This window comes from Hibiscus syriacus, unplaced genomic scaffold (genome assembly GCF_006381635.1).
Source record: "Hibiscus syriacus cultivar Baekdansim isolate YM2019G1 unplaced genomic scaffold, ASM638163v2 tig00110951_pilon, whole genome shotgun sequence".
NCBI classification, from domain to species: Eukaryota; Viridiplantae; Streptophyta; class Magnoliopsida; order Malvales; family Malvaceae; genus Hibiscus; species Hibiscus syriacus.
In genome coordinates, this window is record NW_024062930.1 from 172,795 (window position 1) to 244,883 (window position 72,089).

Sequence of the window (72,089 nt, forward strand, 5' to 3'; positions counted from 1 at the left end):
ATTTCTTATTTCAACTTATGACAAGTCAAATTTAACTTCAAAATCCATCAACTCCTTTTATTTCAATAATTCACTTAAAAACTCATTTTTCTTAATCTCTCATAACTTGAAATTCTTTAAGTTTTAAGCCACTTAAAACTTTCCTTAAGCTTTCTTATCACTCTAAGAATCAAAAGAAACCTTAAAATTAAAGAAACACTCAAGTTGAATCCAACTCACCTTTAAAATGAGCTCACGGTGAAGAGGAGGAAGAAGAAGAACAAAGTTTCCAAACTTCTCTTTTTTCTCTCTCATTTCCACGTGATTTTCCTTTATAAAGGGAAAATAAAAATCTTTCTTATCAAATGAACATTATTCTCTTATTACTTTCAAACTTTAATATTAAATCCTTTATAAAATATTTCCCAATTTAGTCCTTAAACTTTTCAATCTTTTAAAATTGTACCTAAAAGTTTCAAAACTTCCATTTTAGTCACTAGCTCTGATTTTGGGATGTTACAAATCTCCCCTCCTTTTAAGAAAATTCTTCCTCGAATTTTCACTGCACACCTTGATAAGAACATATCTTCTAATGTTCTCGTGTTGCTTCCTCTACTCAATCTTCCCTGTTACCGTCAGAAAACTTGCTTTACATTCCTTTAGTTCTTCAACGACCTTTTTCCTTTATGCATCCATCTAATGTCACTTATCATATAAACAATAACCAGTAACCTCAATCCTTTCCATTCAAAATCATGAATCAAATTGCCTCATTTTATTAATCTCTAATTACCTTACCACAATAACCAAACCTTTTATTCTTATACCATCTTCATCCAAATTACAATACTCATATTCTTTTATCATCTAAAAGATACCACTCTTATATTTAACAATTTAATCAAAGAGAAATATAATCCTTCATGTATTCAAACCTTCTTCATACCTATAAACAAAATTTTATCTCTTTGATTACACTTATATGACTAAGAAAAACATCCTTGAACCAATACAGGTCACACTCAACTAACTATCTGTTTATGCATGAAGATAAATGTTACAGTAAATTCAATTTCTTGAGACCTTCTTCAAAGGTTTTCCTAGCTTTAAGGTAACCTTACTTACTTTTCTCACTTCTATAACAAACTTGTAATCTACACCTCAATAAAACCCTTATCCTATTTAATCCCTTAAACTCCATCCTTTTCATTTCTTTATACATTTATCCTTTCATAATCAAGATCTCCTCATAACTAAACCATATATTTCCTCCATGCTCTCATACTTTTTCATATCACTTATACTTATCTCTGATTACCCATCTTTATCACATCTTCATAACTCTTATAATCCACATGAATTGCACAAATTCTTGTTCTTATACAAAATCCTTGTCTTCTTTACTACCTCTCATTTCCCTGATCAAATACATAATCATATCCAAATCCACACCATACTTGATTAGCTTACCCTGATATCATCTTCTAATCCTTTAACTCTAATACACTTACTATCACATAACTTTGTTAATCAACATCGGTTCTCTTAATCTAGAACGTAAACCTTCATCGAACCATTCATATACATTCTTTCCAGTCAAAATTAACCCATCAATAATTTACTTAATTTATCAAATCCGCATCCTTTCTCATACACCATGTAGTTTCCTTTGTTCAAACTCAACATTCCAACTTCCTTTGTCTTATAAACTAATCACCGATGTACCCATTCTTAAACTCTTCCGAAACAATATCCACATCATTGAATCTTCTATTACTCTTATGATAACATCTATTCACTATACTTTAACTCAACTGCCTATTAACTAAACTACTTCATCTAACTTCTCCACTTTGGAACAGTGGAGATCATCTAACACTATTTGAATGCATTTAAATCTTCTGAAAACAATCTTTTACTTTTACAAAGGCACTCCCTGAGGTGTCTGTTCTTCATTCTGTCTGGCCAGGGCAGGTGAATTACTACCACCATCAAGTCTATCACCTTCTTATTTCTTCGAAACTTCCATTACTATACTTCTATTATAACATATTAATATTTACTCTATTAACAATACAACTCAATCTTTACACTATCATATCAGAAAATTTTCACTTTGTGTTAGCATATACACATTTTAAAACTCGTTTAACTTCGGTTTAAGCCTATAATCGACTAAAGCTTAGCTCTGATACCATTAAATGTAACACCCCAACCCATATCTGACCCGAATACGAGTTTGAGATGTCATATTAAACTTCCAAATCATATTCTTGTACAAAATAACTTAAAACGCAAAATTTCATTAAAATTCAAAATTTCATTAAAATAACAGGATATTTTACATTAAATAAAATAAAATCGAATTTACAAAACATATTAGAGCATATTCAATTTAAACCTCTTTGTACATGCCAAATGCATTTAATATAACAAAATACATATGATTTGAATCTATTTTCTGATTTGACTTTCGGGAATAAGAGGCTAACCTGTCTTGCTCCTTAATCTTCTCGAAACCTACATGTGAAACACTCACACGCTAAGTCTATGACTTAGTGAGGCATGTAAATGAATAATGGAAACTCTAACTCCTAACAATACATGATCACTTTATAATATCATATCATACAAAATCACATAATAATTCATATAACAATTGCATACACACACACACACACACACACATATATATATATATATATATATATATATATATATATATATATATATATATATATATATATATCATTATTCACATTTTTATTGTTATTAATATTATTTTCATTCATTCCTTTAATTATGTGATCTTGTCCTTAATACTCATACACATCATGTCATATCATACATTTGACCAAGCAAAACACATAGTATTATACAAGGTTTCTTTTTAATGGCCCATGTACACTTGTGAGAACCAAAGATATGTGAGTACATTGAGGTTTTGCACCTATGCTGTCACCACAGCTCGTATAATTCCCACTAAGGGCACGTAGAATTTGTCCCGAACGACCACATAGAAATGTCTCGAAGCACCACATATAACACATATGTCTCGAATGACCACTCCTTAAGAACCATATACATATTTCAATGGACCAAATAAGTGTACCGAAGTAACGCATATATGTTCCAAAGGATTACATATATGTCCCGAATGACCACGTAGAACCCTTGACTCTTGGCATACCAATTATACCTCTAGCTCTCATTTCATATAACATGGGCATTATAATTATGTTTATCACATATTCATCTATTCATATCACATAGCTCATATCATACTTTCATGTAATCACATATATCTTTTCACATGCTTTATATCTTGTACTCCTGTAATCATATCACTTATTTTCACATAGCTCATAGTCATGTGGCTTATCTCATAGACATATATTCACATACTTTATAATTACTTAGTTTACTCTATTTCACACATAGTCACATAGCTTAGTATCACATAACATGAATACATACAAATCATATAATATATACAATAACATATATCACATATACTCATATAAGCACATGTTTATACTTATGAATTCATGCATTCTAATGTAGGAATAAGACTCGTCGCAAGTCTTATTTCCTCTAAACATCATATACTAACTAGTATGCACTCAACTGGCCTCACTAGTCATTACTTATCTGTTATTTTTTTTCTCGATGCCTAATACTTGTCAACTTGTCCAAACTTTTCTCTCGATCGATATCTACACAATCATATATATTATATACATACCAACATTCTATATATTATAATTCGATCCTTAATAATTCAAGCTAACCGAAATGCTTAATACAATTTCCACTTTGAGTAGTATCGGTACCCCCATGCATGGTACCGATACTTCCCTAGCTATGGTATTGATACCAAGCTTTGTATCGATACCTTTTTTACATTGAAAATCCTTATTTCAAAAATGGGTATTGATACTGATCTTATGGTTTCGGTATTCTTGGTATCAGTACTACCTTCCTAGGTATTGATACCCCATGAACAATTTATAAATTTCTACCTTATGGTATCGATACGCATTCAACTAGTATCGATACACATACCTTAATAATCATTTTTTTCCTCTTTGAAGTATTGATATTGAATGAACATTACCGATACCCCTAGCACAGAATATACTTCTTTAACCCGAAAATCTCACCAAACTCACTTACTTCTTCAACTATAACCTCATTTTAACCCTTTAAGCTTAACTACACTTATTCTAATCAACTTGGATCACTTTAATTCATCCTAATATCTTATATCCCATATACACAATTGAATTCAATAATCAAGCCAATAAATCAATATGTTCCAATTTCATTTCTAAAACTTTGCATTTCTCATTTCAACTTATCACAAGTCAAATTAAACTTCAAAATCCATTAATTCCTTATATTTCAATAATTCACTTAAAAACTCATTTATCTTAATCTCTCATAACTTGAAATTCTTTAAGTTTTAAGCCACTTAAAACTTCCCTTAAGCTTTCTTATCATTATAAGAATCAAAAGAAACCTTAAAATTAAAGAAACACACAAGTTGAATCCAACACACCTTTAAAATGAGCTCACGGTGAAGAGGAGAAAATAGAAGAAGTAAAGTTTCCAAACTTCTCTTTTCTTTCTCTCATTTCCACGTGATTTTCCTTTATAAAGGGAAAATAAAAATCTTTCTTATCAAATGACCATTATACTCTTATTACTTTCAAACTTTACTATTATATCCTTTAAAAAATATTTCCCAATTTAGTCCTTGAACTTTTCAATCTTTTGAAATTAGACCTCAAAGTTTCAAAACTTCCATTTTAGTCACTAGCCCTAATTTTCGATTGCAAAAATAGTAATAGTAACAGTAACAACCAAAATAATAACAAAAATCGTCAGAACAATAAAAATAACATCTAGAAATAGTAACAATTAGGATGTAACACCCACATCCCGTATACATTTTCGTACCGAGATACATAGGTCATATCACTTTATAAAAATTTTTGTCATTTGAAAACCTGTAAAAATTTGTTTCGATTTGATCAACTACCAAAATGTGATATTTATAAAAGAAACATACTAAAACTATCACTTAAGTACATTACAAAATATTTACTATACTTTAATTACATTCCAAATAAGTTATAAAAAAATAAGATTCTCATAATGTTACTGACGAGTCAACATTTAATTGATGAACGTTGATGCTACTGCTACACTCCTTATGAAACTAATATTTTCCTTTACCTACGCGTGAAATAAACACAGGTTAAATATTCACTTAGCGAGATATAATACTACAAGGATATTACAATTATACGATAGTATCTTATGAATGCTGAATGAAGAATTTAATTTCATCATTTATAAGGACCCGTTAAGCCCTTCTCAATTAAACCATAATTCTTTCATACCATCATGGAAATTCTTTATTTCCCTATGTACATTAAATGTGAAAATACTATACATGTATTGCACCAATGTGCTAATTGATTATGTATCTTTTATAATCATTACGGTGGCACCTTAAATACTGTTAATACATTGTTTTGTATTTTCATTTAGGTATCCTTTTATGCCCATTATATTATGTTTACGTTATCCTTTATAACATCCCTTCATACTAGTTATGCATTGTTGTACATTATATATATATATATATATATATATATATATATCATCCATTCATATCACTTATATACCATTCATATCACATTACATTATAAATTCCTTTGTTCTTTTACCCAAAGGTATTTAGCATTTTACTTAACTTGCATATTAGACATTTTTCTGTCAAATGCAGAGCTAGTCCATTATTCTTTTACTCAACAGTGTTTGACTCTTCATTCTTTTACTCAACGGTATTTAACCGTTCATCTAACTGTCATAATTAACATCTTTCTTCCAATTGCACAGTTAGGCCATTATTCTTTTACTCAATGGTATTTAACCGTTCATCTAACTGGTATGACTGACACCTTTCTGCCAATTGCACAGTTAGGCCATTATTTTTTACTCAACGGTATTTAATCGTTCATCTAACCGGCATAATTGACATTTTTCTGCCAATTACACAGTTAGGTCATTATTCTTTTACTCAACGGTATTTAACAGTTCATCTAACTGGCATGATTGACACCTTTCTGCCAATTGTACAGTTAGGCCATTATTCTTTTACTCAACGGTATTTAACCATTCATCTAACTAGCATGATTGACACCTTTCTGCCAATTGCACAGTTAGGTCATTATTCTTTTACTCAACAGTATTTAACCGTTCATCTAACTGGCATGATTGACACATTTCTGCCAGTTGCACAGTTAGGCCATTAAAGACACTTAGCCTTTCATCTAACTGGCATAAATGACACTTTTCTATCAAATGTACAGTTAGGCCTCAAAGGTACTTAGTATTTCATCTAACTGGCATAAATGACACATTTCTGTCAATTGCACAGTTAGTCCTCTTAATCTTTTATTTTAGAGTAGTCTCTGCTATAATAATCATTCATAATATCAATGAATATTTTTAATCATTATACATTCTATGATTTATACCTATAATTCCAGTGCAATAATACCAGAATTTTACTATAGTTTAAATGGATTACTCATCCACTACAATTACGACAATTCACCTTCTTATTATGAACTTCTGACAATTTCACATATATTTCCCATACAAAAATTCATACCTTGGGTATGAGTTTCATATCTTTTTGCACCTAAGGTGCCCAATACGGAAATTCATACACTCAGTATTAATTTCTTAACATTTTGCACACAAAGTGTCCAATACAAAAATTCATACACTTAGTATCAATTTCTTAAATTTTTTGCACACTTAGTGATATTTGGTAATCACCATACTTACATTAAAAAATCATACTTACATTAATAAATCATACAACTAGGCATACTGTAACATATACGTACATAATTAAATGTACTCACATGACTTTCCTTGCTATCTATCCCAAAACGTAAGGCTGATTACTTCGGTATTTTGCCTTTACCCTTAGTTTTGTTTGTCTCCGGAGCTTGGTTCCGATCTATTCAAGCATCCATTAAAACATGTACCATACTCAAATGTTAGTATACTCCTTAACCTTGTACTTTAATAATATTCAAAATATTATTATCTCAATTTCTATAACAATTTCTATAACAATTTTAACCTAATTGATCGTTCTAAGCTCAATAGTATCGTTACTACTACACCGGTAATGATACTTCTATACTATGGTACTAATACCCCCTTCCGGTATCGATACCAATTTTAGGTTCGATGTTGCCTGGTATCGATACCCTTACCATGATATCGATACTACCATACTATGGTACCGATACCCACTTCCGGTATCGATACCAATTTTAGATTCGATGTGGCCTGGTATCGATACCCTTACCATGGTATCGATACTACTCAGCTAATTCATCCCATTTTAGCCTATAGTATCAGTAGTGTTCTATCAATACCGATACCCTAGCCCAAATTTTTCAGTTTTTAACCCGATTATTACATAAATGGGGTCAAATTTCGGTATGTTTACCCCATATCATACTATCAAACTTTTGTTTAACTATCCATACTAACATTCCTTCATTTTAATACTTAAAACACCTAGTACCCCTCAAGATCATTGGATTCTAAAAATCACACCAAAATTTCAAACTTGTTATTAAACTCATCCAATGCCTCTAATCTCTTATTTACTACTTTGACAAGTCAATTCTACCAATAAACATCAATAAACACTCATATAATATCATATTATTATTTAAAAACCTATTTTCTTAAATCTATAATATTTCCTCCATTTCATAGTTTTAATCTCATATAATATTTTCTTAAGCTTACATAACACCTAATATTACCAAAGTAACCCATAATTTAAAGAAAGATCTAGCTAAGAGAAGTTTACCTTATGCTAGAGATTAGAGTAATGACAACGTGAAGAAGAATAAGAGTAGAAAGAAATGCTTTACTTTCATCTTTTCTCCTATTTAAAATCCCTAATATATTTTAAATTCAATTTTCCCTCTTAAAAGACCAATTTGCCCTCTTAACTCATCTATTGATACAATTTAGTTCAAAACACTATTCCATATCATTTCCTTATCTTTTACCATTTATTAAAATAAATCTTCAAATTTCAAAATTTTTCAATATAGTCCCTGACCTGATATTTGGGGTATTACAATTCTTCCCCCTTAAAAAATTTGTCCTCGAATTTAAAGACTTTATGCATTTATCATAATACTTCAACCAAAGAAATCGTTTTGTTAAGCAATTTCTGGCTTTCTTTAATACATACCTTTATTGATTCTTTTTCATAATTCAATTCTAATTGAATATCTATTTTCCCTATGACCCATTTTTCTATTCATGATTCAAGATTGATTGAAGCAATTTAGAAAATACTTGATGTTCCACTTTTCCTCTAATAGTGCGTTAGATATATAAAGTCTCCCATAATACTATGAACATCTGTCGAACATGACCTCCAAAAGTCATTAACTTCTTCATTTTCTACTTATAACATTCTTATTGATAATATTTTCATCTTTCCTTTGTAGTATAATCAATGATCACTTCATATATATTTAGAGGTTTCGTACCTCTTTTCTGTGTCACTATCACTCTCTTCAAATCCATAATATTTAAGGCTCGTGTGATTAGCACTACTATAGTACCACTCGCTATGCTGATAATGACGTCAAATCCTTTAAGGCAATTCTACTATTGTCGTTCTTCTTGATTAATTTAATATTAAATCATAGAAACATGTCCAATACTTTAATAACCAACAACCTTGAATTCCACTTCTCGATCTGAAGGTAACCCAAGATATTGATCTAAAAAGACATCTCTAATTTCCCAATTAAAAGACAATCCTACTTTTCTTATTTGAGTATCTATCACATTAATCAGACATTATTCTCTTCACAATCAGTATCAGTATCACTTTAAGCAATAATCTTAATTCATCACTTGGTAATTCCATCAAATTCACCAAGAACATAGTCTCTGAAATCTTTAGTAATGGTTTTCTACCTTTCCCCTCACACTTGTACCATGACCCCTTTAAGGTTTACGGCTATCATTTTACTCAAGATTGATTCTACATGAATTCCTTTAGCTCTAGCCAACCTTGTACTAATGTATGTTTGCATATGTCAAGGGTCAACTAATACCAATACAGGCTCATCAAAAGATGAAAAATACCTGTTAAAATTTTTGGATCATCCCAATCCTTATTGGTCGTAATAATATAGATTCTGACGACTTCCCGAGTCTCTTGTCATTGCAATGTTTCATTTCGTCCCTTTGATCTTCCACTTCCTCTGTTTCTATTAGAGGTTGCCACAGATATTTCAGATTGCACTAAATTGTCCCCAGATTTATTTGGACAATTTCGGGCAAAGTGACCGGTCTCACCACATTTGAAGCAAGCTCTACTAAGAAGTCTGCATACTCCCCGGTGCACTCTTCCACATATATGACATAGTTCTTTTTCCAACTGCTCCATCCTAGCTAGCAGCAACTGACCAGGACTCTTTTGTTTTCTATGAAGTCGTAGTAGAACCTTCTTTGTCTATATCTCTCGAACTTGAGCCCTTGCCTCTCTTAACATAATTGGGAGTTAAAGGCGTTCCAACCCTTTTCCCCACCTACAAACTATGTTCCACTGTTAATGTCTCCTCTTGAGCTCTCTTGATAGCTTTGGCTCGGTTAATAACTTCTTGCAAGTTAGGCAAACTCAAAGCCAACATTAGTTCTTTTAATTTTGGCCTTAATCCCTCAATAAAGTAATCGCGTCGGGCCTTATCATTTGGAACTACCTCTGTAGAAAAATGGCTCAACTTATTATACTCAGCCTCGTACTCGTGTACTGCTCGATCACCTTGTTTCAAATTTAGGAAATTTAACATCATTGCCCATTTAAACTGTTCACCCACATACTTGTTCTTAAATTCTTCTAGGAAGAATTGTCAGGTCACTTTCTGGTAGTGCATACATTGTAGTATTTGACCACCAAACTCGAGTTGATCCTCTAAGTAAAGATACAGCTCCTCTTAACTTTTCCAGATTGGAACAGTGAAGATTTTCTAGCATTATTATAACATCATTTAACCATAAGTCGGCCTCCATAGGACCTTCACCCTATTCTCCCCGAAACACAGAAGCTCCCAAGCTCTTCAGCACTTTTGGGATCAACATTATCGGTGTTGGAGGAGCAAGGGAAGGTGGAGGAGGTTGAAAACGAGTCAACATAGCGTTGAGAGCTTACATAAAAGCTCCATACTCTGGTACCGACATCCCTTGATGTGCAGGCGCACTAACATTTTCAGATGGAATCGAATGATCACTATTAGCCTCGTAACTTTCGCTATCAATTACTTCTCTAATTTCTTGTTCTCCCACTCTATGAGGGTTAGAAGATTCTGACATCTATTAGAACATACATAGTAATAACATTTCAGTTAGTAAGGAGTGTCATCAATTACACTTTAATGACACCATATCAGTAACCTTTACAATCTTAGTGGCATGTAATCCTTTTTTCTTATTTCAAATGAAACTAGTTTCAGCCAAGAATCGGCTAAACATGTAGCTCTTATACCAATAAATGTAACACCCATATCCCATATACATTTCCGAACACGAGATATAGAGGTCACATCACTTTATAAAACTTATTGTCATTTGAAAACCCGTAAAAATATGTTTCGATTTGATCAACTACCAAAATATGGTATTTATAAAGGCAACATACTAAAACTATCACTTAAGTACATTACAAAATATTTATTATAGTTTAATTACATGCCAACTAACTTCTCAAAATAAATAAGATTGTCATAATGTTACTGACGAGTCATCCTTTAATTGATGAACATTGATGTTACTGCTACACTCCTTACGCAACTAATCTTTTCCTTTACCTACGCGTGAAATAAACAAACGTTAAGTATTCACTTAGCGAGACATAATACTACATGGATATTACAGTTATACGATAGTGTCTTATGAATGTTAAATGAAGAATTTAATTTAATCATTTATAAGGACCCGTTAAGCCCTTCTCAATTAAACCATAATTCTTTCATACCATCATGGAAATTATTCATATTATGCCCATCACATATCCTTCTGTATATTTTCCCTCTTTATTCTTTATTTTCCATGTGTACATTAAATGTAAAAATACTATACATGTATTGCACCAATGTGCTAATTGATCATGTATCTTTTATAATCATTATGGTGGCACCTTAAATATTGTTAATACATTATTTTGTATTTTCATTTAGGTATCCTTTCATGCCCATTATATTTTGTTTACGTTATCCTTTATAACATCCTTTCATACTAGTTATGCATTGTTGTACATTATATATATATATATCATCCATTCATATCACTTATATACCATTCATATCACATTACATTATAAATTCATTTATTCTTTTACCCAAAGGTATTTAGTTTTTCACTTAACATGCATATTAGACATTTTTCTGTCAAATGCACAGTAGTCCATTATTCTTTTACTCAACAGTATTTGACCCTTTATTCTTTTACTCAACAATATTTAATCGTTCAACTAACTGGCATGATTAACACATTTCTGCCAATTGCATAGTTAGGCCATTATTCGTTTACTCAATGGTATTTAACCGTTCATCTAACTGGAATGATTGACACATTTCTACCAATTGCACAGTTAGGCCATTATTCTTTTACTCAACGGTATTTAATCGTTCATCTAACTAGCATGATTGACACCTTTTTGTCAATTGCACAGTTAGGCCATTATTCTTTTACTCAACGGTATTTAACCGTTCATCTAACTTGCATGATTGACACATCTCTGCCAATTGCACAGTTAGGCCATTATTCTTTTACTCAACAATATTTAATTGTTCATCTAATTGTCATGATTGACACATTTCTTCCAATTGCACAGTTAGACCAATTTTCTTTTAATCAACGTATTTAACCGTTCATCTAACTGACATGATTAAAACCTTTCTGTCAATTGCACAATTAGGCCATTATTCTTTTACTCAATGGCATTTAACTGTTCATCTCACTGGCATGATTGACACCTTTCTTCCAATTGAACAGTTAGGCCTCAAAGGCACTTAGCCTTTCATCTAACTGGCATAAATGACACTTTTATGTCAAATGCACATTTAGGCCTCAAAGGCACATAGCCTTTCATCTAACTGGCATAAATGACACTTTTATGTCAAATGCACAGTTAGGCCACAAAGGCACTTAGCCTTTCATCTAACTGGCATAAATGACACATTTCTGTCAATTGCACAATTAGGCCTCTTAATCTTTTATTTTAGAGTAGTCTCTACTATAATAATCTTTCATAATATCAATTAACCTTTTCAATCATTATACATTCTATGATTTATACCCATAATGCCAGTGCAATAATACCACGATTTTACTATAATTTACATGGAATACTCATCCACTACAATTACGACAATTCACCTTTTTGCACCTAAGGTACCCAATACGGAAATTCATACACTTAGTATGAATTTCTTAACATTTTGCACACAAAGTGCTCAATACGGAAATTCATACACTTAGTATGAATTTCTTAACATTTTTGCACACTTAGTGCCATTTGGTAATCACCATACTTACATTAATAAATCATATAGTTAGGCCTACCGTAACATATATGTACATAATTAAATCTACTCACCTGACTTTCCTTGCTATCTATCCCAAAACGTAAGGTTGATTACTCCGATATTTTGCCTTTACCCTTAGTTTTGTTTGTCTCCGGAGCTTGGTTCCGATCTACTCAAGCATCCATTAAAACATGTACCATACTCAAATGTTAGTATACTCCTTATCCTTGTACTTTAAAAAAATTCAAAATATCATTATCTCAATTTCTATAACAATTTCAACCTAATTGGTCGTTCTAAGCTCAATAGTATCGATACTACTACACTGGTACCGATACTTCTATACTATGGTACCAATACCCCCTTTCGGTATTGATACCAATTTTAGGTTCGATGTTACTTGGTATTGATACCTTTACCTTGGTATCGATACTACCATACTATGGTACTGATACCCCCTTCCGGTATCGATACCAATTTTAGATTCGATGTGGCCACTACCTCGCCGGTATTTATACTGATTCATCTAAGCTAATTTATCCCATTTTAGCATAGTATCGGTATTGTTCTATCAATATTGATACCCTTGCCTAGATTTTCCAGTTTTCAACCTGATTATTATATAAATGGGGTCAAATTTCGGTATGTTTACCCCATATCATACTATCAAACTTTTCTTTAACTATCCATACTAACATTTCTTCATTTTTATACTTAAAACACCTAGTACCCCTCAAGATCATTGGATTCTAAAAATCACACCAAAATTTCAAACTTGTTTTTAAACTCATCCAATGCTTCTAATCTCTTATTTACTACTTTGACAAGTCAATTCTACCAATAAACATCAATAAACACTCATATATCAACATATCACTTAAAAACCCATTTTCTTAAATCTCTAATATTTCCTCCATTTCATAGTTTTAATCTCATATAATCCTTTCTTAAGCTTACATAACACCTAATATTACCAAAGCAACCCATAATTTAAACAAAGAACTAGCTAAGAGAAGTTTACCTTATGCTAGAGAGGAGAGAAATGCCAACATGAAGGAGAAGAAGAGTAGAAAGAAATATTTTACTTTCCTCTTTTCTCCTATTTAAAATCCCTAATATTTTTAAATTCAATTTTCCCTCTTAAAAGACCAATTTGCCCTATTAACTCATCTATTGATACAATTTAGTTCAAAACACTATTCCAAATCATTTCCTCATCTTCTACCATTTATTCAAATAAATCTTCAAATTTCAAATCTTTTCAATATAGTCTCTGACCTGATATTTGGGGTATTACATAGAATGTCATAAAACTAGCCTTTGTGTGATACTCGGGAAACTGCCAGGACACCCGAGTTACTTTAGCAGTAGGGCGATTGTCTTGTTATCAGTATGTCCAGGTATATACTTGTCAGTGCCAAGGCACTTCTTTTGCCAGCTGGGCGCAAATGCCCCAAGACTCGACAGAGTAAGTTGGCAGAGTGTATGTTTCCGATACAGCTCTGAATCCCACCTCACGTACCCGAGGGTAGTTCAGCAGGATAGAGAGGTGTGTAAGCTCCGAGATGCAGCTCCTTAGCCGCACCACGATGCTTGCCACAGCTAGTGCATGAGTTACGCAGAGTCAGTATTTGCATTTAGATAATGCACCACAGAGTTAGTATGACATTCAGCCTTCGGATGTTTCTTGTTGGCAATTTAGTAGCATGAGCAGTTCTTGGAGCACCGTCGTAACAAGACTTCCAGCATCTCCTTCAGAGTATTGTACCGTAGCTTAGTGGGCATATGTATTCATAGTACCTTACTCATGTATTCAATTATTTAAACACAAAGGTTGTATTATTTTAATTTTAAATTGTCACATAGCTCCAATTTTGAAAATGTGTTTTATAACATTATTTATGCTTTAATTATGATATCATTCAATATATTTGAAAAGAAAATGAATATGTTTTCAAAAATCAAGGGTTGCCTCGATAGCCCAATGTGGTACTTTAGGCCCAATCAAGTTTAGGGTGTTACAATAATACGGATAGATTCATAATTTGTACTAATTCCTATTAGTAAAAAGAGTAAAATGGCAAAAAATGCCAAATTAAAGTCATGGTAAGAGGCTAAAAGTCATAATTTAAACTATTCAAAATGTTGAACCATCCTCATGCCGCAGCTGGGTACATAACTGTTATTATCTAATGAATCTAAACTACAAAAACTCAACTCCACTGTCTTAAACATTACACATTCGGAACTCCAAACAATGCATTAGCTTTAAGAAATATGTAGCTCATGCTTCAAAACATTCCTTAGTTCAATGCCAACTTATCACATAAAGACTTATATGCTGTGTTACAAAGCTTGAATTTCTCCTCCGCAACAGCCTAATCATCAAACAACATTCAACCAACAGTTTACTGAACCAAAGAAGTTAAATAGCAATGGAAATATCAACGATTTCGATGATCAAAAGTACGTAACAGTTCGAAGGTGACAAGCAATTATTTACCGGTTTGCTATGTTCTGTTTTCCTTTTTCGAAGTTCTATATATCTGGATGATCACCCATAACTATGTCCGATTGTAAGTTAAACATGTATACCATACGAAAAAATGAATACTCCAGGTAACATAATAGCCAGTCTGTTTATTGAATGTAGCCAAGAAAAACCCTCACATGTTTGGTTAAATAAGTGGGTTAACTGCTGTAAAATGTTCTCGGTATATGACTAACACCTATTTTTAAAAAAAATTTAGATATGAAAGTGTCAGCAAGTTTTTTCTTTATAAAGAGAATGATCTTGAATCTTGCATAAAATAATCAAAGTTCTTTGTTTTAAGCCAAAAAAAAAAAACAACAACAAAGTACACTGATGAATGGGGAATGCATACCTTGGAAGAGCCATGATGACGATCTGGATGCCATTTCAATGCACAGGCTCGATATCTAACAAAATAAGAGAACGGAAATAATCAGACTATAAAGAAATAATTTTAGAAACCTGCCACGGTAGTTTTAACAACGGAAACAATATAAGATGTCCCTCTATGTAACCCCGAAAGAAATAACCTAAAAAAACGAAAATAAATATGCAAGGGTTTTTGAGGAACACAATGAAAGAACTAACGCAGTTTTAACGGCTTCAAGTGTTAGAGGACCAGAAGCACTTAGTCCAAGGGCCTGCCTATCAGCAATTGTATCTTGGTCTGAACCCTCATCATTACCACATTCTGTTGAGGAGTCAGAATCCTCATCAAATCGATAACTCCAGCTCCAAGATCTCCCATAGTTATTCGAGTATCTAGATCTCCTCCATTGAGGGTACTCCTCATTAACGAAGGACCAATAAAAGAACCGGCTTCCACCAAAGGCAGACCTAAATATGTTCTCGATGTCATCATCATTGTCTTCACAAAACTCAAAAGGTCCTGATCAAGAAACCAAAACCAGAAAATTTCTGGCACGGATCCAGGAGAACAACATGCTAGTAGATGCAATATGCTATGTGAATTTTCAAGAAATTTCAGAGTAAGGGCATATTCTGTTTTGAACTAATTGAATGATTATGAGATGCCTAAAATGGAGCAATAAGCATCACATCCAAACACAGAATGACGATTTTTACAGCAAATCCAGGGCTAAACCAACCACTAAGGTTCCGAAAGACCATTCCCTGGAAAAATAAGAACAAAATACAATCTAGAGGCTTCTTTAAATGTAGAAAATGTGATATAAACGTGCAATATATTTATAGGTATGAAAAAAGGTTTTAAGAGATTAAATCCTTACTTCTACCACTGTAATAAAATCCTTTATTGCCAGGCCGATCCCTTTTGGATCTCTTAGTGCGTTGTTTGTTGGCCCATGAAGGACCTCTACTTGATGATGGATTGTCTTCATGAAACTCATCTTTCCAGCTCTGAAACAAAATTACAAAAGCGCGAATGGAACCTTATGATTCAAAATAATATTTGGCAACTTTTTTTTTACGAAACAATATACTAATAAGCTAAATGTACAAAGATTGCTAGTTTTCAAAGAAAAGCTTCTGCAATATGCATTATTATTACGACCTAAAGCACTGAAAAATTCATTTTTTTCAGCTTTTGCATTTAGAATTAAACATTCTATGAAAAATTTAAAAAGCCCAACCTCTATCTGTACTACAAAGCTTAACCAGAATCGTTATGCAGATTTATGGTGAAAAGGGACAGAAACCATATTTTACTGATTCCATAAAAAATCAACTAAATATTTATTCAACATGCCAGACTTTAGTTTTAGTAATTCCCTTTTTCGTAATTGCTCACTCATTCGAAGCCATCGATAATACTCATAGGTGGATAAGTAGCAATAAACGCTAAACACAGTAAAACATGCTAAGTGGCAAGTTCAAGGTATGGGTCTTGACTACATTCAGTAGTAGTAATTTTGAAAGTAAGCATGACTAAATTTGGAATCAATTCTACTTGACATGTATGAGGTAGTGAAGGTCAAAGCAGTGTGTGTTCATCCTGCACATTATATGAGACCAGCAGGAGTTGCACCAATATGCATGCACAGAATTCGCAAAATGTAGGACAGCTCCCTTCAGGAATAGAAGGGCACAAGAGTACGACAGGCTCGGGCTACTAACATAAGGGCATCGGCTACAGCAACACAAGTCCTCCATAATGCAACATTTGAACCCACGGTTTTATTTGAATTTTGGCATAAACTAGATAATCAAGTAATTGATATGAATATAAACCTTAAAAAAGTCATCCGCATAAGCACCAAAGTTGCGCAATAGTTCTTGTTTTGCACGCATCTTTCCATGCCTCTTACCTTGCAAACAAAAGTATTACAAGTATTGTATGAATATCATTCAAACTTCTGAAAAATAAATAAAAGAAAACTTTTAAGTATTGCAAGTAATGATAAGAATAACAACCAATACAACGAATTTCACAAGAATTCTGTCTATGTTTGGAATAAGTAATCAAAAAAAAATATTCCTAATGGAATACAAGAATTGGATAGCAGAATTAGTCTCCAAGGGCACTGTTCCAGCTTAGAAAAGAGTGAGACTAATGCTTATAACATAAAAGCATACCTAAGACTACGAGTACAGAACTTAAAAGGTGAAACCTGAACCCAATCATCCTAGAAAATTCTTGCAATCTGCTATCTACTCAACGATGGACGCTTTATCTAAATGATTATTTCCATGCGTCTACAAGTATTCAACAAAAGAATTCATCATCCAAGCACTCTAAAGTAAAAATCCATTTCTTTCGATAGCTTAATCCAGTATAATATCTTAGGAAAAAAGTACTTTTCTTTTATTAAAAACAGTAGCTCATGTCTTGAATTACAATTGGCTTCCACTACAAAAAATACAAATTAAAAAAAACAACAATGGCTGTTAGGTATTTTCTAGAGAGTTTTCATACATTTAATTAAGCCAGAAATATAGCTTAAGAAATTGTATATATAATGCCAAATTCAGAATTTCACATTTTTACTAAATGAAAAATCCATTTATTGCACTTAATAATCATAAATTAAAAAAAAAACACTCCTGAATATAGAACCAACCATATTCACAGGTTTCCTCTACTTTTCAAGAAATATATATATACACACACACATATATAAACACTCTTTACCATTCCAAGTTTCCATCCATAGCTGAAACAAATCATAGATACAACCAAGACCCCAATATATTCATCTACATATCACATTGAACCCCAGGTAGCAAATAGGCCACATTTTTAACATTAGCAAATAAAAAAAAAATAAGGGGAGCAAAAACATAAAAATTTTAATTTCAGGCACGTTCTCTTAACCCAAATTATCAATCTGATAGACCATAAATTATATATAAAAAAAAGTGACTGCGAATTTTCACAAAAACAAACCCCATTGAAGGAAGCATATCCAAAAGTGGAAAAATCTAGTTTGATAATCAACAATAAAAGGGAAAGAATGCTTACAAATTGCCAATTATTGCGTCTTTTATGTTCAAGGACGGGAGTGGAATGGAAGAAAGAAGCCCTTTGGAAAAGATTGCTGCTCTGTGAATCAAAGACTGCTGCTTTTATTGCCCTAATCATCTGTCAGTCTCTCTGCCCAAAAGAAGAAAAAACGGTGTATGTTTTTCTTTTTGGAGTTCGTAATGGTAAGCTCGCCGTCCTGGTACAAGACGGCTTTAGAACAAGAATACCATCATCACCGGCTTTATTGGAGAATCGCTTTTATTCGGGAGTTCGAAGAGAGGGGTTGATAATTTTCAATTGCCTTGATACAAAATTAAGTGCCCCAAATTATTACTCCACAAATGTTTCAGTGCTTAAACATTTTTTACTTAAAAATATACGTCTAAAAATTTATCCGTTATCATGTGTTTAAACATTAACTATTGTTAAAAAATCTGTTAAATGATATGTATAATTTTAAAAAATTTATTTAAAATTAAAAATATAATTTTTTAAAAAGAATTCAAATCCTAAAAAACTCAAAAATTTTAAAACTTTAATTTTAATCCATTTGTCACCGTTGATCACCACAACGCCGTCAATCAGTCAAACTATAACACCCATAACCCATATCTGACCCGGATACGAATCTGAGGCGTCACATTTGACTTTTAAAACACTTTGACTCTTAAAAATATCTGATTTAAATTGGATAATGAAAACAAAATAAATCATAGTACATGCCAACAACATTTACCATACACAATCACGTACAATTTAAAATCTCTCTGATCTGTTAATCTTCAAATATATGTTGTCCTCCCCCCCTTACATGTATTACTCCTTGCATAACTTTGAACCTACGTGTGAAAACATTCACACGCTAAGTCGATGACTTAGTGAGACATTAGGAGTACTATTAAACAATAAAACATTTGTCTACATTTATAAACAAAATATCACCAGTATAATAACTTATAACCTCTTTTATTAATCACCGAAGAGTTTATACTTATTGTATTCTTGGATATATCTTCAAATCATACTTATATAGACTTTTAATTTCATAAAAACTACATAGGACTGATATATTTTTCATTTCATATCCATTTGTTTAATTAGCCCAATGTATAATACTGAGAATTTTAGGTATTTGAGTACATTGAGGTTGTGCACTAATGATGTCACTACAACTCGTAATTTGCACTGAAGTGCCACATAATTGTCCCGAATGACCACATAGGTTTGCACCGAAGTGTCACATATTTGTCCCGAAGGACCACATAATTGTCCCGGAGGACCACATAAAACCCTCGACTCTTGGCATGCCAATTATACCTCTAATCCTCATACATATACTTTGGGTTATTAATCACATAATTATGTTCAATCATTATTCGAAGTGTTTATTATTCATATAGTTACTCTCACATAGTCTTTTCACATTCATTTGTTCAAAGTTCACATTTTCACTTATCATTTATGTTCCATAGAACATATCCACTTAACACATATTCATATAATCCTTCACATACATCTTTATCACATAGCGTTATCAAATGTTATTATTTATTCACATTCAAACATTTGTTCGTGGTATCTTGTTTCACAAAGCATTACTCATTATTTCTATTTAATCACATATATCATATGTTCATAGTGAATTACATAATTATTTCACATTACATATCATTATTCAATGTATTCATTTACTTGTATAAAACATAATCATATAGAAAATATTTTACATATAATCATATCATTTTTCAATTTATTTAAAACATTTTACGTTGGCTCATCACAAGCTTTCCTTCAAACATCAATACTTTACGTAAATAGCACTCACCTTTGCCTCACTGAAGTCCTAAGCGAAATCTTTAACACTTTTGGATCGGTACTTATAATATTGAGATGACCGGAAGTTGCTTATGTTCAACAACTACACAAAACAAATCGAAAATCAATATCGTTCTTTGAATCACTTATATTCAATTATAATAACTTGTAATGCAAGAAGCACTCAATTTTCATTTCATGCCTAGAAGTATCGGTACTAACACTACAGTACCGGTACTTCCCTTCAAGGGTATCGATACCTCCTTAAGGTATCGATACCATTAATGGCATTATGTAATTGCATCTTGAAAATGGTATCGATACCATACCCATGGTATCGATAATACCAGCTCAGTATCGATACCTCCTTCAAATGGTATCGATATTACCTGTTCAGTATCTATACCTTCTTCAAACTGTATCGATACTACCTTTAACAAATCACATATTTAACCCTTGAAGTATCGGTATTGTTCTAACAGTACCGCTAATCGATGCCCATAATGGCTATTTTCACTTCGAAAATCCACCCAAAATCTTCCTAAATCTCTTATATCATCCCTCGTTATGCCTTTAAACTCACCCTTATATATCCAAACCAACTTGACCTCATTTACTACTCTTAATTATCCAAAATCTTGTCTAAACACTTGAATCTCAAAATCATACCAATATTTCAAACATGCTATTGATCACTTCTAATCCTCCTAACTCTTTAGTTTGCTTAATGACAAGTCAAATTCATCACTAAAACTCTAGAAACTACACCATATCAACAATTCATTTCAAAACCCATTTTACAAATTCATTTCTAATTTACTCCTCTTGTTGTTTTAATCCTATCCAAGCTTTCCTTAAGCTTATATAAAACCCAAACTTTCAATACCAAACCAAAAATTAAAGGAACCAACACAAACCATAGAACTTACTTTTGCAATGGCTTCCACGGGCAAGGAGAAAGAATAGAGAAATGTTTCCAAACTTTTCCCCTTCTATTACACGTGTTAAATCCTTAAAAGAGAGGAGATAAAAATCTTTCAGGTGAAAAGACCATATTTCCCTTCTACTAATCCAAATTTAATATCAAGTTCTGACCAGAAATTTCCACAATAAATCCTTGAATTCTCAAATTATTCTAATTAAATCACTAAATTTTGAGTTCTTACATTTTGATCACTGACCCGGTGATTGGGATGTTATACGAACACCTAACGATGCGTGACTGACCAACTACCCCGACCAAAATCCTCATACTTTTACAACCAATTGAACACAAAAAATGATGTAAATGAAAGATTTCATTTTTACGGTTTTTATTTTTTTATTGAGGATTCTGATAAATTGAATGATTATTGTGGAAATTGTTGGAGGTATAATTAAGGAATTTTGGTTTTAAATCCAAAGTTTTAGCATTGACGATTGACTTTTGACTGTGGCAGTTTGTTACAGGGGAGGGGAACCACGTGGGTTTTTTTAATAAAAAATATATTTTTTAAAATAAATTCTCAAAATTATCATAACGTGATATGTTTTACTTAACATGGTTTTTTAACGGTAGTTAATGTCTGAGCACCTAAAATGATAATCGAAAAAAACTTTAGACATCCATTTTTAACAAAAAATTCTTTAGACACTAAAACATTTTTTAAAACATAGTTTAAATACTTATTTTTGTATTAAACATTTTCAATTTTACTACGCTTTTTTTTACTTACGGACACGTAAATGATGGCCTTCTTCTTATGTCAAAGGTTATCTCCTCAAAGGCAATATGTTACTTTTGATAATAAGTAAATGTCATCCAATAAAGTAATAATAAAACAAGATACCAATAAATTGATGATAAAGTAAAATAGAAATTGAGAATCAAATCCAGCGTTTATAAATGAATTAAACTAGATTGAAAGGGTTGAATTAATCGATTAATAGATTGAACATGAGTGATTATAAAAAAGAGATAAAAATTAATTATTGAAACACATTTTAATTTAATTATTACTTTATTTTATATAACATAATTCTTAATATAGAGTAGTAGTTATGGTCAAAGTTATTGGTTTGAATCTTAGTCTTAACAATTCATTTCACCTTATTTTGTAAAATAGGACGTAGGTATATGTTGTCAAATTTTTAGATGATATTTATTTTATTTAATGATGGTGACTGAAATGAAATTTTTTTTATTTAGTGACTAAAGTGAAAACAACCTGAAAATTGGATGATCATGAGTGTAATTCACTCAATTTTAATGGTCACGGTCATGTAACACCTTTTACTCGTTCATTCATAGGGTAAATTACATATTTAATCACTGAACTTTACTCTCTCTCCTATTTCACTCACTGAACTTTCAATTTTTTCAATTTGCTCAATGAACTTTATAAATTAGTTTTTTAGTCACTCTGCCGTTAATTTTGTAATGGCATTATGACGTGGCTCAATTAAATGATTTATTAAATTATTAAAATCCACGTCAAAAAATAAAATAATAAAATAATATGGGAAAATAGAAATTATAGCGTGAAGCCACCACCTCCTCCGGCATTAGCGTCGCCACTACAATCACCACAGTCCCACTGATTCACTACATTCCTACTATGTTCTCTAAAGCTTACTAATTTCTTATATGTTACTTTATTTTCTTCCTATAAGCCTCTAATTGCCGCCGCTACTTCATAGAACGAGGGATTCTCGTGGATTTTGAACTTCAAAGAAAATCTTATCCCGTTAGGGCTCGAAATATGCTTTGGCTAGTCTTTCATTATGAAATAGAGAGGAACCCACAAAAAAAAAAAAAACCAATGGGAAACATAAGGTCTTATGAAATTATTTAAGTTAGAGCTCCAAATTTGGGTTCTTATTCAAGCTTTGTTCAAGTCCTACTTTCTAAAGCAAAGAAAGTCGCCAAATCAAGAATGAAACCAATTATGCATATGAGATAGAGATAGAAGAAGAAGAAGAAGAAGAAGAAGAAGAAGAAGAAGAAGAAGAAAAATGACCCAATGCAACTGTTGTTGCCGTCATACCTAATTACGTATATGATGATATGTTCACAATGGCCTCACCCACCATTTTCTTCCCAAACTTTAGATTCAATAAACTCAAATGTGATGAAAGAATGGAGAGAAATTGTTAATAGAAAACCAATAGAAAAAGGGAAAATTTTCATCAGATACAGTTTTTGGTTTCTCTTAAAATAAGACATGGGTGAGGGTTTGTGGGTGTACTATGATTTTGATGGAGTTTATAGTGGTTTGAGGTTAGGGATGAAGTTTAAAACGGAGATGAATTGGATGGAGGTGGATAATAAAATTTTTAAATAATATTAATAAAATATTAAGTAATTGATTAAAAATAATAAAAAAATGCCACATCATAACATAGTTAAGGAGAAAACGGTTGAGTGATAAAAAATTTAATATATAAATTTCAATGAGCAAATTGAAAAAAAATTGAAAGTTCAGTGAATGAAATAGGAAAGAGAGTAAAGTTCAGTGATGAATTGTATAATTTACCCTTTTTCATAAAATGAATCGAATGTCACATCAACAACTTGAAAATTAATCGAAGTCAAAATAGATATCAAACAATCAAACTATGACACAATCAAACATACTTAAAGGGATTAAATTATCAATCATATGGAAAGTGAGAATTCTATAAAAAAATGTTAAAAAGATTTAAGTTACTAATAATTTAGCGATGGTGGATTTGTTTATATCAAAAACCCTCCAAGGACTTCATTATCAACTCTTTGGATATCAAAATTCAGCATCCAATATTCATGTTCAAAAGACCTCCAAGCTCTTTCATTTAACAATATCGAATTATTGTTTAACACCCTAATCCCTATTGGACCTAAAACATATTGGGTTATCGGGGCAACTATTGAATATTAAAACCTTTTCCATTTATTTAAAACATACTATATGGTACCAAAATAGACATACATGACGATTTTAAAAACACTTTTATAAAATAGAGCTCCGTGACACATAGTTTAAATCAAAATAATATAAATTTTAGTATTTACAAATTTGAATACAATAATAAGGATCCTATGAATACACATGTCCACTACAAGTAACCATACAATACTCTATGAGGAATGCTGGAAATCCTACTGCGATGGTGCTTCTCGAACGACTTAGTATACTAATATGCAAACGAAAATATTTGAACGATAGGCTTACAAAGCCTAATAGTATAATCGCTAATCTAGAGCAACATATGAATCTTATAAACATAAACATGCTATAAGACATGGAGATCAGTAGTAGAGACATGCATGATCATAATCAAGTGCTACTTACTTAAGATTTAATTGTTCTATCCCTCTAGTAAGAATAGCATGCTTCCCTTAGTCCTCTTCTAAGGATATCACAATAAGTATACTTCTATTGGGTCTTTAACCACAATATCTGTAACTATTGTGCATTCTCTAAATACAAAAAATAAAACATTTCTAGTATCAGGTCTCACATAACCATTAGATAGTAGTCAGTTAAGGGAACCTGATAATCACATAGCCTTGATACAATTCACGCTCAAATATAACATTGGTTCGATCTCATATAGCAGTCAAGGCAAACATTAAGGATATCTTTTATACCATACTAATGCAATCACAATTGCATACTTGGGTGTCCAAATGTCACAAATCACTATCAATGCACACTATGGAAACTGAGGGAGCTCAACTACTCATTAGCATAGTTCATCACACTTAAGTGATGTCATCCCCTCACTTGTTGTTATCTTGTTAGTTATTTCATCATGGACATTTCTTTTACATCTGGTAGTTTATTCAATTGCTCTATTTTGGTCATTTAACACTCAATGGTGTTTTAATTATTTTATCTCTAAGAAGATATCATTTGTCACTAGATATAATATTTACTAGCCTGACTTTCAACTCGGGTTCACTACTTAGCAGTGACACTCTAGTCGCTTTTATCACATTTCTCCTTGATTTACCCTTGAATTGGAGGGATGAATTGTACACCCTCGATTTATCGACATTCTTATTAGTACATGATTCTTCTATTACGTAATATGTTTTATTCATCATATGGATTGCCAGTATATTCTACTCAATAATCATTCGTTATCAATTACTCAATATGTTCTCGATTGAAGATAATTGAAATTATTACGCCTAATATGGTTATGTTGGTTGCAACCCACTCCTAACAGTGTTTCTAGGAACCTTTAGTCATTTAAGTCCCTCATGGACTAAGTCCCACCATTATGGGTCTTCCCCAATTGTTAAGGGCCTTAACGAAGTTGAATTAACCATAAAAACATGTAGTATCAATACCCTACAAGTAGTACCAATACCCTTAGTCAAGAATCGATACTCCCTTGAGTATCAGTACAAAAAATAACTTCGATGTGGTCAAAAATCCTCTCTGTATCGATATTGACATGCTTAATATCGATGCCAGGGTTGTAGTATCGATAATTCTCTTTAGAGTATCGATAATCCCCTTATAAAATGCCAGAAATCAACCCAGTTCATCTAGTATTGATATTGTTCATCCAATATTTATACTCAAATTAGAAATGTCTCATTTAGGCTTGGGAAACATTAAAAAATCTTTCAAGAGACCTATTTTGGTCCCAAATCATGTGCTAAGGCTTAAAAATATTACTTAGGGTCATTTAGCACCTTAAAAACACAATATAAGCAATAAAAACATCCTTTATGGCATAAATCAAGCAAAACCCCTAAATGCTTAAACAACCAAATCTCAACAGAACATCATGATTATGAAAGTCATAACACCACAAAGGATTGAAAATACACTACTTAGATGCTAGAATCCCAAAATGAAGTTTCTTTCTTAGCCACACTCACTATAGGATTTGGTTGCTTAACCCCCACTTTCTCTAACAATCAATGGAAAAAAGGTTTTCTTAGCACAAAGAAGATTATAGGAAGGATTAAGGATGGATTTCAGGTGCAATGAAGCAAGGAAGGAAGCTCTTACCGCCCATTTTGATCTATGGAGCTTAGAGGAGAAGATTGAATAAGGAAAAAATAAGGAAAAATATTAAAAAGAGAGATAAAGGCTTGTCCATCTTTTTTATTTCTAAAACCCATGTATAGGTCAAATAAAATCTAAAATGAATCAACCTCATTTTTACAAATGGTCTAATTATACTTTAGGTCCATCATATTTTTAGTCCGCATACCTCTTGGGTCAACCCAAAACTACTAACCTGAAATTGGGCTTTACTTTCGATTCCAATCCTTTAGAAGAATCCATGCTTAAGGGCTTCTTTAGCTTTATATATACTTGACCAGCCATAAGATCCTCATTTTGAATGCTTTGTGTCCAAGATATCACAAAATGGAAAGTATTTTGCTTCTAATATTTTGTAGCAGAGAGTATTTCTATGGTTTAGCAGCCTCTAAACTTGTTTCCCAATTATAACTTTGTTAAAAAGGTGAAGATCCTTGAAACCCATGCCTCATTTTCATTCGGGGTGACATATTTCTTTCCATGCAATATGGGCCCATCCCCTTTTGTTCTCCCTTCCGGACCCACGGGTGAGTATTCGATTGAATAGAGTCAAGTCAAAATAATTTGATTTATTCGAGTTGACGAGTCGTATTTTACAATTAAAAATTAACTTGAGTTTTTTTCGAGTCTAATCGAGTTTAAGAAATTCGAATCAAGTTATAAGAGTCAGTTATTATAGTTTCTATACTAATTTTATTATAATTCTTAATAATATTATGGCAAGGATTTGTTCCAAGTTTTTGACTTTCTCTAACCATATGATATATATATATATATTATATGTTTTTCGCATTATAATGTTGTTTAATATATCAAATATAATCTAAAATTATAAAATATATTCTTAATGTTATATTCTAAAGAAAACATTTTGAGTGCAAAATATTGATGAGGGTATAAAGGAGTCAATAAATTGACGACAATAAAGAATTTGCAAACAATTATAGTCAAAAAGACCAAATTAAGTAAAATACAAAGTTAAGAGACTAAATAAAAAAATGAGAGTACATTTTTATTAAAAAAGTGAGAATTGAAGTTACAGATGTATTCTATTGTGGTATATGAGCATGTGGTTTAAATTTGCTAAAATTGTACTTAAAGTAAATGACCAATTGAAGAAATAAGGAAATTATAAAAAGTTGAGGGACTAAATTGAAAAATAGAAAATTTGTTATAAAAAATATGAATTGAAAGTACATATGTATTCTATGATGGTTTAAGAGCAAGTGGATTAAATTTGGTAAAAATGGACTTAAAATGAATTAGAAATTGAAGGAATGATGAAATTTGGGACTAAATCGTAAAATTATTAAAATAATTATTCAAAATTTTGATTTTTTGAGTAACTCAAAATTTCAAAATTTTCAACTCGATTCGAACTCGAAAATCGAATTGATAATTTGAGTCGACTCAAATAACTCAAAATTAAAAAAAAATTAATTTTTTGAGTCAAGTTTTACTCACCCCTATCCAGACCACCAGAAAGATTGAATTGTTGAAGTGATGTTATTGAGGATGCCATCAAGAATAAGGTAACAAGACATGGAATAATTTGTGATTGCTTAGACAACGGCTTTGATGAACACTTCTCGACCTCCGTAGGATAATAAGTTTTTAGTCTAGCCTCTAACCTTTTAGAGACTCTATATTGGGGAAAATGAAAATCGTTGATTTTACTCTTACCGGTCATAAGAGGAACACCAGGGTAATTGCCAAGGGACGGGGTAATGCAGACTAAAATAATACTAGAGATTTGGTCTTTAAGACAATCTTGAGTGCTTTTACGAAAGAAGATTTAGGATTTTTCAAAGTTTACTTTCTGACTCGAGGTGTCTTCATATATTTGAAGGGTGTCTTTGAGTTTACTTTCATCATGGGTTGAGCTTTTAATGAAGAGAAGAAAATCATCTTCGTAAAAGATATGATTTACTCTCGAGCTCCTTCGGTTTGCTCTCACACTAATTATGTGGCCAGCTGCTTGTTGTGTGAGAAGTAGAGATGGAAGACCCTATGTACATAAGAGGAATGAGAAAGAGGAAAAATGATCTCCTTGACGGAGTTCCCGTCCAAGGTTAAAGGGAGTGGAAAACTTCCAATTTATGCAAATATGCTAAGAAACAAGGCATATATAGTTCATAATAAGACCCACCAAATTAACATTGAAATTTATTTTAAGCATGATTTGTCTAGGGAACCCTCATTACACTCTATCGATGACTTTCTCCATATCAAGCTTGATTAAGGCACTGTCGTAATCGGCCCCTCAGAAGAAAGGCCGATGAGTAACAATGATGGGGGTTTTGAAGTGTTATTGAAATGATTTTATGAAATGTTGGAAGTCACCACCAACCATTTTAAGTTGCGATTGAAACACCATAAAAATTGGGTAATTTTTAATAAAACATTTAATTTTATTAAAACACCAAGTTTGGGGTCTTCCAAAACCAGAAAATAGGTTCGGGAGTCAGCTACGCGTAGGGAAGGATTAACACCACACGGTGCCCAGAAATTTATACCTAGGTGAGTTCGGAGATTTATTTAATTCAAAAGTTATAATGAATGTAAAGTTAAAGAGGGTGTTTGTTTATTAAAGCTAATAATATTCACCCCTAGCATGAATGTAGGAGATCAATTATTATGCCCAATAACCAGACATTGCATCGATATTTTAAAAATGAAGGGATTTTAAAATGATGTTGACCTACTTCGAGAATTACCAGTAGTCGCCCCTAGAGCATGATTGCAGAAACTATACCATTAATTCCTTAATAAGTCAACATTGTCTTGTGTTTGAAAAAGAAATGCAATTAATCAACAAGTTTATGAACCTAATTATGCTAGATTGGTTAATTAAAGGCTTACCTAACCTAAAGTGTCAAATTATGAAATTAAAAAGCTAATGGAGTAATGAAGTCTCCAATATTAACCCTATTATTTTATTAATCAATTATGGAACGGATAATTGATTTGAGGAATCAGGCATTGTCACACCCCCAATTTTCAATTTTCAATTTATTAAATAAATTAACTGATTTTATAGACTAAATTATAAGTTTCTAAAACTTTTGGGCTAGTTTTGGAAATCCAGGAAGTTCAGGGACTAGACCTATAATTTTCCCATAACTCACCTGACACCAAAAAGTAAAATTAAGGGGCGATTGGGAGGCTTTAACCTGTGACCCTAAGGTTATGGCCTCCCATGCCCTAGCCACTAGACTAGGCTTCTATTAGTGATATATTTAATAAATATATTTTTATATCAATATGGTTTGGGTTATAACCCAAAATCAAATCAAAGAAACCCCATGATCATGAACCAAAACCCATTATCTCACCAACCCAACTGTCCACGCCGCCTTCGATTAGCTTCCATTGGTCAGCGATGAAGTACACCGTCACGTCTATCGGCCTCCAAGGACTGACGATCTAACTCCAACCCTTAGATCACCCAAATTGGTCATCATCCGTTGTGAAGTAGGATAAATCTGTCAAACCCCTCATCACCTCGGTTGATTGCATTTTTTGACTGCCACGATCGTCCCTTCACCTCACCACCTGCACCATCGGACTCCCCTCCTCCGTGCGCTCAAAACCAGACTAGTGGGTCAAGTCGTCACCGGCGTTTTCCTCATCGTCAGTATGGGTAAGCTCAGGTTTATGTTTTTGATTAATTTTCTCTTGGTTTTGCTTAGTTTTGGTTGATTAGTGGCTTATGAGTTGTAATTGTTGTTTGTATGCCCTTAGAGTGCTCGGCTACCGCCCCTCGACCTGTCGCAGCTGCCACGAGCCTCCACGCACCGTCGCATGCGCGTGGGTCTCATTTATGACTTTAGAATACCCTAGAATCTGTTCGAGTCAACTCGAACCGATTTGAGTCAACTCGGACCTAACCGAGTTAACCCAAACCAACACGAGTCAACCAAAACTGGTCTGACCCGTTGACCTTGACCAAAACTATTAACTTTGACCTGATCGTTGACCTGCACGTTGACTTTGACCGTTAACTGTTGACTTTGACCAAAAAGTAAAAATTTTCAAAAAGTCATATTTTATGTTTTTCGATGTCTTCAGTCTGAATCCAAAGTTTGTTTTGGCAAATTTGAACCTAAAAGCCTTTGAATTAGCCGTCAAACCCAAACATGCATGTGTAATTTAAGTATTTAATTTTGTGCATCTAATTTAATTAAAGAGTCAAGGACTAATTTATGTTATCATATATTTAAGGTACTCATGGATCTCCTTACCATTGTCTGCTCGTCCTGGTTCCTCTCGATCTTCTCGACCACGAGAGCTCTTGATTACTCATATAGTTCTATAACCCTGTTAAATATTCAATTTAGTATATTACTCAAATTATAACATTGTTCTATAATAACCTAGGTTCGTATACAACATAAGAGCATAGTGAAGTCGGTACTCGGTAGATCTCTCGGGCTGATTCTTTTTGCGAGGTGTGTTCCTTGTGTGCCATATAACTGTTTTAAATATATGTTTGAAATACCATGTGTACATGATTATTTTCTCTAATTTGATATGAATTGGTTGTTTTGATTTGACTACCATATGATTTATCTGTTTTGAGTATGATTCCTGATTTACTGTATTTTAAATCATGTTTGCTTGACACATGTTCTCTGGTTACTGTTTTTACTGATAAATAAATATGTATGAACTCTGATTTCTTGCTACCACTGGTTACTGTCTGAAAAATATTTTTCTTTGGGGTACTATGGGATATGGTATGAAGTCTCTACATGTTCAATTCTGATCAAGTTGGTAATTTCTTATATAGGTTCAACACCGATTAAGCTAGTAACTCCTTGTGGACATAATGAGACCCTTAGGTAGGCTCCTAGGCCTAATGGGACTAGTGGTAAGACCTTATGGACCCTAAGGTACTCCCTTAGGGTGACTCATCTGCTATGTGCATTGGGTAAGTTCTTATGGGCCTGAGGGCACACCCCTCAAGTGGGCACCTATGCTTCAGCTAGGGTAAGACCTTATGGACCCAAGGTACTCCCTTAGGTTGGCACTTACGACCTTTTGGCCTAAGGTAAGTCCTTATGGATGCAGTTCTGGGGAACTGCATATGGTGTTCGGTTGGAGGGCGATTTTGTATTTTAAGTTAAAACACTACTAACGTTTTAATAACTTGAAACTAAACAATTTTGGAAACTTAACTATATGTTTTTATTTATGCACTGTTGGAACACACTGAGCTCCTTAGCTCACTCCCTAATACTTTTCTCTTTCAGATACTTTTTGATAGACAACCCATACCTGACATTTGGAGGATCGACATTCATACAGTGTATTTTCTTGTAATTTATTTATCTTTTTAGTTGTATTTATTTTTGGGTGACATGTGCCTATATTTTGAAAATATTTGTTTTACAACGTATACTACTTTTACGACTGATGTTAGAATTACATCGATACTGGTTTGTCAAATGTTTGGTTTTACTCAGTCATTTATGATTTTATATATATTACTCAAATTAGAACTTGTCATTAATAACTATGTTTTTAAAAGATGTTTATTTATAATATGGATTTTAATTTATCGAAGAATATTTTGAAAATTTTTTATTGTAATCCGCTAGATCTGGTTGTAACGCATAGGTCAGGTCTAGGGGTTTCAGGCATTTTCATGCAAAGGCCCAACTCGAATTATCCCCTAATTAAAAGACTATGATGAAAATAACTAGACCGAAGGCTCTAATTCTTACCAAACCAATTATGTCAAAAGGACAATCTAATTAAAAGTTTAGGGACTAGAATGCGAAAAGTCTAAAGTCAAGGGATTAAATATAAACTAAGGCTCTAGTTATTGACCTGATTAATTATTTCAAACAGAACGTCAATTTTAATCCTTTAGCATAAAGACAAAGACAAAATTGAAAATTCCCTATCTAAGGACTAATATGTAAAGAACCTAAACCTAAAGGATTAAAGATAAAAATAAAGTATTAACATGCTAAGATTAAAATAAATTTAAAATAAAATAAGAAATTACCTTAATTCATATACCTGAAAAGAAATAAAAAATTAAATCAGAATGTTAATTAAATGTTCTAATTAAAGAAAATAATTTAAAGTAAAAGAATAAATAAATTAGGAAAATAATTTAAAGGAAGAAAAATTTAAAATAAATAAATGGAATGTCGGAAATTTGATTATGATAACCTGAAATGAAAATAAAAATTAAGAAGTTAGTATAATGATTTAAAGTTAATATTAAATTGAAATAAAATAAGAAATATGAACTAAATTGCAATTAATTTAAAATTAGGGACTAAATTGAAATTCATAGGAATGTTTAGGGATTTAATATTAAATAATTATATGAATTAAGCAAATGACTAAATTGTAATAAATGCAAAATTAAACATGCAATTCAAGAATTAGAATAGGGACCAAAATGTAAAAGCACAACTAATGTTGAGGGACTTGAAAGAAATAAACCAATTGTTAGTACTAAGATACAGAAGTGGAAAATAACAAAATAAGGACATTTTAATTTGAAAAACACAAGAAATAAGCTAAAAGTAATGACTAAATTGAAAACATTGAGATGTACAAGATTGCAAAGAGGGTTTAACCATCAGACCCAAAACGCACAAGTTAAGGAACAAAACGACGTCGTTTTGGTTGGGCTATAAAGCACCACTTTTTTCCATTTTTTCTCATTTTTTGCTTTTTCACTCTCTCTCCTCCCTCCAAAACACTCTCCCCTCTCTAAACTTCCTCAGAGAGCGACCACCGCACCGTCGTCGTCTCTAGTGGCTGTTCGAGTCAAAACTTCAAGGTTGGCTCTACTCTACACGGTCGTCAAGGATCCATTCCGTTTTACAAGAAACGACCTCAAACGCAGTGAAAAAGGTCGAGATCCATCGACTTTCGATGCTCCGATCTCCCTTCTCGTCGGATCGAGCCAGTTTCGAGATATATTGTTCCCCTTACCTAAAACGATTTTTGGTTTTTTTCTTTTTGATTGAAAGATGTATATTGCTTGAAAAATGGGAAAAATGATTTTATTGCTCTGGTCCTTTCGAAAATTGGGAAGGCCTACAATGATTTCATGGGTTTTTTATAACCCCATTTTTTGTTCATTTTTTGTTACAAAAAAGGTTTCATTTCTCTTACAAAACAAATTCTAAAAAATACAACTCATCGTTTTTTGTGTGCATGTAATCTGCGTGATTTTTTTATGAGCTAGAGTTATTATGCAGATTCGGTTGTTGAGGAAGCCTTGAAGAGCACGGATTGTAACACTCCCAACCCGTATCCGACCCAGATCTGAGTCCAAGGTGTCACATCGACTTTTCAAAACATTTTCCTTTACATGTGGATGAAAATCCAACTCACTATTCAATAAAATGAATATTTTACATTAATTGACATAAATGGGTTTTACAAAACATATCAGAGCTTATATTATTCAAATCTTTAAACTACATGCCAACTACATTCTATAAAACAAAATATGTATATTTAATATGTTTATGATCTGATATTCGTAAGGAAGATGCTGACCTGTCTTGCTCCTCTTAGCTTCTCTTCTCACTTCTGTAAGCTACATGTGAAATAATCACACGCTAAGTCTATGATTTAGTGAGGCATTAAACTTATAAAAGAACTCTTACTATATAAACATGCATGAACATATCCTCTCATGATGTCACATCAAAACAATACCACATTATATGTAATGTAATATACACATATGCATATCACACGCTAATTTCATCTCTAACCTTATTTCACTATCAATATTTTTATCCTTTATATCTTATAATCATATCCTTTTATATATATTCTTTTAATCAACATATGATTCATCTAACCATGTAATACACACATCATCATATAATTCATATAATACAATTCGTATCATAAAAGCATTTACATTACATGTAATATATTTATTGTTATCTCTTTGTTAGCCCATGTATATATGTGAGAACTATATATATACGAGTACATTGAGGTTGTGCACATATGTTGTCACGACAGCTCGTATAAGTCCCACTGAGTGGCATGTGAAATATGTCCCGAAGGACCTATACATATGTCCCGAAGAACCACTATCCATATGTTTCAAACAATATAGGTAATTGTCCATATGTTCCGAAGAATATAAGTAACCCTCGACTCTTGGCATGCCAATTATACCTCTAGCTTTCATGACACATAACATGGCCATTCTCTTTCATATCATTTCTCATATTCATAGACATGATTCACTTTCACATATCACATATACTTTCTCTTTCATATATCATGTCATATATCATATCTTGTGATCATGTAATCATATCACTATAATCACATAACTTCTACTCATAGGGTTCAACATCATTGAACTTAGTTCACTTTTTCATATTATCACACAGTTATATAATCTTATATGTCCTATCAATAACCTATAAACTTACGCATGTACTCATATATACTCTTTAATGTAATTTGCATAATAATGCTCTATACTTGTATCATATAATGATTTTACCTAGGTCTTCCTTATAGAGTTTATACTACAGGTTCAAATAGTCTCATCTATCCTATAAAATTTCTACTCATCTTATCTCACCCCTTTCACTCACATAAATCATCTATATAATAGTTAATCTATTTATTTAGTTTAATTTCCATGACTTCTACAATACTCTTTCATAAAGCTTTGCAATTCTTCACTTTATAACTGCATACCATAATTTCCTTTAAGTATAAATCTTCACTATATCACTTATGTATCATATTATGTTCATATCCTCTATTACTATATTTTTATACTCATAAGTTATTATCTCTGGTTATATTTTTTCTTAAGTCTTCTCATAGTCACCTATATATATAGTTTATATTACATTCTTATGGTTCACATAACCTAGGATTGATTATTTTATTAGTAGCATGTAATATAACTTGTCTCTTATAAGCATATCATTACATAAATTATTTCATATTCTTCCATTACTAAATTATAGTATTTTACACAAATCATATAGCATATACAAAGCATATCAATCTTTAGTCATGCATACATACAATTAATGTAATACATATAATTACATATATCACATATAATCATAACAAACACATATTTGTTCATGACTTCATGCATATTACTCTAGGAAATAGACTATCGCAAGTCTTATTTCCATTAAACACTACATGTCACTAGTATGCACTCACCTGGCCTCATAGTCAATATATCTCTTATCTTTCCCCTGATCACCTTACTTGTCAATGGTTCCATAACTCGTTTAGGCTCTGATCGACATAATTATACATTTAAGGCAATTATTAGATGCTTACTTTGCAATTGATACTAACAACTTAAACGAACTTAATAAACCAATATTAATTTTTTCCTTTAGGGGGTATGATACCCTCCATAGGGATTTGGTACCCTCATTGCATTCTGAAAGTTTTCGTTGAGAGGGTATCGGTACCTGTTGAAGGGTATCGATACCCCTAACCCAGAAATCACATTTCATTCCGAAAAATTACTTCATTTCAGCTCAATTACTTCATATATCATCCCCTTCTTACTTAACTTACATACATGCTTAAACGCATTACTAATCATTCAATACATCTTTAACTTCAAAATCTAATACTCTACATAGAATTTAAGAATCACTCAAATTTCAACATGTTCTAAATCCTATTCTATCACTTCAATCCCTTAATTCGACCATTGACAAGTCAAATTTAACTTCAAATTCTTTTATCAATTCTTTCCAAAATTTCATTTAAAAACTCCAAATCTCTATCTCTCTTAACTCCTCATTCTTTGATTTTATTGTAACTTAAGCTTCCTTAAACTTATACATCAACTAAGGATCATAACCCAACTTTAATTTAGGAAATAATTAACCAACAGAAACTCACCTTTTATTTGGCTTCACGCAGAAGAAAAAAAAGAAGAAGAAGAGAGAAAATTCTGGAATCCTTCTCTTTTCTCTTCTATTCATCACGTGGGGATAATATAGTCCCTCTAAAAAAATCTTTCTATATAATGTCCATTTTGCTCTTCCACTCTTTTCATATTTACCAATCAATCCTCTTGAATAAAATTCTTATTAGATCCTTTAACTTTTAACTTGTTTCAAAATCGAGCCCAAAAGTTTCAAATTTTCAATTTAGTCATTGACCTTGATTTGGGATGTCACAAATCTCCCTCCTTTAAAGAAAATTGTCTCGAATTTTCATGCACACCTTAATGAGAACATCTTCTAATGTTCTCATGTTGCTTTCTTTACTTATTATTCCATCTTTAACTTCAAAATCTAATACTCTACATAGAATTTAAGAATCATACTCAAATTTCAACATGTTCTAAATCCTATTCTATTCACTTCACATCCTTAATTCGACATTGACAAGTCAAATTTAACTTCAAATTCTTTTTATCAATTCTTTCCAAAATTCATTTAAAACTCCAAATCTCTAATCTCTCTTAACTCCTTCATCTTTGATTTTATTGTAACTTAAGCTTTCCTTAAACTATACATCAACTAAGGATCATAACCCAACTTTAAATTTAGGAAATATAACCAACAGAAAACTCACCTTTATTTTGGCTTCACGCAAGAAGAAAAAGAAGAAGAAGAAGAAAACTTCTGGAATCCTTCTCTTTCTCTTCTATTCATCCCACGTGGGGATAATATAGTCCCTCTAAAAAATCTTTCTATATAATGTCCATTTTGCCTTCCACTCTTTTCATATTTACCAATCAATCCTCTTGAATAAAATTCTTAATTAGATCCTTTAACTTTTAACTTGTTTCAAAATCGAGCCCAAAAGTTTCAAAATTTTCAATTAGTCATTGACCTTGATTTGGGATGTCACAAATCTCCCCCTCATTTAAAGAAAATTGTCCTCGAATTTTCACTGCACACCTTAATGAGAATATCTTCTAATGTTCTCATGTTGCTTTCTTTACTTTATTTATTCGCAATTGCAATCAATGATTTACCTTCATTTCCAAAGAATCCACTTATTTCTATCTTTTCTCTTATTCTATTGTAACACTTTACTTTACCATTGACAATCCATATCATGTCACTTATTATAAAAGTACATTCATTATTATCACTCAACATCATAAATCCATCTCTATTACCTTATAATCATAACCAAACCCTTATCCCTGACACTTTCTTCTTCTTACTTATAATCAAAACGCTGCACACTTACTTCATTTATCATTACACTTCCATATACCTTTGTCATACTGAATCCTTTAAATTCCACCTTTTTATTTTCCTTATCCATTTATCCTTCATAATCAAAATCTCCTTATACATAACTAAACCATATCTTCGTCCATACTCTCATACTCTTTTTCATCTCAATTATACTTGTCTCAAATTACCCTTCTTCATTGCATCTTCGTAACTTTGATAATAAACTTCACTTATACAGAATTTCATTCTTTACTATCTCTATACTTGTATTTTCCTTCCTTAAAGTCCTCATACAAATATTATTTCCTTCCTACATCATATATATGAAATCAGAATACTCAACCACATCCAGATTCACATTAATGAATTTTCTATTATTCCCATGATAACATTTGTTTACCATACTTAGCTACCGCATAACAACTAAATACTTCATCCAAATTCCCTCTTTAGATTACTGGAGATCCTTTAACATTATTCGATTGCACTTTCAATCTTATAAACAGAATCCTACCTTTTAATCTAGGTTAAAACCTTATCAAATTAATCATATACCTTCTTTTCTGTTGAAATTTCCTAACGGTGTCTTACTCAACTTTTCAAATTCAGACTCTTACTCATACAATGTGTTCCCCTGTTTCCAAACTCAACGTTCTAACTTCTTTGTCTTATAACTGATCGTCGATATACTTATTCTGACCATACCTTCAAATCTTTTAACTCCAATACACCTTCATCACTCATCCTTATTAGTCAGCATCAACTTTTTCAATTGAGCATACAAATCCCTATCAAATCCACCCTCTTACCTATACAATATTATTCTCTTATTTCAACTCATAAACTATGTTTCATTTATCTTATACACTTGTCACTAATGTCCTTTTCTTGACTCTTCTATAAATTCTCACCGCATCATTTAATCTTTTAACGTCCTTATGGTGACACTTGTTCACCATATTCTATCATATCCACGTACTAAAAAACTACTCCATATCGCTTTTCTGATTCAAAACAATGAAGATCTTCTATCATTATTCTAATATGACTTTAAATTTTCGAAATCAACCTTTGATCTTACGAGGCACTTCCTGAGGTTCCACTCTTCATCCTGCTGGCCAGGGTAGGTGAATAGCTATCACAATCAAGAATATCGCCTTTCACTTTACTTCAAAATTATCATAATCATCTTCTATTATAACTTAGCAATCTAATCTATTAGCAAGACAACACCTCCTTACACTATCATATCAGAAATTTTTCACTCTATGTTGGCATGTACACATTTTTAAAACTCATTTGACTTCGGTTAAAGCCTACAATCTGCTAAACCTTAGCCTAATACCATTAATGCAATTCGTATCATAAAAGCATCTACATTACATGTAATATATTTATTGTTATCTCTTTGTTAGCCCATGTACATATGTGAGAAATATAGATATGCGAGTACATTGAGGTTGTGCACATATGCTGTCACCACAGCTTGTATAAGTCCCACTGAGTGGCATGTGAAATATGTCCCGAAGGACCTATGCGTATGTCCCAAAGGACCACTATCCATATGTTCTGAAGAACATAAGTAACTGTCCATATGTTCCGAAGAACATAGGTAACCCTCAACTCTTGGCATGCCAATTATACCTCTAGCTCTCATGACACATAACATGGCCATTCTCTTTCATATCATTTCTCATATTAATATAGACATATGGTTCACTTTCACATATCACATATACTTTCTCTTTCATATATCTCATGTCATGTATCATATCTTGTGATCAAGTAATCATATCACTTATAATCACATAACTTTTACACATAGGGTTCAACATCATTGAACTTAGTTCACTTTTTTCATATTATCATACATTTATATATCTTATATGTCCTATCAATAACCTATAAACTTACGTATATATACTCTTTAATGTAATTTTCATAGTAATGCTCTATACTTTTATCATATAATGATTTTACCTAGGTCTTCCTTTATAGAGTTTATACTACAGGTTCAAATAGTCTCATTTTGTCCTATAAATAATTTCTACTCATCTTATCTCACTTCCCCTTTCACTCACATAAATCATCTATATACTAGTTTAATCTATTTATTTAGTTCAATTTCCATGACTTCTACAATACTCTTTCATAAAGCTTTGTAATTCTTCACTTTATAACTCCTATACCATAATTTCCTTTAAGTGTAAATCTTCCCTATATCACTTATGTATCATTATTTATGTTCATATCCTCTAATTCATATATTATTTTTATAGTCTCATAAGTTATTATCTTCTGGTTTATATTTTGTTCTCTTAAGTCTTCTCATAGTCACCTATATATATATAGTTTATATTATATTCTTATGATTCACAATAACCTAGGATTGATTATTTTATCAGTAGCATGTAATTATATAACTTGTCTCTTATAAGCATATCATTACATAAATTATTTCATCTTCCATTACTACATTATAGTATTTTACACAAATCATATAGCATATACAAAGTATATCAATATCTTTAGTCATGCATACATACAATTAATGTAATACATATAATTACATATATCACTTATAATCATAATAAACACATAATTATGTTTATGACTTGATGTATATTACTCTAGGAAATAGACTCATCGCAAGTCTTATTTCCAGTAAACACTACATGTCACTAGTATGCACTCACTTGGCCTCATTAGTCAATATCGATCTCTTATCTTTTTCCCTGATCGATCTTACTTGTTAATGGTTTCAGAACTCGTTCAGGCTCTGTATTGACATAATTATACATTTAAGGCAATTATTAGATGCTTACACTTTGCAATTTGATACTAACAACTTAAACGAACTTAATAAACCAATATTCATTTTTTTCCTTTAGGGGTATCGATACCCTCCTTAGGGTTTCGGTACCCTCATTGCATTCTGAAATTTTTTCGTTTGAGAGGGTATCGGTACCTATTGAATGGGTACCGATACCCCTAACCCATAAATCACATTTTTATTTCGAAAATTACTTCATTTCAGCTCAATTGATTCATATATCATCCCCTTTCTTATTCTTAACTTACATATACATGCTTAAACTCATTACTACTCATTCAATACATCTTTAACTTCAAAATCTAATCCTTTACATAGAATTCAAGAATCACACTCAAATTTCAACATGTTCTAAATCATATTTTATCACTTCATATCCCTTAATTCAACCATTGACAAGTCAAATTTAACTTTAAATTCTTCTTATCAATTCTTTCCAAAATTTCATTTAAAAACTCCAAAGCTCTAATCTCTCTTAACTCCTTCATTCTTTGATTTTACTGTAACTTAAGATTTCCTTAAACTTATACATCAACTAAGGATCATAATCCAACTTTAAATTTAGCAAATAATTAACCAACAAGAAACTCACCTTTTATTTTGGCTTCACACAAGAAGAAAGAAGAAGAAGAAAACTCTAGAATCATTCTCTTTTCTCTTCTACTCATCCCACGTGGGGATAATATAGTCCCTCTAAAAAAATCTTTCTATCAAATGTCCATTTTCCCTTCCACTCTTTTCATATTTACCAATCAATTCTCTTGAATAAAATTCTTAATTAAATCCTTGAACTTTTAACTTATTTCAAAATCGAACCCAAAAATTTCAAAATTTGTAATTTAGTTACTGGCCCTGATTTGGGATGTTACACGGATGATAGTGCAGCAAACCAGGGAGGACGAGGCGACTGCTGAGTGAAGCTCCCTGCTAGGGTTTCACAATATGGTTGGGTTATTTGGGCTAATGGTTGGTTGGGTTCATATGGGTTATTGTAAATGGATGGTGGAAATGGGTTAGGATAATGATATGTAATGAGTATGGATTACTTATTTGTAGGAGTGTAAAAAGTTGATCCGACCTGTAAAACTGACTGAAATCGACTTGAGACAAAACTTTTTTTGACTTGTGTTGTGGCGATCCGAAACCGACTCGAGTCGGAACTGGTGTTGACCTGAACCCGAGTTGGACCTGGAAATTGTGGATCTAAACTCGACCTGCATCTGACCTGAGAACGACCTGAACCCGAATTGAACCTAAACTATAATACCCAAATCTGACATGTATCCGACTGATATGAACTCGAACCCGAGATTGACCTGTTAAATAACTGGTATTACCTGACATGTTTTCAACTTAACCTGTTATGAACCTGACTTGTTTTCAACTTGACCTATAAATGATCTGACTTGTTATTGACCTGATCTGATTTTTACCTGACTTATATATTACCATTAATAAAATATAAAATTTTAATAAAATTGTGAGATTTTGAGTTTATAATAAATCATACTAATTAATATGATTAATTTTTAAATGTTATAATAAAATATTAATTATGATAATTAAATTGATAAATACACTTAATATATTAATTATGATTATTAATATACTTCATATTAAATACTTTTATTTATATACTTTAATACCTTATATTAAATCAAAGACGGGGAACAATCAAGCTATTCTCATTCTCAGTCAAACACTTTTAGAGATGATTGTGATGGTGCTTCTAATTTAAATTGGCAGAAGTCTGTAAATGATAAGAGAAACTCAGATGAAATGACACAGTTTGTGAATGAATTACATGATATAAAGACTTCTGATTTTGTTGATTATCAGGAAGAAAGGACTGGGGAAGCAATCAAGCTCTTCATCTTCTAGTTCAGGTACTTTTGCTGATGATCTTTATGGTGTATCAAATTTAAATCGTCGGAAGTCGAGAAACTTCTCTGTTGAGAATTCTTCTCTTTTCTGTTGAGATTTAAATTGGAAAATTTTCTCGGAGAAGCGGTCTACTTCTATCTTCTTTGAAAGTTCAACAAGTTCAGCAGCAGGCCCTTCACATTTAGATGAGTTGCCTCCGACTTTCGATAATTACTGCCATAGTTCAGAAAGTGAATAAGAGGTAGACAAGTTCGGTAGGAACAACAATTATACTATTGGTAGTCAGAAAAAGAATTTGGATTCGCACCAAGCTGAAAACAGTATTTTCAATTAACCGTTGTCTGGGGACATGGAAAAGTAGGGAATTGAACTTAGGGAATTTGACATATGGCATCCGAAATAAGGGCTATAGGCATCCACCATATGTTTTATCCTCTTCAGAGGCAGATAATGATACATCCGCTGGATTTAAGCAATCATCCCCTTCCATAGTGGAGGATTCAACTAGTTCTGGATATTACAATCGAGAACCGAAAGAAAGTGATAAAGTGAGTAGAAAACTCAGCAAGATAGCATCAGTCACTCGTGCTGATTCTAGTGACGATAACTTTGAGGAGGAAAGACCAAAACTTATATTTAGTAGCACTCGAGACCAATACAACAGAATGCCAAGCTCCGGAGAAAATAGAAGATCAACCTCAACTGTCCCCTCAGCTTTTTACAGTTGGTTTCGGATCCCATTATATTCTCCATGAAGGTCACAGGCCTTATATCTGCAACCAGCATAGTCTTTTTCAGTCATAAAAAATAAACAATTTTCAAATAGCCATGGAAAAGTAGAGAGTTGTTGATCCTAACACTACCAATAAAATTAGAGAAAATAACTTCAGTGACCGAAAATGTCTTATAATATACGATTTTAACCAACTTTTTTTGGATTTGCGAAAATAACCAACAAATTCGCAATGCGGACTCCAATTCTGCAACACAGTTTCCAAATTCGCAACGCGAATTTCCCAAATTTGCAACTCAGTTTCTGCAATCGCAACGCGAATTTCTTTCTCGCAATACGATTTCGAAATTCGCAACACGAAATTTCAAATTCACAACTCGATTTCTGAATTCGCAATGCAAATTTCTTTTTCACAACACAAGTTTCCTTTTCATAACAAGATTTTCTAAATCGCAACACGAATTTTTGTTTTCGCACTCGATTTTCGAATTCGCAACACAAATTTTAATTTCGCAGCAGCTTTTATTTTCACAACAAAAATGTTTTGGGTATATAAACTACGCAGCAGTAGCAACTCATAACCTAAATCCCTAAATCGCAACTCATTCCATTTCTATCTCTCACTCTCTTCGGCGACATCCGTTCCTATATCCAACGACATCTTTTCCCATCTCTATTTTTTTTACATAATTTTATTTCTATATAATTTTTCAATGATTTCTCTCCCAAATTATCAACTATTAACTTAATAAAGGTATATTTTTCTCTAAGTAAGTGATGATATCTAGTTTATAGCTCGTTTGTTTAGTAAATGTAAACTTTATATTATGTGTATTTTATGTGTGAATGCATACATTTTCAGTTAGACATGCATTAGTAACTTGAGTTTGAACATTGCTATGATCTGTTCAGTTGTTATCACTTATCATATTGTTGTCTGTTATCTTTCTGAAGGTGTTTTCCTTGAATTCGCAACGCGAAAGCCAAATTCGAGTTGCGATTGTTGCGAAAGTCAAATTCGCAACGCGAAAAATCAAATTCGCAACACGAAAATCAAATTCAACACGCGAAAATAAAAATCGCAACAGGAATTTGACTTTCGCAACAATCGCAACGCGAATTTGACTTTCGCGTTGCGAATTTGATTTTCTTAAAGGTAGTGTACCTTCAACAAGTCTTTTTTTCCTTCAACATAATGCATATTGAAATTAAACAACAAATCAATTAAACAAAAAAATAATTCTTATTTACACTTGATAGCACATTGATACATCAATTAGCTCCAAACAGTACATCCAAATGCTCCTAACAATAAGGAGTTTACATTCAAATACATCAATTTCACGCAGCTCACTTGAAGGATTAACCTGCAGAAACGTTATGGCCATGAGATTTTCTACACATCTAAAACCAACAAATATGAGCTGAAATTATTAATTTCTAGGTACTTAACCAAACATTTTCAAACCAACAAAGAGTATATATGTTAACAACACTTGCTAAAACTTACCAATAACAAATTGTTGCTTATTCACTCTTTTAGCACGCGGATGCAGGTAGGCAACGTCTCGCATATATCTCTCTAGCCATAAAATGTCGAAACCACAACCCTATTACACCTCTATCTCTATCTGTAAGGGGTAGAAACTGTTTACCTCCTCTCGTCATACGTTCCAAGCACATGCATACAAGAGGACCACAATCCTCTCGTCATAAATAATAATTTAATTGCGTACATCAAATAAAATTTATGAACACCTTTAAATATGCAAAAATAAATACTAACCTTATCGACCTCCTACCACGCAGGATAAATGATAGCTTTTCCATTACCCAATGCATATGAAGCGTATCTTTGTTCATGGCTCCTCTTATGTAGATAAAAATCAACTGTGGTCTTAGCCCAAAGGGTATTATCCATAATTGTGTCCGGTAGTGTACTATGTGTGAGGAATGGTACTAACTGGTAACTGATACGAAAAGCAACTCTGATCCATCATACCAGGCACGATAAGGGGTTTATCAATATGTCAACATAGTATGCCATGTGAATCAAGCTCTTGAATAGTGGGAGGGGCCTCTGAACAATGAGAGGGGCCTCTTGAACGATGGGAGGGGCCTCTTGAACGATGACAGGTGAATCGGGCTTCTTCTTACGCAGTCTTGGACCTATTAGGGTGAAAGGAGACGTAATATCACGTCTATGACTTCTGATACGTGAACCAGTCGTACAAGAAAAACCCGACGTAAAGCATCTACCTTATCAGACCGCTAAAAATAAATTAATACATAAATCAGTAAATAAATAAATAAATAATACCGAAAAAAGGTTATTTGTATTTTTAGTATAGTATTAAACAAACTTACCTCATTGCGTATGGTATGAACCTCATTCTGCAACGATGAAACAATCTCACGTAGAGCAGCTACCTCATCACATAAAGTAGATATCTCACCACGTAAAGCACCATTGTCATCGCGTAAAATAGCTACCTCACCACGTAAAGACCGTACCTCATCACGCCATGCACTATTGTCGTCACGTAAAGTACCGACCTCATCACGCAAAGCACTGACCTCATCACGTAACTCCCCTATCTCATCCCGTGGAGGTGGATAACAGGGAGATAAATATCGTGGCATCTTTACCGGTCGCCTATCATGAGGTGATGGTGGAGAAGAGGCTCGATGATGTGATAGAATAAGTGATGGCTCTCGGTGTGGAGGTGTTAATCGGCTCAATCAGGTGATGGCTCTCAGTGTCGAGCTGTAGAATCAACTCGATTAGATGATGGCTCTCGAAGTGGGGACTGCTCATCATCCGTCTCATCAAAAAAAATGCCTACTAACTTGCCACCAATCAGTGGCAAGCTCAGCCTCTATGGGTGTCAGCCTCTGTAATGGATAGTTTGCCTCCTAACAATATAAAAGCTCAAACAAAAGCAAACGTCTACTAGTAATAACTTGTTTATATATGTTAGTATTTGTGTTAACTTGCATCATTCGTCATCGTATATGATAGTAAATCTTCCCAATCCAAAGCCAGATCCTCCTCCAGGTAATAGCCCTAGGAATATCATTTGAATTTTTGATGACATATGTTCGCATGTTGGGAAAAGTCTCAAATATCCAAATCTACAAACATATAATACACAACATTAATTTTAGTAATTGTTAAATATTAATTATATTTCGGAAACATTATATAGAAATTCTTACCTTAAAGGCTCAAATAAAGCCTACCAAAGTTTATTTGGAACCATGGCCACGCAAACTACGACGGTCCTCAAAGGTAGACCACAACTTTTTCCAGGTAGCTTTCCATAGATATGAACCCCACGGAAACACGTTCCATGCATCTAGGTCCTCTACCAATAATATTAAATCCTGAGAAATAGGTTCTCTGCCCTCATTGGCTAAAAAGTTGGCATTCAAAAGTAATAAAAGAAATAATCGGACAACATCAAGGTCATCTATCCGAGTAAAACCATCTTTAAGAAGTAATCTTTTTAAATCGTCAACGTGTAAACTGGGCTTCACCTTTGCCTCAGGAAAAACCCGAAATAACCATGATGGGCTGGCGATATGACTAGTGTACGGACTACTTCATCATGTCGTCCGAACGTAGAGCAGCGATTAAGCAAACTCTTCCGCCCAAAACGAGTCGTCGGTGGAAAATAAAACCATATCTATTCATCACCACGTTGTATCCCCTCGGGTAGATCGTTAGTCATGGTCTGAAGAAACAAATGGGTCAACATAGCATCTCCACCTGGATGTTGTACTTTTAGCCATGGCCCGAAACAAGTATTCTCAAACAAATTTCTTTGTACAGGTGTAAATGTTGACGCAATTGTAGTGGCTAGGCTTAATTTATTCCTTAAAGTCAATGAAGCCGAAAAAAATTCCTAACAAAAACAATAAACATATCAAGTTATATATACCAAAAACTACAAATTATACACTATAAACAGACATGATATTAAACAGGGAAAATATAGCCAAATATGTTTCAAACTAGCCTGGTATTCACCCAAGTCATTATTCTATCATAGTTCACAAAATGCATCAGATAACATTGCAGAAGTAAGCACTTATATAGACATTTAAAAAGACAACATATAGATTTAGTGCAGGTTCAATGACAATATAAAGAGTAGTAGTTTATTCTTGAAACTTAAATTCGCAACACTGTAAAGTTAGTATTTGCCTTTGTTTTTTGGTTGAAGTATTGCAATTAATTCAAATTTCACAATACGAAAATTGCAACGCGAAACTAAAATCGAATTGCGAATTTCATTTTTGCGTTGTGATTTTCGTGTTGCGAATTTATTTTCGTGTTGCGAATTTAAGTTTCAAAAACTATTCTTCTGCAATTGAAACTTGAATGAATTGCATTACTTCAACCAAAAAATAAATACTAGCTTCACAGGGTTAAAGATTAAACAGTTTAGCAGTATTGACAACAATCGAATGAATTTACTAAACAATCTAAGTGAAATGGTTAATTTATATATTGAAATCACCAGTAAATTTATCATCAACTTAAATATGAAAAATCTAATAATAATACAAAATTTTCAAAATAAAAATAATTAAAAAAATTAACCCTTGGTTGTTGATTTTTCATTTATGATCGTGAATGGTTGTGAGAGGGTGGCTCTGAGAGATGGATAGAGGGGGGTCGCCGGATATGGGGACGGATGTCGCCGTAGAGAGTGAGAGATGGAGATGTGATGAATTGTGATTAAGATTTTAGATTATGAGTTGCGGTTATACTGTTTACATTTATGTTGCGAAAAAATATTATGTTTCGAATTCGAAAATAAAATTCACGTTACGAAAATAAACGCGCTTTGTGAATTTGACTTTTGTGTTGCGAATTACAGATTCGCGTTGCGAATTTGGAAAATCATGTTGCAGAAAAGAAATTCGAGTTGCGAATTTCAAAACTAAGTTGTGAATCTGGGAAATTCGCATTGCGAATTCGGAAACTGTGTTGCGAAATTGGAGTGCGCGTTGCGAATTTGTTGGTTATTTTCGCAAATCCAAAAAAAGTTGGTTAAAATCGTATATTATAAGGCATTTTCGGTCACTGAAATTATTTTCTTATAAAATTACATTAATTTGGTTTTAAAATTAATACATTAAATGATAAATTCAATTTAAAAAAAATAATCTAAAGGAGAATCTCATGAACCAAAATCAGCACAAAAATTTTATGCCATGAATTGACTCAAATCGACTCCACCAAATTAATAGGGTTATACATAAAATAACCTGAATATCAACTTTATTTAGCTCACTATAACTTTTTAGGAAAAAAAATCAAAGAACAGTAGTAAAATGAAATGCACCTCGCTCTACACATTGGACTTTGCAAATAGGGCACTCTGATCCAAACTCAATTCGGGCTATGCATGAACAGCAACAGTATCACAAAAAACATGAAAACTAAGCACTGAAAATCATAACTTTCAGAAATGAAGATAAAGATGGGGAGAGAGATGGCACTAACTCGCAAAACAGATGGTCGCACGGCATCAACAATGGTCGTTTAAACAAATTCAAACTGCAAAAGATAACACTTCAAATAACAATAAATTTGAAAATCACAAACCAAAAATCAAAACAAAAAAATGACAGAATATGAGAAAACAAACCAGAGAGGACATTTAAGCTCCAGACCCAGTTTTTAAAGACGAAGAATCCAAGGATTCATAGCTCTATTAACACTCTGTTTAGTCGAAAGACTCATTATTTGCTCAGAAGCAAGAAAACCCAAAAAATTAAAAGTTAAAAAATGCTCGATATTAAAATATCTTCGCCAAGGAGTGGGATTGGTTCGAGGTAAAGGGAGATCTCTAAAAGACACGGAAATCTTAGTAATGAGTCTACGTGTCTAGGTATAGAAATAAGTGGACGGCTGTGATTGTTAGATTATAATAGGCGGCCATTTAGATTTCTAATTGGCAGAACTTGGTGGATTTTTGTTTTTAAAGTTTGCCCGCATGTTGGTTAGATTGTCAATGTTCTCCCGCCTTTCTTAGTTGATTACTCAAATACAACAGAGTTGTCTCGGCCATCTATGTTTCTAATTGGCGGAATAGGGTTTGTTTTAAGTCGATTATAAAAATATAAAAAATTAAAGATTAATTTCAGATACAAATATAATTTGAAGGACTAAATTAACAAATATAAAATTACAAATAAATTTAAATACAATAAACAACATAAAATGATCAAATTTAAAAATGTAAAATATGAGGAAAATTTGTAAAATTGACTGAATTGCATTAATTTCAAAAGTTGGGGAAAAATTAAAACACAATAATATATATATATATTATGTATATAGTATAACGAATGTTATGATAATGATGCATGTATATACAATGTACATATACTTTATAATATACATATACTTATACTTTATTTTTATATATATGCTAATTGAACAAACATGAAATTAGAAATAAAAATATTGAATAAAATTAAGCAACACACATTGTGGACAATAGTAGTGCACAAATATTTGGAAAAAAATAAGTGTCAAGGTGAGTGCATACATGCATGAAATTATACATGGATGTTTTATACATCATCAGGAAGACTTGCAATAAGTCAACCTTGCTTATAACAACATGATATTATGTCATTTATCATATATTTGACTATTTCTAAAATGTCAAAGGTTGAATATAAAATGCATGATCATGATTTTTGCATATGATGTTATCATGAGCATATATGATTTTTATCATGAATGATATTGCGGGTATGAACTGCCCAATTTTAAATGGTATTGATATACTTTCCATGGATGGATCAAATAAAATTGACTATATGCCCAAAGTATGTTATTGAGGTTCAGTGGTATTAATAGCTGACATAGAGTCTAGCAGTACATATTAGGTAGAACTAGAGTGGTTGAATATAAATGCATTGATCACTGATTTTTGCATATGATGTTATCATGAGCATATATGATTTTTATGAATGATATTGCGGGTATGAACTGCCCAATTTTAAATGGTATTGATATACTTTTCCATGGAGATCAAATAAAATTGACTATATGCCCAAGTATGTTATTGAGGTTCAGTGGTATTAATAGCATGACATAGAGTCTAGCAGCTACATATTAGGTAGAACTAGAGTGTCTAGAGAAGGCACATAGTGCAGGCCTTAGTGTCTAGTGAAGACCAATACAAACACTACGGTGTACTAGGTGGGAAATCCGACCTCAGCACGGTGCATTATTAGGTGAGCAAGCTCGACCTCAACTTCGGTCCTCACTAAGTTTATACTTAGCGTGTGATGATTTTTCACGCGTATGTAAAAAGAAAGTAGTGGAATAAAGAGTTCAAAGTGACATCAGTATCGAGAGTATATTTCAATATCAGTAAGACATCCTATGATGGAATTTGATTTAGACGAGAGTATATTTCAATATCAGTAAGACATCCTATGATGGAATTTGATTTAGATAGTGGCATGCAATTAATAATGTTCGATTTGTTTTGTTGAATAAATTTGGAAACAAAATGGTAAATTTTATAGTGATGAAAAGTTAAATTTTTATGAGTTTTATAGGTATTTTTCGGAAATTACTATAGCAGTTACTGTAGCAGTGCATTGATACACAATTATATTTCGCTGTTTTTGTGCATCGATACACTGTTCACGTTACTGTAGCAGTGCATCGGTACACTGTTCATTATTCACTGTTCACGGGTATTGTTCACTGTTATTGTTCACTATTTACTATTCATAAAAAATCTTTTGTCTTAAATTTGTTATAATGAAACACAATTCATATGATATGATATTTATATAATATCATTTACCATTTTAAGAAAATAAATTTTAAATCGCTTTTGAATTGAAAAATGGTTTTAGAAATTTAGGTGACATCTAAAATCTGTATAGGTATAATTATACGGGTTATGAGTGTTACATTTATTGGCATCAGAGCTACAGGTTTAGCCGATTCTAGGAATAAACCGAGTTTGTTTTGAGTTAAAAAGTGTATACATGCCACTAGGATGTCCAAAGTTACTGATAATTTTATATATACTGTGATGATGCTTATTAGGAGTAATGTTACACTTTACTAAAGTATGATGATTCTGACTATGTTTAGATGTTGGAATTAAAGATAAAGGTAAGAAAGTCGAAAATGTTGAAAAAAAAGGTCGAGATTGAAATCGAAAAAAAAGGAACCCGACATGACTTATGTAAAACATCTTAGAAGGGTGGATGTTGTAAGGGATTTTTCTCCATTTCGTGGAAAAAAATGCTCTAGTTTTTAATGAAGATTCTGAATTGGAAGAATCGATTAAAAAGTTTGAATGGATTACAAGAAAAGTCGAATTGAATGAGGATCTAGAGGAGATTTTTGAATCTAGTGATGATTTTGAGGTTTCTCCTGGTAAGCTTAAATAAGTGAGAAATATTTAAGCTAAGCATTAAATTGTTTAAAGCATTGTTGATTTGGGTAAGAGGAAATGAATAAGTGGTAAATATGATGTCCGCTAAAAGTTTACAGAAAGTTGAGTTAATAGTGAATCAAATGATTCTGAGTTGGATTGAGAATAGATATCAAGTCCATAAAATTTGATATAGTTATTTTGTAAAGGTAAATTTGATAAAATGGATTGTTTAACCTTCCATGCTTCAATGAATTATTGTTTAGATCGAGATGGATTCTCAAGAACTTGAAAAGTGTCAAGTTCGTAAGGATAAGAAAAAGAGTAAATTTGTTTACCAATGTGATTTTAGCATTAAATGCTATGAAGTTATTGCTACAAATTGTCAAATTTTCTTATTGAACGATGTTGACATTTAGACTTTCAGTTGAGATGGAAAATGTTTCAACTGTTCGAAAATATTATTTTGGATCTGGAAAATTTATACATATTTCCTTAAGAATGAAATAAGGAATTTCAAAGTAGAAATATTCAATTCTACTTGATATCGAGTGATATTATAACGGAAGACCCATAGATCATGGTCATGATACAAGTGTTAGATGGACAAATAGTAAATGTCTAATAAAGATTCAATAGCTTATATTACTGGTGAATCTTATGGGATTATCATTAACGAGTTTTAGATCATTTTGATCATGAGTTGGTTGTCTCCGCAATAAGTTTGGGTTAATGGTCACAATAAGCAATTAATTTAGAAAAATACAGAGAAATTAAAAATTTTAATGATTGATGAAAAAGGTGAAATCATCAATAAGTGATATCAACAATGGTTGCGATTAAGATGATGTAAAAAGGATGCATAGCTTTTGTAGCTAAAGTGATAGATACTTAGGTATCTGAAGTAAAATCATATGATATTTCCATAACTTGGGAATTTCCATATGTCTTTTTAGATTTACTATAAATTGGGTTACCTCTAGATTGAAAGGTGGAATTTAATATTGATGGTTATCAAGGCATTAATCATGTATCTATGGGTTCATATCGAATGGTTGTGATTGAGTTAAGAGAATAAAGAACCAATTGCAAGAACAACTAGATTGATAATGCATTAATCCTAATATTTTACCTTGGGGTAAACTAGTGTTGTTAAAAAATGGATATATGCAATTATGCATAGATTATCGTTAGTTAAACCAAAGAACTATCAAGAACAATTATCGTATTTTGAAGATTGATGACTTGTTAATCAGTTTAAAAGGGAGCAGTAATTTTCAATAAAAAAAATTGATATTCGAATTGGATATCATTAGTTAAATATTAAAGAGGAAGATGTTCCGAAGATGTTCCAAAGATATTTTTCAAAACACGTTATAGACACTACGAGTTTGTAGTAAAGTTGTTTGGTTTGAAAAATGCTTTGGCAGCATCATAGACTTGATGAATCAAGTATTTCAATTATACTTGGATTAATTTGAGGTGGTCTATATCGATGACATTCGGGTATACTCGAATACAAAGATAGAGCATGATGTTCATATTCGTATTGTGCTCGAGATAATTAAGGGTAAAAAAAAAGTTATATGCCAAAATGTCAAAGCGTGAGTTTTTGGCTATCAGAAGTTGCTTTTATTGGTTATGTTGTCTTGACAGAAGGTATACAAAAATAAAAAAATAAAAAATAAAATTCAAGCAATATTGGAGTGGAAACCTCCAAAGAATGTTCAGAGGTCCGAAGTTTTTGGGACTTGCTGGTTATTATCGAAGGTTTGTGAAAAACTTTTCGATGGTTGCTTCTCCTTTGACCAAGCTCTTGAGAAAGGATGTTTCATTTGCTTGGACTAAGAAATGTCAATAGAGTTTTAAAGCTTTAAAGAATATTTTTACGGAAGGACCAGTGTTGGTACAACTGGAATCGGACAAAGAGTATGTGGTGTATAGCGATGCATCTCATAATGGTTTGGGTTGTGTACTTATACAATAAGGTAAGGTGATAGTCTACGCTTCTTAACAATTAAAGACACGTGAGACGAGTTATCCTACTCATGATCTTGATTTAGCAGCAGTAGTTTTTGCTCTAAAGATTTGGCGTCATTAATTGTATGGTGAGAGATGCCATATTTATACGGATCATAGAGTTTGAAATATTGTTGACTCAAAAAAAAAGAGCTCAATTTGAGACATAGAAGATGGACATAACTTTTAAAGGACTATGATTTGATCATTGATTATCATCCAGGTAAAGTAAATGTTGTAGCAGATGCACTTAAATAGAAAACTTTTGCAGCTTTACGAGCTATGAATGTGCGGCTATTGTTGAAAGAAAATGGCGCACTAGTGGCTAAAAAAATCGATACTTTTAGATCGGATGATAGAGCTACAAAAGAAAGATGACATATATGAAAAGAAACATTACTAAGTTTGTTGCTTCATGTTTGACATGTTAACAAGTAAAAGCTGAGCATAAAGTGCTTTCATAATTGTTGCAACTGATATCTATTCCATAGTGGATATAGTAAAGAGTCACTATGTATTTTTTTACAATGTTATCTTTGACATCAAATAAAAAGGATTCCATTTGGGTGATAGTGACCGGTTAATTAAATCGGCATATTTTCTTTCGATGCAAATAGACTATGCATTGGATAAATATACAAAGTTATTTATTAAGGAGATAGTTCGATTACAAGGAGTATCAGTATTCTTTATATCTGACAGGGATCCAAAATTCACTTTAAGATTTTGGAAATATTAGCATAAAGTTTTGGATACTTGATTGAATTTCAGTATGATCTTTCATCCACAGATGGATGGTAAGTCAGAAAGTAATATTCAGATATTAGAAGATATGTTGAGTGCATGTGTGATTGATTCCAAGGAATCATGGGAAAAGAAAAGTATTTGTTTGTAGTAGAATTTTTCTACAGTAACAGTTATTAATTTATTAATAAGACGGCTCAGTATGAAGCTTTATATGGGAGAAAATGTCGAACACCATTGCATAGGTTCAAGTTAAAAGATCGAAATCTTGTTGGCCAAGTTTATTGAAAGAGATTGATGATAAAGTATAGATAATTCAAGATAATCTCAAAATGGCATTTGATCGGCAAAAGTCTTATGCAGACTTGAAGTGAAAAGAGATTGAATTTCATGAAGGTGATAAAGTTTTTTTTTCTTAAAGTATCGCATTGGAAAAAAAATTGCGCCAAAATACAAAGGAAAACTAAGTCTAAGATTCATTGGACCTTATGATATATTAAAAAGAAGTTTATAGTTAAGGCATATGTATGTCTTACTAGTTAGTATAACCCTAAATTAGGTTTACGAATTTACAATAGAAAGTGCAAACTTTATAAAAGGGGAGGTAGGGTTTCCATTGAAAGTTTTAAAATTCGATGACGAATTTTCTTAAGAAGGGGAGAATTGTAATACCCCAAAAATTTAGATAATGACCAAAATGCAAATTTTGAAAGTCTGATGGTTAAAGTGGAAAATTAGGAAAAGTTTAGGGAATTAAGTGATAAATTTCCTAAAAAGAATTGTATTCTATAAAGAGATGGTTTACTCTTGAGAGTGGAGTTTTATGGAAATCATATTTTTGGATTTGGAATTTTAGTAAAGAAAAACTAGAAAGGGTTAAAGCCGATAAGGAATCAGTAATTCGGATCGAATTGGAGTCTTACAAAAATTTAAAGGATGTTATAAATTTGGTTGGAAATATTATTTTAATAGTTTGGATCAGAGAAATTTGGTTTGGAAATGTGTAATTTTTCAGATTTAACCGAAACAGTGGAATTTAGTGACTAAAATGCAAGAATTGAAAATTTAGGGGAAATTTCAGAAATAAAAGTCAAAATAATTCAGCTTTGACTTTGAAATATGATAAGGATGAGTTGTCATGGTTTTACGGTAAATAAGAAGATTCATTAAGGGTGATTTGGCCTTATCTCAACTAAATGAATATTTTATTCATTTAAAGTTAGATTAAAGGTAAATTAAGATGAAATGTATCTAACATTTCATTTCACATGCTCATCTTCTTCTCCAAAGCTGCGTGGGTTTCTCCTAAGGTAAGAGAAAACTTCAATTCAATTTTCAAGCAATTTCCTTAGGATTTTGAGTATGCTGAAAATAGAAAATTGTTATATGCAAAAAACGCTATCATTTGGTATCAATATTGCATGATAATATTGTTAGTGTTCAATTTCATCTTGAGTTGATGAAGGGGTTCTTGTGTTTTATGAGTTTTGAAGAGTTAAGAGATTTTAAAGGATTGGTTGTAAGAATTGATGAAGAACCTAAGAATGAAGTTAAAGAAAACAGTTTGGATTTTTAATCTGGCAGTAGGTTCTAAAATTAACCAGAAATTATATAAAAATAATTTCGAGGTTATTTTTATATATATGTGTTCATATATCGATCTAGGTTTGTTTAAAACAAATGGGAATCAATTTCAAGGTGTATATAAAAATATATGAATTTTTAACCAAGGAAAGGTCAGAAAAATCAGACAGCAGATTCTGCAAAACAGTTTCTGTTGGTCAACTTCGAAAATTCACCATAAAGTGTACATAATGAATTAGAACGATTTATTTATATGGATGGATTCGTATTCGAGCCTAGTTTTCAACGGAAGAAATTTAATTAAATTATTGTGTGTATATCAATACAGAATACTGATTCTTTAAAGGTAGTACGAGTTGTCTGAATATGGAAAATTGATGGGTTGTTGTGTAAGTGTTATAATTGATGTACTTCGCTGGAAAATGTTTTTTGGAATTGAAATAAGTGTTAAATGTGAACAATTATTGAGTTAATCGATTGACGGAATGGCCAAGAGGGGGGTGAATTGGCATTAAAAATTTGGTGGAAGCTTTTGCAGAAAATTGAAAGTAATTGCACAGCGATTAGAGTGGTTCGACTTTCTCAATCAAAGTCTACGTCCACTACCTTAGCTATCCACTAAGGATTTTCCAACAAATTCACTAATTTTTTCTTTCTTTTGAGGCCAAAGAGATAACCTTAACACCCTCAAGAATATACCCCAATCTTGAGAACACTCTTTCCCAAAGAGAAGATTACAAATTTGCAAACTTACAAGGAAAACCTCACAAGGTAAGATGTTTGCACAATTCTAGAACAAGAAAAGAACACTCACAAATATTACAATGATCACAAAGGTGTTCTTTGAAAGCAAAAAGAATATTGAAAGGAAAATTGGCTTGATTTGCACAAACTTGGGTTGATGCTTGTCTCTTGTTTCTCTATAATTTCATATTGATCAAGGGCTTCAGAACTTGTTTAAATACACCTTGAATCACTTTTGAACATTGGGGATGATTAGTGAAGATCATATAGTCGTTTTAGTGTGAAAACAATTAATAAAATAGCTTGGAGCGTGGGGGGAATCGGTTCCCTAAGTGTAAAATTCAAATATTTCGACGTTATACAAGGGGGGAATCGGTACCCCTTGGGGGGGAACGGTTCCCTCCGAGCATAATGGAATTCTCGGAGCCAAACCATTCAGGGGGGAATCGGTACCCCTTTAGGGGGGAATCGGTTCCCTGAGCAATCTGGAATTTTTGGCTTTGAAATGTTCGAAATATTTGTAAAATTATTTGAAATTGTCTTAAGATTAAAACTTAATTTTACACTTTGAGTAAGGATTAAAAATGATCTTTGAAAGATTTGGAGTAATGTTTTGATATCGAATAATTCTATCGAATATACTTAGAAAATCATTTGGAAAATCTTAAAATTCTTTAACTTAATTTGTTATATCGAAATATCAAAATGTTTTCACAAATCTCCCCTTTTTGATATAACAAAACATTTTAATAATTTTAAGATTTTGAATCAAGTTTTGAAATTACTCCCCTTACTTTAACACTTCTCCCATTTAGAATTTAGAAAACACATTTAACACTTCTCCCCCTTTTTGTTAATCAAAAAGACATTTTAAAGAATTTAAACAGTTTTTGAAGTCATTTAGCCAATGATTATATATAACATAAGCTGCTAAGATCACAAGCAAGAGAAACGTTAGCATTAGTTTCATAATCAATATTCATAATTAATGTGAATGGCAAAATTGGTCATATCTAATCATGAAAAATGATGCAATAATGAATAAATTTAATCACACCAAATAGATAATTTCTAACCATTCATAAATCCAAACAAATTCAAAGTCAATCAATCAACAAATTCAAACATTCCAAAAATTCAAAATGTTTAAACAATAAGTTTAGAGTTCAAAGTTGGTGAGGTCCGTTAGTGAGGTCATTAATACGTGCATTGGTTGCTTCATTATTTGCACGCATTTCCCGAAGAATTTCTAATTGTTGAGCTCCCATTGTGGATAAATGGGACTCTATAGAAGTAAAGCGCGAATCCATAGTAGCGTATCGAAAATCGAATGTCTCCATAAAGGATTGGAAATATGGAGGCATTGATGCGTTTGTTGTGCTTTCTCTTCGGGCTGCTCAGGCTCATCTTCGGTTTCATCGATGTCTCGCATTAATTGCTCAAGCTCGAGATCTTCGACAGCTTCGGGGGAGCTTGTGAAGAACTAGCTCCCGGAGTATTTGCAGAAGATCGAACCCATTCACTGGTTTCCTTATCCTTAATCCATCCCGCTCTCGTTAAGGAAAGAAGGTTAATTTGTTTCTTAAGGGGAAAAACGGCATCTAGACCGACTCTAAGCCCAGCTTTGGAAAACAGATTACTCAAAATGCAACGTAAACAAGAGATGAACCGAGTTTTTGTTAGGAACAAGATTTACGGTTTCAACAATTTCAGCAAAAATAATCTGAGGTAGGTTGATTTTAATATTGTTTCGAAACAATGTAACAACCAAAGAATTAAGGCTTAAGAGTAGAATAACGACCTCCTGATGGTTCGAAACCACCAAGAAATCATTAGATGAAGAAACGTTCATGAAGGTCTAGGACACTTGCATATCCCTTTTTTAACGAGATCCTAAAACCTGTTTTTCATTCGAAATACCATCATTATCTAATCCAAATGTATGGCTATGTAAGCCGAGTCAATATAAGAATTGTCCTAGAAGTAGGAACATTCCTATGGTTTCAGTTTCAGTTTGGTTTTTAACACAAACGGCATTAGAATAGAAAATACGAACAAGTTGATGGTAAACGATGGGTTCAAGGTCAAAGAGTTTATCAAATTTCCACTCTTGTAAAAGAGGAAGATATTTAAAATTGATAGCCAACATAGCTTGACGAGAAGGAATACGTTCTTCCCGGATTTTGTAAGAGTCAAAATATTGATAATACCAAAAACGATGATTTCTAGGACCATGATGATTGAAACACGAATTTCGGATAGTCAAGTTAGGATCAATGGGATTAGGATTAGAAATTGGAATAGGAGGAGGATTTGGAGGTGGATTTGGTTGACGGTGTGAACGACTATATGAAGACCTAGCATGTTTAGGATTGGACATGGTTTAGGAAATCGGAATAGAATTGATAACCTGCAAATTAAAAAAAATATGTATGCAATTCAATCAATCTCAAAACTCAATTGAGTCCTCATTATTTCAAGGTTCTCTAAATCAATCCTAATGGGCAAAGTTTTTTGAAAATATGGTTTTGAGAAACAATATATGTATAGTTTTCATAATAACAACATAATTTAATCAAAACACAATAATTTGAAAATTAATTTTTTTTATTTCGAAAATTTAGAAAATTTTGAAAAAAATCTTGTGTTTTTGATGAAATTAGTTGTAATATCTAGTTTCTAATCACTAAATAATCAATGCCCAATCAATAATTCAACCTAGAACTAATTAAAACTAGTTCTATGTTCATAAATTGATAAAAAAAGATTTTGGAAAAATACCTTGAATGATTTCGGATTTGAGTGAGATTAGATGAAGTTTGCATGTTTTTATGATTCCAACAGGTTTAGAGGATGATATTTGAAGTGAATTCCGATTAAAAACTTTGATTTGAGGCAAGAATGGAGATTTGAGAGAGTAGAGGGAAGAAACGGCGTGAAGGAATAAGAGAGGGTTTGAGCAAATATTGGGTTCTGCCCGTGTTTAACCAGAACCTAGGGGGTATCGATTCCCCTGTGGGGGGGAATCGGTTCCCCTTCAAAGGGGGAATCGATTCCCTCAAGGGGGGATCGATTCCCTCTGCACCAAAATGCTAAAATCCGATTTTAAACACCCAAAATGCTAAATTAATTTCCTCTAGTGGTATTGGCAACTCATATTGAAAATTAATCATGTTCAAACAATTCAATTAATCTTTAAACGATATTTGAACATAAAATTAATTTTTCATCAAGAATCATAAACTCCCCCTAACTAATAGCAATGAATGCAATCAAAAATTACTATTATAAGCATTTTTCATTTATTATTAAAAGTGCTAAAATTATTTTAAACACTCAGTGAAGATAGATTGGTCAAACCTAATTCTCTCCTAAGTGTCCAAAATCGTTCATTGTCTAAAAGTTTTGTAAAGATATCCGCTAATTGGTTCAAAGTATCAACAAATTCTAGAACTACATCTTCCTTAGTGACATGGTCTCTAATGAAGTGATGTCTTATTTCAATGTGCTTAGTTCTAGAGTGTTGGATGGGATTTTTAGTGAGACAAATAGCACTAGTATTGTCACGCTTGATAGGAATGGTACCTACTTCAATTCCATAATAAAAAAGTTGTTGTTTCATCCATAAAACTTGTGCACAGCAACTACCAGCTGAAATGTATTCGGCTTCAGTGGTAGATAATGCAACACAATTTTGTTTCTTTGAAAACCAAGAAATTAGCATATTTCCAAGGAATTGGCAAGTACCGGAGGTGCTTTTCCTATCTAATTTGCATCCTCCATAATCCGCATCAGAAAAGCATGCAAGCTAAAGCTAGAGTCTCTAGGATACCAAAGTCCTAAACTAGGAGTGTCTTTAAGGTATCTAAGGATTCTTTAACAGCTAGTAAATGTGATTCCTTAGGACATGATTGAAATCTAGCACATAAGCAAACACTAAACATAATATCAGGTCTACCTGCAGTTAGATAAAGTAGAGATTCAATCATTGACCTATATATTTAACATCTACACATTTACCTCCTTCATCTAAGTCAAGCTTTGTTGAAGAGCTCATTGGAGTGTCATGAGTTTCCCATTTTCCAGTCCAAACTTCTTGAGCATATCTTTGACGTACTTAGCTTGATTGATGAAGATGCCATCTTTTCTTTGCTTGATTTGGAGTCCCAAGAAAAATAAGAGCTCCCCCATCATGCTCATCTCAAACTCACTTTGCATTAGCTTAGAAAATTCTTGGCAAATCATTAGTATCATCAACATCAATTTGAACTACTAATAAATCTTTACCTTTATGCTTCAAAAAAATGTAGTGTCAACCTTCCCTTTTGAAAAACCTTTTTCAATTAAAAATTTGGCAATCTTTCATACCAAGCTCTAGGAGCTTGCTTTAAACCATAAAGAGCTTTTGTCAATTTTAAAACATGATCCGAAAAATTTGAATCTTCAAAACCTGGAGGTTGTTCCACATACACTTCTTCTTTTATAAAACCATTTAAAATGCACTTTTAACATCCATTTGATATAATTTAAATTCATTGAAACATGCAAATGCTAATAACATTCTAATTGCTTTCATCCTAGCTACATGAGCGTATGTTTCATCATAGTTTATGCCCTCTTCTTGAGTATACCCTTGAGCAACAAGTCTAGCCTTGTTTCTCACTATATTACCACTCTCATCAAGCTTATTCCTAAATACCCATCTAGTACCTATAGTAGATTTATTACTAGGCCTTTCAACTAATGTCCATACTTTACTTCTCTCAAATTGATTTAACTCTTCTTGCATAGCCATAATCCAATGTTCATCATTTAATGCTTCTTTAATATTCTTAGGCTCTATGCATGAGATAAATGCAACATAATTACAAATATTTCTAAGAGAAGATCGAGTTGTTACCCCTTTGATGGATCACCTATAATTTCACCATCCTTGACATAGTTGTACTCTCTTGGATAAGATACTTCCCTTTCTTCAATGGTTGGATTCTCAAGAGGATCATGAGTTTCCTCATTTTTCGTTTCTTCCTTTGATGATGGTTCTCCAACGTCATGTCTAACGTAATTTGTATTTATAACACCTACATCATCATTCACACAAGAATCCTTCCTCGGAAGGGGATTATCATCGAAAACAACATGTATAGACTCTTCTACAACTAAAGTTCTTTTATTAAATACACGATAGGCTTTAGAATTTAAGGAATAACCCAAAAAATTCCTTCATCACTTTTAGCATCAAATTTGCCAAGGTTTTCTTTACCGTTGTTTAAAACAAAACATTTACATCCAAAAGGATGAAAATAACTAATGTTAGGCTTTTTATTTTTGAAAATTTCATATGGAGTTTTCTTTAAAATTGGACTAATCATTACTCGATTTACAACATAACAAGCGGTATTTGTGGCTTCCGCCCAAAAATATTTTGGCAAATTATTTTCACAAAGCATGGTTCTAGCCATTTCTTCTAAAGTTCGATTTTTCCTCTCAACAACTCCATTTTGTTGAGGGGTTCTAGGTGCTGAAAAATTATGGCTAATACCGTTAGAGTTACAAATTCAGTAAATCCAAGATTTTCAAATTCAGTTCCATGATCACTCCTAACACTAGTTATAGAGTAACCTTTTTCATTTTGGATTACTTTTGAAAACGTGATGAATTGTTCTAATGCTTCATCTTTAGTACTTAAAAATAGAACCCAAGTATATCTAGAATAGTCATCTACCAAGACATATGCATATTGTTTTCCACCCAAGCTAGTAGTTCTAGTTGGCCCAAAAAGATCTAAATGGATCAATTGTAAAACTCTACTAGTTGATACATCATTAATGGATTTAAAAGAAACTCTCTTTTGTTTTCCTTTAGCACAAGCATCACAGATTTTATCATTATCAAATTTAAGCTTAGGCAACCCTCTTACTAGGTCTCCTTGAATTAACTGTTGCAAAACACTCATACTAGCATGTCCTAGTCTCCTATGCCATAACCAACTATCATGTTCATCCTTAGCAACTAGGCATAAATTAGTCATATCAAAAGAATCTAAATGCACCATGTATATGTTTCCTATTCTATGACCAACAAGCATAATCCGATTAGATGCAATGTCAATGACTTTACAACCTTAATTTCAAATAAGACATTGAATCCTTTATCGCATAATTGACTAATACTCAATAGATTATGCTTTAATCCATTCACATATAATTTTTAATTTGTATGGAAGAGGTATTACCTATTGTACCAATACCTTCAATGTGACCTTTTGAATTGTCTCCAAAAGTCACTTCTCCTCCATTTTTTTGCGTTAAGCTCAATGAACCGGCTTTTGTCTCCGGTCATGTGTCTTGAGCATCCACTATCAAGGTACCATGAATTTGAATTTGTTTCCCGTGCCTTGTAGCAATGCTCCTTTCCCTACAAACATAGATTAATTTTTGATTTTTGGTACCCAAATTCTTTTGGGTCCATATTCATTAGTTTCCAAAATCCTAGTCCCCTTAGGTATCCATTTGTGTAGGATATTTTATCTTTAGTAGTAATAAGTTATTTAGGAACCCACATACTTCTAACAATTTTTCCAATTAGAGGTTCTTTGGGGACCTCTATGATTGTAGTTTCTAAAACTTTTTCTAACAAAGTTGGATTTTGAATTTCCACCTTTTTCAAAATGTTTTTGTTCCAACTTTATCAAAAGAAGTTTTAAGATCATCAATTTTCTTTTGATGATCATCATTGATCTTTGAAAGTAATTTTGCAAATCTAAATTTTTCTTTTCAAACTCTTCTAGTTTGATTTGCAAATCTTTGATTTTACTTTCAAGATCGTTGTTAGTTTTGGATATGAGTTTGTTTTCATTTTCAATTTTGAAACATCATTTTTATATTTTAAAAATAATTTCTCATAATCCGAAGCCAACCCATTATATTCCTCTAATAACTCATCATAGGATAAATCATCAAAATCGGATGAGTTAGAGGTTACCTTAGAATCTTCCCCAAATGCCATCAAGCACAAGTTAGCTACTTCTTGTTCCTCTTCATCGGAACTTTCTTCATCGCTCCATGTAGCCACACGAGCCTTGTGCTTATTCTTTGATTACCTTTTTCTTTAATTGTGGGCAATCATATTTGACATGCCCTGGCTTTTTGCATTCGTAGCAAATGATTGGGTCCTTCTTTTGGTTCATTTTTGAGGCCTTCATTTCGTTTGAATTTTCTTCCTCGATAAGGTCTCATCATTTTTCTGAACCGTTTGGCAAAAAATGCCATTTCCTCGTCATCGTCATCGTTATTCGAATCACTCTCATTTTTTGTGGATTTGAGAGTAACTCCAATGTTTTTTCTTTTCTCCTTCTCCTTTGGTGTCTCGTCAATCTTGTCGAGGTCCACCTCGTCTTCGAGCATCATTTCATGAGTGAGGAGTGACCCAATTAGCTCTTCAAGAGTTAAGGACATTAAGTCCTTAGACTCGATGATTGCCGTCTTCTTTGATTGCCACGATTTTGGGAGGGAGTAGACTAACTTCCTCACAAGCTTTTCATTTGAAATGATCTCTCCATATGATTTGAGACCATTGACAATCGTTGAAAATCTATCCGTCATAGCTTTGATATCTTCATTTGGTTTCATCCTGAAATTTTCATAGCTATGCGTTAGAATACTAATTTTAGATTTCTTTACCTCATTGGTACCTTCATGAGTGACTTGAAGTTTGTCCCATATTTATTTGGCGGTTGTACACGATGAAACTCTTCCGTATTCATCTGGTCCAAGAGCACAAAATGATATGGATGCCTTTGGAGTTGAGCTGGAACATTCTTGTCTCTCCTTCACTCCACAACCTTGATGAGTGAGAGTTTGATGTATCCTTCTTCTACAGCATTCCATGCTCCCATGTCACTTGCTTGAATGAAGTACATCATTCTATTCTTCCAATAGGCATAGTTAGCTCCATTGAAGAAAGAAAGCTTGTTGACGGGCATCGAGTCGAGACCGGAGTCGAAGTTTGAAGCGGAGGCCATTGATGACTTTGATTATCGATATAACTCTTCCCGAATCGACTCAAGAGGCGATTAAACCTTCAAATGAGTTAGGCTATGATGTCAATTATTGAGTTAATCGATTGACGGAATTGGCCAAGAGGGGGTGAATTGGCAATTAAAAATTTGGTGGAAGCTTTTGCAGAAAATTGAAAGTAATTGCACAGCGATTTAGAGTGGTTCGACTTTCTCAATCAAAGTCTACGTCCACTACCTTAGCTATCCACACTAAGGATTTTCTAACAAATTCACTAATTTGTTCTTTCTTTTGAGGCCAAAGAGATAACCTTACAACACCCTCAAGAATATACCCCAATTCTTGAGAACACTCTTTCCCAAAGAGAAGATTACAAATTTGCAAACTTACAAGGAAAACCTCACAAGGTAAGATGTTTGCACAATTCTAGAACAAGAAAAGAACACTCACAAATAATTACAAATGAGCACAAATGGTGTTCTTTGAAAGCAAAAAGAATATTGAAAGGAAAATTGGCTTGATTTGCACAAACTTGGTGTTTGATGCTTTCTCTCTTGTTTCTCTATAATTTCATATTGATCAAGGGCTTCATAACTTGTTTAAATACACCTTGAATCACTTCTGAACGTTGGGGATGATTAGTGAAGATCATATAGCCGTTTTAGTGTGAAAACAATTAATAAAATAGCTTGGAGCGTGGGGGGAATCGGTACCCCCTATGGGGAATCGGTTCCCTAAGTGTAAAATTCAAATATTTCAACCGTTATACAAGGGGGAATCGGTACCCCTTGGGGGGGAATCGGTTCTCTCCGAGCATACTAGAATTCTCGGAGCCAAACCATTCAGGGGGGAATCGGTACCCTCGGTTCCCTCTGAGCAATCTAGAATTTTTGGCTTTGAAATGGTTCGAAATACTTTGTAAAATTATTTTGAAATTGTTTTAAGATTAAAACTTAATTTTACACTTTGAGTAAGGATTAAAAATGATCTTTGAAAGATTTGGAGTAATGTTTTGATATTCGAATAATTCTATCGAATATACTTAGAAAATCATTTGGAAAATCTTAAAATTCATTTAACTTAATTTGTTATATCGAAATATCAAAATGTTTCAACAGTATAGTTGGTGTACTTGAATGTAATTTGCTTTTGTAAAAGCATTTGAATGGGAATATATTCCAATGCTGAAATTATTGGTATTAAAAATTTAAGTGGTAAAATGGTGAAGGACCATTTTGTGTAAATTGGAAAACTTGGTTCCAATTTAAAAGGAATTATTAAGTATTGAGTATTTTGCTAGAAAATGAGTTCAAGTATATTATGGAGTTATTTTGGGATATGTTTATGTTAGTGCAATACTAACATATGTATCATTATAAATTTGTGATTTATACAGATTATGATTGATTTGCAAGTGAAGCAAGTCAAGTGTAAAAAGGGTTTATTATGGACAATAGTGAGGCACAAATATTTGGAAAAATTATAAAGTGTCAAGGTGAGTGCAATACATGCATGAAATTATACATGGATGTTTTATACATCATTAGGAAGACTTGCGATAAGTCAACCTTGCTTATAATAACATGATATTATGTCATTTATCATATATTTGACATATTCTAAATATGTCAAAGGTTGAATATAAAATGCATTGATCACTGATTTTTGCATATGATGTTATCATGAACATATATGATTTTTAACATGAATGATATTGCGGGTATGAACTGCCCAATGTTAAATGGTATTGATATACTTTGCTATGGATGGATCAAATAAAATTGACTATATACCCAAGTATGTTATCGAGGTTCAGTGGTATTAATGGCATGCCATAGAGTCTATCAGCTGCATATTAGGTAGCACTAGAGTGTCTAGAGAAGGCACATAGTGCAGGCCTTAGTGTCTAGTGAAGACACAATACAAACACTACGGTGTACTAGGTGGGTAAATCACGACCTCAGCACTACGGTGCATAATTAGGTGAGCAAAGCTCGACCTCAACACTTCGGTGTAATATTTGACTCCTATATAGGGTTCCTTATACAGTTATACTATGGGCTATTATTTATGATTTATTGGTTAATAAATGATAAACTGGAAAACAAGCTTACGAGCTTATGGAATAATGACAAGTATATTGGTAAAATAAGCTTACGAGCTTAAGGGATTAATGGTAAGAGATTTTATCTTAATTTGATCATGGAAAAATATTGGATATGCTAGTAACATGATAAAATGACATTTTGATTTTGACATTGAAAATCATGCATGAATTGTATTGCACTGATTATTGTTTTAAATTGCCTCACTAAGTTTATATTTAGTGTGTGATGATTTTTACGCGTATGTAAAAAGCAAGTAGTGGAATAAAGAGTTCAAAGTGACATCAAGCATCAAGAGTATATTTCAATATCAGTAAGACATCCTATGATGGAATTTGATTTAGTTAGTGGCATGTAATTAATAATGTTCGATTTGTTTTGTTGAATAAATTTGGAAATAAAATGGTAAATTTTATAGTGATGAAAGGTTAAATTTTTATGAGTTTTATATGTATTTTTCGAAAAATACTGTAGCAGTTATTGTTGCAGTGCATTGATACACAATTATAATTCGATGTTTTTGTGCATCGGTACACTGTTAACGTTATTGTAGTAGTGCATCGGTACATGTTCACTGTTCACGGGTACTGTCCACTGTCACTGTTCACTATTCACAATTCATAAAAAAATCTTTTGTTTTTAAATTTTTTATAATGAAACACAATTCATATGATATGATATTTATATATTATCATTTACCATTTTAAGAAAATAAATTTTAAATCGTTTTTGAATTGTAAAATGGTTTTAGAAATTCGGGTGACATCTAAAATATGTATAGGTATAATTATACAGGTTATGGGTGTTACAGGATGAAATTGAATTAATTATAAAATGTGAAGCTCATATTAATATAAAAATGGACTAAATTACATACATTTAAAAAGTTGGTGAACATAATTTGAAAAGAAATTTATTATATGATTTACATTTTATAGGGTTTTAAGTAAATTACAAAAATATAAATATGTATGGGTCAATTTCATATACAAATATAATTTGAATGACTAAATTGAACAAATATGAAATAAAAAATTAAATTTAAATACAATAAACAACATAAAATGATCAATAAAAAATTGTAAAATGTGAGGAAAAAATTGTAAAATGGACTGAATTGCATTAATTTCAAAAGTTGGGGAAAAATTAAAACAATTATAATATATATATATATATATATATATATATATATATATATATATATATATATATATATAATGAATGTTATGATAATATGATGCATGTATATATAATGTACAATATACTTATGCATAGATTAATACATTATAAGTATATATATATATATATATATATATATTAATATAAAAGTATATACATAGAAGTATATAAATATATACACTTATTTAAATATACATATATAAAAAAGTATAAGTAGAAATATATATAAAGTGTAAACTATAAAGTATAAATATATTATAAATATATATATAAACTATAAAGTATATATACTTTATACTAAAACTTTATATATATTATATATTTTATATTATATACTTATATATATAAAGTATAATTATAAAGATTGAAGTATATAAGTATTAAATATAGGTATATAAGTATTAAATATAGGTATATAAGTATTAAATATAAAGTATATATATATATATACTTATATACTTTATATTATATACTTATATACTTTATATTATATGCTTATATACTTTAGTATTTATAATTATACTTTCTATATATATATAATATACTTATACTTTATATGTATATTTTATATACTTTATATGTATATGTTTATATACTTTATATACATATATATTTTATATTATATACTTATATACTTTAGTCTTTATAATTATACTTTATATTATTATATATGTATATACTTTATATATATATATATATATATAATATAGTATATAGTTTATATATATACTTATTACTTTATATTTAAACTATATAAACTATATAATTTATACATAGTATATAATTTTATAGTTTATATTAATAAATATATAATTTATATATAGTATATATAATTTATAATTATACATAATATATAAATATAAGTTGTATATATTTAAATATAATTCATATATAATTTACAAGTAAACTATATAATTTATATTAATAAACTATATAGTTTATATATAGTTCAATAGTTCATATATTAAACTCTATAGTTTATAAATGGTATATATAGTTTATACATAATGTATATATAGTTTATATATAGTATATAATATATATATATATATAAACTTTATATGTATATATATATTTTATATACTTAAATATTTTATATTATATACTTATATATTTTAGTCTTTATAATTATACTTTATATTTAATACTTATATACTTTATATGATATATATATATACTTTATATTTAATTTTTATTTTATATTATATAGTTATATACTTTATATTATATGCTTATATTTTAGTCTTTATACTTATACTTTATTAATATATATATATATATATATATATATATATTATACTTTATATTATATATATATATATATATATATATATATATATATATATATATATATATATATACTTATACTTTATATTATTATACATATATTGTATGTATATACTTATATACTTTATATTTAAACTGTATAAACTATATAATTTATAATTATACATAATATATATATATAAGATGTATATATTTAAATATAATTCATATATAATTTATATATAAACTATATAATTTATATATAGTTCAATAATCCATATATAAACTCTATAGTTTATTCATAGTATATAAAATTTTTACATAATATGTGTATATTTTATATATAGTATATAATAATATAAATATAAACTACATAGTTTATATATATATATATATACTTTATATATACACTATATAATTTATATGTAATTTATATTAATAAACTATATAGTTTATATATATTATATATAGTTTATATATAGTATATAATAATATAAATATAAACTATATAGTTTATATGTATAATATATATAATTTATATATAAACTATATTTTATGCATAATATATATATATTATAATTGTTTCAAAAAAAATTAACTTTTGAAATGAATGAAATTTAGTCTATTTTACAGATTTTTTTCACATTTTACAATTATTTTGATTTGATCCATTTGTGTTGTTTAATTTATTTAAATTTTTTATTTTTAAATTCATATTTATTCAATTTAGTCCTTAAAATTATATATGCATCTAAAATTGACTCATACTTATTACTTATTTAATTGGCCCATAAGTTTTTAAATATGTATAATTTAGTACTTTTCATATTAATTTCAATCTCATATTTTAAAATTATTTCGATTAGGTCCCTCATAAATGCGTGTTTTTAATTTATTTAAATTTTTACTTGTAAATTCATAATGTTCAATTTAGTCCTTAATTTTATATTTTTCATAAAATTGATCCATGATTATTTATATTCTTAGTAATTTACTCTAAATCATATACATTTACAAATTGCAATTCAACGTTCGCGAAAGACGAAAATAATTAATCCAAAAAAAATTGACCCGATTTGAACTCAATTCGTATTTGATAAAGATCCGACCTGAATTTTATTTGCCAATGATGCCACCGGATCTGAACGAGATCCGCCTAAAGTCCATCCGAACTTGAATTAACCTGGTCTTTATCTGCTCCGGATCTGAACTATTTTGACCTGAACTAACATCGATCCGAACTGAAATTAACCTGACTTGAACTTGAACTGTACCTGATGTCAAATCAACCTGAAAATGACCCAACCTGATTTGACCTAGACCCGACATGATCCGAGTCGAAGCATCAAATTTACCTGACTTGACTTGTATCTGATTTTACTCGACCTGATGGAATCCGACTGAAACCTAAACGATTACTCGATTTTACATCCCTACTTATTTGATATTTGTTATTGGATTGGTTTAATGGACACTTAATTATTGGGTTTAATTTATTGTAACTTGGAGATTGGGTCATTTGGGTTAATGGGTAAAGGGTAATTTGGATCCCACTTTAAATGCCATAGTATCCTCCGAATCAAATTCCTCAATGTGCGATTGAATTGCTTCGACTGCTTCAAATTAAATGTGCCCGGACAAAATTAGGTTACAACAGTTGCCCCTTCATGTGCAAGAAGTATATTATCTGTAATGAGCCTTTTTGGGTACAAAGGCGCTTTGATTTTCAGAGATATAGCAAGAGATAATGCTTTTGAGGCGATTTACAAGGACCTTTGAGATCGTTTTATAGATAGTAGTACAAAGACTTACAGGTCTAAAGTTTCTCATGGTTTTAGGCTTATTTATTTTTGGGATCAGATAAATTATAGTTTCATTAACTATACTCGAACCCATATCACCATTAAGAAGATTGAGACACAAGTTCACAAAATCAACGCCAATCAAATCCTAGAATTTACGAACGAAATTTGCTGATAGACCATCTATTCCTGGTGCTTTAAAGGGGCTAATTTGAAGGAAAGCAGTACGTACCTCCTCAGGCGTGAATTCCTTACCAAGGGCTATGTTCATCTCCGGTGTGATAATGGTCTTTGTTCAAGGGTCACCTCTGTTGAAACGCTACCTTCTGATCGATATAGGTTGGTAAAAAAGCATGTAGATGTTTCAAAGATCGTCTACCCAACTACAAGAATCATTTTCAATACCTCTGATAAATTTTTCTTCTTTATTCCATTTACGCGTGCATGGAAGAACTTAGTGTTACGGTCTCCTTCTTTAAGACAAGCTATACGAGAGCGTTGTCTACAGTAAGTTTCTTCTTTTATTGATAACGGTTTTCAGTTCTACCTTGTGCTCATTAAGGGTTTGAGTATTGTCAGGGGTAACAGTTTCAGTGAGTAAAAGATCAATTTGGTTTTTGAGAAAGTTTTTCCTTCCTGAAGACTGTTTTGGACGATCTCGCTGCAAAAGTCAAGTTCAGCGCCAACCAGGCGGAGTTTATCAATAGTCGAGGCATATGTGTATTGCAATACAGCTTGCGGTATCGCGGTTTCTGACGTTATGTAACGTGTTGCGGTTGTCGCGGGCGTGATTTTTTAATGTGTTGCGGCTGTCGCTGGCGGTTGCGTAGTGTTAATATTGCATCGCGGTGACCTTCAAAACCGTTACGATACGGCAATTATACTGCGTTGCGGCCGCAATTTAATACCATGATACAACCTTCTTCGTTTAACCAGCAATCTTCAAATTTGAAGTAATCTTCAAAACCACGATCTGGGGGTCTGGAACGGTTATCACGTGTATCAAGGGTGAGAAAACAATGGTCAGATGCTTCGGTAAAGGCATATGTAATACGCCAGTGTCCATGCAGGTCAATCCAGTCTCT

General features: G+C 31.8%; 1 protein-coding gene across 2 annotated transcripts; it reads right to left on the bottom strand.

The window, feature by feature from the left end:
• Window positions 1-14,865: 14,865 nt before the first annotated feature.
• On the bottom strand, window positions 14,866-18,920 carry LOC120148128. 2 transcript variants are annotated; one of them, XM_039161313.1, is made up of 6 exons: window positions 18,617-18,920; window positions 17,386-17,463; window positions 16,425-16,554; window positions 15,763-16,063; window positions 15,527-15,581; window positions 14,866-15,019 (listed from the first exon to the last, which is right to left on the bottom strand). In XM_039161313.1, exons 1-6 carry the CDS (start codon window positions 18,734-18,736, stop codon window positions 14,945-14,947), a joined length of 759 nt encoding a protein of 252 aa, XP_039017244.1. In that variant the 5' UTR covers window positions 18,737-18,920; the 3' UTR covers window positions 14,866-14,944. The 2 variants fall into 2 exon arrangements, with proteins under 2 accessions (XP_039017244.1, XP_039017243.1); XM_039161312.1 differs by having other exon boundaries at window positions 14,867-15,019; window positions 16,425-16,566; window positions 17,398-17,463.
• Window positions 18,921-72,089: the final 53,169 nt, after the last annotated feature.

Bases quoted from the DNA above. Each gene is read 5' to 3' on its own strand.
- LOC120148128 (XM_039161313.1), bottom strand. From the start codon at position 18,736: ATGATTAGGGCAATAAAAGCAGCAGTCTTTGATTCACAGAGCAGCAAT. The intron at 17,464-18,616 runs GTAAGCATTCTT...TTTTGTTTGCAA, and splicing joins GACGCAATAATTGGCAATTT to GGTAAGAGGCATGGAAAGAT. The intron at 16,064-16,424 runs GTAAGGATTTAA...TTTCTTGATCAG, and splicing joins ATTTTATTACAGTGGTAGAA to GACCTTTTGAGTTTTGTGAA.